This window comes from Triticum aestivum, chromosome 2A (assembly GCF_018294505.1).
Source record: "Triticum aestivum cultivar Chinese Spring chromosome 2A, IWGSC CS RefSeq v2.1, whole genome shotgun sequence".
Taxonomy (NCBI): domain Eukaryota; kingdom Viridiplantae; phylum Streptophyta; class Magnoliopsida; order Poales; family Poaceae; genus Triticum; species Triticum aestivum.
This window is the reverse complement of record NC_057797.1, coordinates 63,514,807-63,586,895: the sequence shown is the minus strand read 5'-3', so window position 1 is coordinate 63,586,895 and position 72,089 is coordinate 63,514,807. Positions and strand designations below refer to the sequence as shown.

General features: G+C 46.1%; 1 pseudogene; it reads right to left on the bottom strand.

Annotated features, from left to right (window-relative positions):
- Positions 1 to 12,239: 12,239 nt before the first annotated feature.
- LOC123191504 (phosphoenolpyruvate/phosphate translocator 3, chloroplastic-like) lies at positions 12,240 to 54,963 on the bottom strand (annotated as a pseudogene).
- Between the last annotated feature and the right edge of the window lie 17,126 nt (positions 54,964 to 72,089).

The following is a 72,089-nucleotide window of genomic DNA, read 5'->3' as shown; positions in this document are numbered from 1 at the left end:
TGAAGCTTTCAAGATGATTGAGTTAGCTCGTATACAAAATAAGTATCTCACATGTGAAAATATTTTGTTGAAGGAGCACATCATCGCACTCAGGGGCATTATCCGCAAGTTAGAAGACCTCGTACGCTCAATGTGCGACTATCCATCATCAACATCCCCACCTTCTTCACCAACAAAGGAGACATAATCACATGGGTATGGGCACTCCACTTGGCAACTGCCAAGCTTAGGGGAGTGCCCCGGTATCGTATCGCCATCACTTTTATCTTTACCGTTTTTTCTTAGTTCAATCATTTTGGTAATATCTTGATCTAGTAGAATAAAAGTTCTTAGTATGATCTAGTCGTGAGTTTTGCTTTATTATCCTTCTATGTAACCGAGTCCGTGAGCTATATAATAAAGATTAGTGTTGAGTCAAGGGCTTGATTAATTTTGCCATGATCCTAAGTGAATAAAAGAAAAGAGAAAGAAACAAAGAGATCATGTGAATCTTATGGAGAGTAATGAGCTCACATAGAAAGAGTATGATGAATAAAAGTTGTTGAGGGTTGACAAACACAGTTTTGGTCATCGTTGCAATTAATAGGAAGTAATAAAGAAAGAGAGGTCTTCACATATAAATATACTATCTTGGACATCTTTTATGACTGTGAGCACTCATTAAAATATGACATGCTAAAGAGTTGACATTGGACAAGGAAGACAACGTAATGGGTTATGTTTTCTTACATCTGAAATAAATTATATTATCTTGGATCTTCCAACATGATGAGCTTGCCTTTCCCCCTCATGCTAGCCAAATTCATTGCACCAAGTAGAGATACTACTTGTGCTTCCAAATACCCTTAAACCAGTCTTGCCATAAGAGTCCACCATATCTACCTATGGATTGAGTAAGATCCATCAAGTAAGTTGTCATCGGTGCAAGCAATAAAAATTGCTCTCTAAATATGTATGATTGATTGGTGTGGAGGAAATAAGCTTTATACGATCGTGTGATATGGAAGTAATAAAAGCGACAGACTGCATAATAAAGGTCCATATCACAAGTGGCAATATAAAGTGACGTTCTTTCGCATTAAGATTTTGTGCATCCAACCATAAAAGCGCATGACAACCTCTGCTTCCCTCTGCGAAGGGCCTATCTTTTACTTTTATCTCCTACATTGCATAAGAGTCATGGTGATCTTCACCCTTCCTTTTTACATTTTATCCTTTGGCAAGCACAATATGTTGGAAAGATCCTGGTATATATGGCTAATTGGATGTGAGTTTTCATGAACTATTACTGTTGACATTACCCTTGAGGTAAAACGTTGGGAGGCAAAACTATAAGCCCCTATCTTTCTCTGTGTCCGATTAAAACTCCATACCCATAAGTATTGCGTGAGTGTTAGCAATTGTGAAAGACTATATGATAGTTGAGTATGTGGACTTGCTGAAAAGCTCTTATACATTGACTCTTTCCTATGTTATGACAAATTGCAATTGCTTCAATGACTGAGATTGTAGTTTGTTAGTTTTCAATGAAGTTTACGATTCATACTTGATATTGTGATTGAATTATTACTCTAGCATTAGAGATTATATGACAAAGAATTATATGAGTTGCTGTTCTAAGAATGATCATGATGCCCTCATGTCTGTATTTTATTTTTATCGACACCTCTATCACTGAACATGTGGACATATTTTTCGATTTCGGCTTTTTGCTTGAGGACAAGCGAGGTCTAAGCTTGGGGGAGTTGATACGTCCATTTTGCATCATGCTTTTATATCGATATTTACTGCATTATGGGATGTTATTACACATTATGTCACAATACTTATGCCTATTCTCTCTTATTTTACAAGGTTTACATAAAGAGGGAGAATGCCGACAGCTGGGATTCTGGGCTGGAAAAGGAGCAAATATTAGAGACCTATTCTGTATAGCTCCAGAAGTCCTGAAACTTCACGAAAGATGTTTTCCAAATATATAAAAAATACTCAGCGAAAGAAACTCATTAGGGGGGCCACACCCTGCCCACGAGGGTGGGGGCGCGACCTACCCCCCTGGGCGCGCCCCTACCTCGTGGCCCCCCTGGTGGCCCTCCAGTGGCCATCTTCTGCTATATGGAGTCTTTCGATGGGAAAAAAATCATAAGCCATCTTCTCGGACGAAACTCCGCCGCCATGAGGCGGAACCTTGGCGGAACCAATCTAGGGCTCTGGCGGAGCTGTTCTGCTGGGGAAACTTCCCTCCCGGAGGGGGAAATCATCGCCATCGTCATCACCAACGCTCATCTCATCGGGAGAGGGCAATCTCCATCATCATCTTCATCAACACCATCTCATCTCAAAACCCTAGTTCATCTCTTGTATCCAATTCTTGTCTCTAAGTCCGGGATTGGTGTTAGTAGGTTGCTAGTAGTGTTAATTACTCCTTGTAGTTGATGCTAGTTGGTTTAATTGGTGGAAGATCATATGTTCAGATCCTATATGCATATTAATACCCCTCTGATTATGAACATGTTTATGCTTTGTGAGTAGTTACTTTTGTTCCTGAGGACATGGTAGAAGTCTTGCTATCAGTAGTCATGTGTATTTGGTATTCGTTCGACATTTTGATGAGATGTATGTTGTCTCTCCTCTAGTGGTGTTATGTGAACGTCGACTACATGACACTTCACCATTATTTGGGCCTAGAGGAAGGCATTGGGAAGTAATAAGTAGATGATGGGTTGCTAGAGGGACAGAAGCTTAAACCCTAGTTTATGCGTTGCTTCGTAAGGGGATGATTTGGATCCATATGTTTCGTGCTATGGTTAGGTTTACCTTAATACTTTTGTTGTAGTTGCGGATTCTTGCAATAGAGGTTAATCATAAGTGGGATGCTTGTCCAAGTAAGGGCAGCACCCAAGCACCGGTCCACCCACATACCAAATTATCAAAGTAACGAACGCGAATCATATGAACATGATGAAAACTAGCTTGACGATATTCCCATGTGTCCTCGGGAGTGCTTTACATCATATAAGAGTTTTCCTAGGCTTGTCCTTTGCTACAAAAAGGATTGGGCCACATTGCTGCACCTTATTTACTTTTGTTACTTGTTGCTCGTTACAAATTATCTTATCACAAAACTATCTGTTACCACTTATTTCAGTACTTGCAGAGAATACCTTGCTGGAAACCGCTTATCATTTCCTTCTGCTCCTCGTTGGGTTCGACACTCTTACTTATCGAAATGACTACAATAGATCCCCTATACTTGTGAGTCATCAGTCTTAAGGTGTTATTCTAGTACGAAATCTGATAGATTAAACGGAAAGAATAGCTTCATGTTATTTTACTACGTACTCTTGAATAGATCGATCAGAAAGGATAACTTTGAGGTGGTTTCGTACCCTACCATAATCTCTTCGTTTGTTCTCCGCTATTAGTGACTTTGGAGTGACTCTTTGTTGCATGATGAGGGATAGTTATATGATCCAATTATGTTATTATTGTTGAGAGAACTTGCACTTGTGAAAGTATGAACCCTAGGCCTTGTTTCAACATATTGCAATACCGTTTGTGCTCACTTTTATCATTAGTTACCTTGCTGTTTTTTATATTTTCAGATTACAAAAACCTTTATCTACCATCCATATTGCACTTGTATCACCATCTCTTCGCCAAACTAGTGCACCTATACAATTTACCATTGTATTGGGTGTGTTTGGGACACAAGAGACTCTTTGTTATTTGGTTGCAGGGTTGTTTGAGAGAGACCATCTTCATCCTATGCCTCCCACGGATTGATAAACCTTAGGTCATCCACTTGAGAGAAATTTGCTACTGTCCTACAAACCTATGCACTTGGAGGCCCAACAACGTTTACAAGAAGAAGGTTGTGTAGTAGACATCAGAACGCATTAAAATTCAACGGAACAATAACACGGGTCATCTATCTACAACAACATAGACATGCAAAATACTATCAGGTACTAAGTTCAAGATAAATTAAAGTTCAATTAATCAAATTACTTAAGAACTCCCACTTAGATAGACATCTCTCTAATCATCTAAGTGATCACGTGATCCATATCAACTAAACCATGTCCGATCATCACGTGAGATGGAGTAGTTATTAATGGTGAACATCACTATGTTGATCATATCTACTATATGATTCACGCTCGACCTTTCGGTCTCCAGTGTTCGGAGGGCATATCTGCATATGCTATGCTCGTCAAGTTTAACCCGAGTATTCCGCGTGTGCAAAACTGGCTTGCATCTGTTGTATGTGAGCGTAGAGCTTATCACACCCAATCATCACGTGGTGTCTCGGCACGACAAACTGTAGCAACGGTGCATACTCAGGGAGAACACTTATACCTTGAAATTTATAGAGAGATCATCTTATAATGCTATCGCCGAACTAAGCAAAATAAGATGAATAAAGGATAAACATCACATGCAATCAATATAAGTGATATGATATGGCCATCATCATCTTGTGCCTTTGATCTCCATCTCCAAAGCACCGTCATGATCACCATCGTCACCGGCTTGACACCTTGATCTCCATCGAAGCATCATTGTCGTCTCGCCAACTATTGCTTCTACGACTATCGCTACCGCTTAGTGATAAAGTAAAGCAATTACATGGTGATTGCATTTCATACAATAAAGCGACAACCATATGGCTCCTGCCAGTTGCCGATAACTGTGTTACAAAACATGATCATCTCATACAATAAAATTTAGCATCATGTCTTGACCATATCACATCACAACATGCCCTGCAAAAACAAGTTAGACGTCCTCTACTTTGTTGTTGCAAGTTTTGCATGGCTGCTACGGGCTGAGCAAGAACCGTTCTTACCTACGCATCAAAAACCACAACGCGGTATAGTGATTGCTTTCTGATCTTCAGAAAGAACCCTGTTCATTCAATCCGATTCAACTAAAGTTGGAGAAACAGACACCCACTAGCCACCTGTGTGTGTAGCATGTCGGTAGAACCAGTCTCGCGTAAGCGTACGCGTAATGTCGGTCTGGGCCGCTTCATCCAACAATGCCGCTGAATCAAGAATCAACTAGTGATGGCAAGCAATATGTATATACCCACGCCCACAACTCCTTTGTGTTCTACTCGTGCATATAACATCTACGCATAAACCTGGCTCGGATGCCACTCTTGGGGAACACAGTAATTTCAAAAAAATTCAAACGCACACGCAAGATCATGGTGATGCATAGCAACGAGAGGGGAGAGTATCGTCTACGTACCCTCATAGACTGTAAGCGGAAGCGTTATGACAACGCGGTTGATGTAGTCGTACGTCTTCACGATCGACCGATCTAGTACCGAAGATATGGCACCTCAGCGATCTGCACACGGGCTCGGCGACGTCCCACGAAATCACGATCCAGTAGAGCTTCGAGGGAGAGCTTTGTCAGCACGACGGCGTGATGACGGTGATGATGTTGCTACCGGAACAGGGCTTCACCAAAGCACCGCTACGATATTACCGAGGTGGATTATGGTGGAAGGGGGCACCGCACACGACTAAAGATCAATAATCAACTTGTGCGTCTATGGGGTGCCCCCTCCCCCGTATATAAAGGAGTGGAGGAGGGGGAGGGGGCCGGCCTCTCTAGGCGCGCCCCAAGGGAGTCCTACTCCCACCGGGAGTAGGATTCCCCCCTTCCCTTTGTTGGTTCTAGGAGAGAAGGAAGGAGGAAGAAGAAGGAAGGAAAGGGGGGCTCCCAATTCGGATTGGGCTTTTGGGGGGGCCCCCTCCTTTGCTTCTTTTCCCTTCTCTTCCACTAAGGCCCAATAAGGCCCATATACCTCCCGGGGGGTTCCGGTAACCTCCTGGTGCTCCAGTATACTCCCGATTTCACCCGGAACCATTCCGATGTCCAAACATAGGCTTCCAATATATCGATCTTTACGTCTCGACCATTTCGAGACTCCTCATCATGTCCGTGGTCAAATCCGGGAGTCTGAACTACCTTCGGTACATCAAAACACATAAACTCATGATACCGATCGTCACCGAATGTTAAGCGTGCGGACCCTACGGGTTTGAGAACTATGTAGACATGACCGAGACATGTCTCCGGTCAATAACCAATAGTGGAACCTGGATGCTCATATTGGTTCCTACATATTCTATGAAGATCTTTATCGGTCAAACTGCATAACGATATACGTTATTCCCTTTGTCATCGGTGTGTTACTTGCCCGAGATTCGATTGTCGGTATCTCAATACCTAGTTCAATCTCGTTACCAGCAAGTCTCTTTACTCGTTTCGTAATGCTACATCCCGTAACTAACTCATTAGCTACATTGCTTGCAAGGCTTATAGTGATGTACATTACCGAGAGGGCCCAGAGACACCTCTCCGACAATCGGAGTGACAAATCCTAATCTTGATCCTGCCAACTCTACAAACACCATCGGAGAAACCTGTAGAGCACCTTTATAATCATCCAGTTATGTTGTGATGTTTGGTAGCACACAAAGTGTTCCTTCGGTATTCGGGAGTTGCATGATCTCATAGTCATAGGAACATGTATAGTTATGGAGAAAGCAATAGCAACAAACTAAACGATCATCGTGCTAAGCTAACGGATGGGTCAAGTCAATCACATCATTCTCTAATGATGTGATCCCGTTAATCAAATGACAACTCATGTCTATGGTTAGGAAACATAATCATCATTGATTCAACGAGCTAGTCAAGTAGAGGCAAACTAGTGACACTCTGTTTGTCTATGTATTCACACATGTACTAAGTTTCCGGTTAATACAATTCTAGTATGAATAATAAACATTTATCATTTTATTAGGAAATATAAATAACAACTTTATTATTGCCTCTAGGGCATATTCCCTTCAGTTTTGACTTTTGAGTGATACACGCATATAAGACTAATCTCGATTGCCAATAATGTGAACCACTATTTCTTTGTTTCCAGAGTGGTAGTGAATAACATTGACTGAACTAATGGACAGTGTGATACATTCAAATATAGCTTGCAAAGAGATGTGAAGATGATAATAATGGAGTCAATGATTCCCCAATCTTTTGACACTTGAATTTTAGAGATGGCAAACATTGCAACTAACCAGTTGAAAGAAATTCCAGTCATAGATGCCAGTACAACTCCACCAACAAGTGGCACGAGAGAACCTAATACAAGTAGAGAAGGTGTCTGCAAGAACAGAACAATTAAGAACAACAGATTCATCTCTTTCTACGCATTATATTATTGGGACAGATAACACAGGAAAGCCTGAAACCAAATACCTGCCTGAGCAATAAGACGAAGAGTCTAACACCGTCCCCAGCCTTGATGGTGTGCGTGTAGGAGATAACCACCTTGCCCAAATTCATGTTGGCGAAGACATTGGCCATCATGTGTATTAACGCCAAAGGAAGGACCTTTTGGCGTCATCACTCGTTGCCTCAATGCCTCGATCCCGTACTCGCCAACGGTTTCGCTCAGTCTGTGTCATGCTAACTCCAAAACTGGACGTTGTGGCCGTCGGTCAATGGTTCAAGATCTGATCGATGCAAGAGATGTCTATGATCCCTTATCCATCTACGATCGCACCATGGTGATCCTTGACTGCAAGTAAGTTTCTCTGCAATATCTCCTTACTGCCACTTCCATCCTCACCTAAACAATATGCCTACACTTCTCTATCTTGTACCTGCACCAGATCTCAAATTAGAAACCACTAATTCAAACCTTACTTTTTGAGCAGTTCAAGCTTCGTGGTATTTGTGAATTCCCCGACACATATCTTGGGAAAAGGTGGACATGATTCGGTGCTATTTGGTCATTATCTTAAAAGTTAAAGCTTATCAAGTGGTTTTGTATACCCAAAAATATCACATCAGCTTGTTAGAGACGGTGTTTGAATAGTATTGGAAGAGCCAAATAGGTACTTAGTTCTATCTTTCTTTTGGTGCTATCGGTATGATATTCTTAATTCTCGGGGTTTGGTTCCAACTAATGCATATGTATGTAACTTTTCGTGTAACTCATGTAATTACCTTGTTTGATTCCCCTTTCATATAATTGTGTCCAACTATTAATGAAGATCTTTCTAATATTGATGAATATCATACAAAGTGTGTTCCTGTTGCGTCTATTTTGACTAGCTTGATTTTGCTACTTTGCTATCATGGACAAATTACTAAATATTTGTGTCTCCATGTTGCTAGATAAGGTCACTCCGTTGAAGTGTTTCTCTCCAAAAACCTAGTGCTACTCAAACCAGCGTCGAGTTTAATATTGAGATGTGGACAATCCTTGAAATGATTAAATAGATACACATTGTTCTTTCTTTGATACGATATTAAATATGTGTTAGCCATGCTGGAACACCCGGTTTTTTAGTTGTGCTCACTTTTCCCCATTTGTTAACTTTTTCCTTACTTTTCCCCATGTCTCCGGTTGTTGCTTTCACATTTTCCTCACTTTTCCCCCTGAAAATTTTCTAAAAAGGACGCAAAACTCACGAATGGGGAAAAGTGAGCACAACTAAGAAACTAGGGGCATAGATTTAAAAATCCACCGCTATTTTTTTACTACGTATTACTTAATGCAATTTTTAGCTCTTGTATTTTTTTTTCTCATGTACAACAAGCAATTTAATTTGTGTTACAGCGTCCACCTTTGTGGTTTTCACAACCGCAATGATAGATGGACATTTCAAGTACAAGCAATTGCATGGCAGACTAGTGTCGGATGCCATGTTGTCAGCACTCCATCGCCACCTTTTTTACCACTTCGAGTGACTCCTCATGCACCCTTCTCCACAGTCGGCACCTATCTGTGTTCCTCTTCCCTCCCTTGAGAACTTAGTTGATCTGTTTTGTCAAAAAAATCATGTAGGTTTAGACAGGGTTGGGTTGGCTTATATATATATCATAGGCTTGACTAAGTTAAGAATGCTTGAAAAAATTACTTGCAAGAGAAACAAGCCAAGAATAGCAACGTCGATGTAGTTTCTACGCTCTAGGTGCTATGAATTTCCGAACTGCAATTCCAGTGGAGGTGATTTTTATGGATATTGGTTGTTGATATCTGGTTCTACCTTCAGACGTGCCTGCTGTTTCATGCATATATGTTCAACGTACTTGTGTGATACAAGTCATTCAAAATTATATAACATATCTTTGACCTGGAAGTGACTCTCCTCCCGACTCCTCCCGAGATCCCATCTGCCTCCGCGCCGCTCCCCCCCGGGCCGACACGGGCGGCGAACCCCCCCAGCCTCTCCTTGCCCCACCCATCCCATTAACCCCCTCGCCGTCGCCGGTGGCCTCCGGCAGGCAAAGCCTGCGCGGAGCCGGCGGCGGCGGGCTCGTGCTCCTCGTCGGCTACTGTTTTGATAGGGAGATCTTAGGCGGCTGGTGACTGTCCGGAGCTCTTCTTCAGGCGGCATCCTCGATCGTGGCAGCGGTGGTCGCTGGCACGCAGCGCGGTGTCGCCATGATGCACTGATAGAAAAAGAGGCTTCCGTCCAGCCCCATTAGTCGCGAAACTGTAGGAACCGCGACTAATGAAGTCTTTAGTCGCGGTTCGGAAGATGAACCGCGACCAAATGCCTGGGCCCAGGGCGCTCGCGGGCTTTAGTCGCGGTTGGCCAGGCCAACCGGGACTAAAGGTGCCCAAAGGCCTTTAGTCGCGGTTGGCCAGGCCAACCGCGACTAAAGCTCCTCCCTTTTAGTCCCGGTTTGTGGCACGAACCGGAACTAATGGGGTTGAGACCTTTAGTCCCGGTTCGTGCCACGAACCGGTACTAAAGGTCCCATTTTCAAACTCTACCCCCCCCCCAGGGATCGCCTTTTCAGTTTTAAAAAAAATAAAAGAAAATAATGGAAATGTCAAAAAAATAAAAGAAAATAAGTTTCTCATGTGATATGTGGTCTAGTTGTTGGGAAAATTTGCAAATGTGAATTTTGACTTTATTTGCAAAATCTCTCTGAAATTTGTAAAAATAGGCATAACTTTTGCATACTAACTCGGATGAAAAAGTTTTTTATATGAAAAATCATCTACTCGAAAAGTTACATCCAAATTTAACGGGGGAACCCCGTTAAACATTTTCAAAATCCTCAAAAACCTAATAGAAAAAAAGTTACGGGGCTTGTAAGATCTAGAGTGGAAAAAATTGAAAAATATTCAAACAGTGGGCAAACTATGGTCAAACAATGGTCAAACTAATTATTCTAGAATATTAGTGTTACTAAATAATTATTTTAATTATTTCAATTTTGGTCAAATCTGGTCAAACTGTGGTCAACTGTGGTCAAACTGTGGTCAAACAATGGTCAAACTAATTATTCAAGAAATATTAGTGTTACTAAATAATTATTGTTTTTTAAAACAATAGTTTCAAACTCAAACAGTGAAATGTGTCACTTCATGCTCAAGCAAAATTCCTGAAGGTTAATAGGATTGACATCTTATTATTGTCAGGAAAACAACAAGTGCAGACTTGGAGCGTGGGAGAATAGAACCCGGAAGTTAAGCGTGCTTGGGCTGGAGTAGTGAGAGGGATGGGTGACCGGTTGGGAAGTTAGATGATTTGGAATGATGAGGGGTGATAAAAGAATAAATTGAGAAGTGATGAGGGGTGGTGATTAGAGACTAGAGGTTAAAATAATTCAGAAATTTGAAAAAAAATATTCAATTTTTTTTTTCAAAAACCTGTGGCGGCCTTTAGTCGCGGTTAGCCACAAGAACCGCGACTAAAGGTCGTCCGCCCCGACGGCCACCTGGCGCCCACGTGGACGGGCCTTTAGTCGCGGTTCTTAAGCAACCGCGACTAAAGGGGGGGGCCTTTAGTCGCGCCCGTTCGGTCGCGGTTGCGCAACCGCGACTAATGGCAGTTGCGAACCGCGACCAAAGGCCCTTTTTCCACCAGTGATGGGAGCTCCGTCGTGGGCGTGTGGTCGCGGTCTTGGCCGCCCATGCGGGCCCGATCTGGGTACTCGCGGGCCGCGACTGGCGTGGATGGTGGGGGCAAGATTTGGGCTCGGCCGGCGTGCCGTTCGCCGGATCTGGTATGGCGTGGTGCTGCGGCTCAGCACGCGGGCTGGTGGTGGCACCGGCTGTAGGTATCGTGGTGGTGCCATGGCCGGTCAGGCAGCGGCGGCGGCCGTGATGGTGGACGATCCGCGCACAAGACGCTTGATGGAGGCCATTGGAACAGATCTGGGTGAAGACCTGCACTATTGTGTCGGCGATGGCGGCACTATTCGGTGTCGTTCCCTTGTTGAAGGCATCGCCGTTGAGAAGTTTCTGGCCACTATCTGCTACCTCCGGGGGAGACCTAAGATCAGTAGATCGGATGACGGCGACATTATTGTGTCATTTCCCTCTTGTGGCGTCATTCTTGGAGGAGTACACGGGCTCCAGGGATCAGTGGACGGAATAATTGGTGGAGCGGTGTTTCGTCCCGCACATTAATGGTGGCGTTTCTCGGCGGCGTGGCATAGTGGAGGCTCGGCGCCCGATGTGTGGCGAGGGACTCGCACAGGAGGGTGACGTTATCAGGCGTCGTGGTGGCATCGATGGCAGAGAGGCCGGGCAAGGTGGTGCAACAGTACAACATTGAAGATGGATTGGTGGCACGTGGCTGCGGCGGCCTCATACCCGGCAGGCGTCCTGGTTGAGGAGTGCGTCGGACTGGTAGGTGCCCCATACCTGGCAGGCGTCCTGGTTGGGACCTCAGGTCTTAAATGTTTAGGTTTGGCTGCGATGTCTATTTGGTATTAGGTCCAGACTATCAGCGCCCCTTCTCAATTGGATAGGAGTAGCGACAGTTGTTGCTTAGACGGTGGCTTTAGTCTTACTGTTGTATGATTTTGTAAGGTCTTGTGAGCATAATTAATAAAGTGGCCGTATGCATCGCCCAGATGTAGAGGCCAGGGGTCCTCCTCCTTTTCTAAAAAAAATATAACATATCTTTTGTTTTCCCACAATGTCTAGATAATACAATCAGATCAGTGATGATACAAGTTGTGTTTTTTTCACAAAGATTTTTGTACTTCATATGCCCTCATAATCATAAAGAAAGAGAGTGCCCCTCTACAATGGCTCTACTTTGTTTCAATCGGTTTAAATTCCTCTTCGAGTGCTAACCAATATATGGGTTACATTATGCAAATTTGCTCCAATATTTTGTATGGATATTTCTATCATTCTAACAAAATAATAGACGGGCACAACAATGTGTCTAGTATGAACTATTTTTTGTAACATTTGTCTCTGATTTTGCTTTCGTGACTCTAGAGTACAGGAAAACACCGAGTAGAAGTAGACCAGTTCCTGCAAATAAGGATATATTTCAGACACAAATAAACAGGAGAGTGAACTACTAGAATATAAAAGTAGGATCGGTTGGTGATAAAGTTACCAAGGACCTTTATAGGTGAAATTGGAGTTCTGAAGAAGAGAACATATGATATGATGACAACTCATTTGAAGAAGTCCGCAACAGAACGGGTTATAGGTAATATTCTGGCCAATAAACTATATGAAACCTGCCACAAAAACAAAGTAGAAACTTTACTACAGGTAAGTAAAGAAAAAAGTAAATAGAATTGATGGTAAATATTAAACAAGAAAAAACAGAAAAGTGGTAAGAGTTGAATTTCAGGTCATGAAACTTACTATGCACGACCACTCATCCAACATCACTGAGCATAGAAACTGGTTGATCATGGTGATATACAGCCTCTATAGCTACCAAGAGCATCTCTAATCGAACTCGGGTGTATCTAGGGCACATCTAGATGTGCTCTAGTTATTGCACATCTAAGTGAATGAATTAAGCATAAAGAAAAAAAGAAAAAAGAAAAAGAAAATATCCACACGAATCTCAATGTAAGATCAATGACATAGGACTTATATGTGCAATACTTATGGCACATCTAGATGTGCTTTAGCAAAACTGATTTCTTAACTCCTAAAATTGGTATCTTTGGTGGAGTTAAACACACCTAATCGAAGCCTCAAACCTATAACTCAAAAAATTGAAGAGTAAAATCTCGAAAGATTCTATTTGGCACAAACTTGAGAGAGCAACATCACTTCTCAAAACTCCTTTGTGCTCTCATCTGACCGGAAAAATGACTCAATCGGCGACAAGCCGCCAAATTTACCCCCTCCCCCTAATAAATTTGTCCGCTGCCACTCAAATCAACATGGCGTGCCGCCGGTCGTGGGCCAAGAGGTGGGGTGTCACCGCAGGGGACGTTATCCCCATTGACTCGTCATTGTCGGAGATGACTCCAACGATGAGTGGGAGGCGGCGCAGCTCACCGCATCCATGTCGATGGAATTCGAGGAAGAGGAGAAGGAGGCCGACGAAGAGCGGGAGGGGGGGGGGCGAGGCGGAGGAGGAGGATGGGCAAGCGACGGATGAAGCCGATACGAGGGTGGCGCCGGCGACCACATCCTATTCTCATGGGAGGTGGCAGAGCGGGAGTATGAGTGTGCGTTGCTTGACGACGAGGAGCACCGAGAGGCGGAGGAGTAGAACGCCTGACACGGAGGCGGCCGTTTACTCGCCTCCGACGCCGAGACGATGGAGGTCAAACAAGCATTCTTGCAGTCCATCATCAACGAACACGAGGCCGAGGCCAACCGCCGGTACTTGGCTGAGGTGGATCGCGAGCACGATGTAATCTTCGGGGAGGTTGCCACCGCCGACTCCGATGACTCCGGCAATGCGCCGGTGTCATGGCGGGGCACCCACACGCTGAGATGTCTTGATCCGACAAGCCAGCGTTGATAAATCCTGACTCCGACCCATTTTATCTTTAGTTTAGTTTGAAGCAAGTGCTATCTACTTTAATTATGAACAATGATGCGGGTGTTATGAACTACTCCCTCCGTAGACTAATATAAGAGCATTTAGATCACTACTTTAGTAATCTAAATGCTCTTATATTAGTTTACAGAGGGAGTACTATTATGCATAATTATGCACTATGTGGTTTTAACCGATTCTTCCTGAAGATTATGCACCATTTTTCCTGTTGGTAAAAATGGAAACAAGTGGCCGCAATGGCCGCTTTCAGGCATAGTTCTTGAAGATTTAACCCCTACAGTAAGGCACAATGTTTGATTTTTTATTAGCCAAAAAAGTGCCAAAACAATCGATATCTACTTTTGCAAGCTGGCAATACTCACAGTGCTTCGTAGGAACAGCGGGCTAAACTTTATGCACTCTATATATAGCGTTAATGGGGCCAAACACAAAAATGACATGATAGTCATAATTGAAAAGAGATTTATATCGTCCAATTTTTCCTGTAAGGAAAAATTATGTGTAAGGAGAATGTGCTTCATGATATTTATCATGCTTCTACGATGTGAATATCCAATAGAACAAAATAAAGTAGCAAGTCACCTCTTTATCAGCAAGAGTTTTCTTGCTGAAAGCACTTCGCGATTGGTCATTGGAATCCCTGGCACTGCAAAATCCTATCCTGTTTCCTCAACGTACTTACACAATTAAATCCTATCCTGTTTCCTCCACGTACTTACACAATTAGTATACATGATAGCAGATGGCCCTTCTTAAGACCATGAGAAATAACCAAGTTGCCAAAGCCTGAAGTACAACCAAGGTTTTGCATTGCAAAATAGAATAAAAATTCCTGCATTAATTTAGCTAAACTAACTGCAGTTTTAAGTTGCAACCTAACAAGAGTCTATCCAAAGTGACAGAAATATGCCCTAGACGCAATAATAAAGTTGTTATTTATATTTTCTTATATCATGATAATGTTTATTATTCATGCTAGAATTGTATTAAACCAGAAACTTGATACATGTGTGGATACATAGACAAAACACCGTGTCCCTAGTAAGCCTCTATAAGACTAGCTCGTTGATCAAAGATGGTTAAGTTTCCTAGCCATAGACATGTGTTGTCATTTGATTAATTGAATCACATCATTAGGAGAATGATGTGATGGACAAGACCCATTCGTTAGTTTAGCATAATGATCGTTAAGTTTTATTACTATTGCTTTCTTCATGACTTATACATATTCCTTTGACTATGAGATGATGCAGCTCCCGGATACAGGAGGAATACCTTGTGTGCTATCAAACGTCACAACGTAACTGGGTGATTATAAAGATGCTCTATAGGTATCTCCGAAGATGTTTGTTCGGTTGGCATAGATTGAGATTAGGATTTGTCACTCCGAGTATCGGAGAGGTATCTCTGGGCCCTCTCGGTAATGGACATCATGATAAGCCTTGCAAGGAATGTGACTAATGAGTTAGTTACGGGATGATGCATTACAGAACGAGTAAATAGACTTGCCGGTAACGAGATTGAACTAGGTATGGAGATACCGACGATGGAATCTCGGGCAAGTAACATACCGATGACAAAGGGAATAAACGTATGTTGTCATTACAGTTTGACCGATAAAGATCTTCGTAGAATATGTGAGAACTAATATGAGCATCCAGGTTCCGCTATTGGTTATTTACCGGAGAAGAGTCTCGGTCATGTCTACATAGTTCTTGAACCCGTAGGGTCTGCACGCTTAACGTTTGATGACGATTTGTATTATATGAGTTATGTGATTTGGTGACCGAATGTTGTCCGGAGTCCCGGAGGAGATCAAGGACATGACGAGGAGTCTCGAAATGATCGAGAGATAAAGATTGATATATTGGATGATAGTATTCGGACACTGGAAGTGTTCCGGAATGTATCGGATACATATCGGAGTACGGAGGGTTTACCGGAACCCCCGGGGGAAGATATGGCCCATATAGGCCATAGGAGGGAGGCACACTAGCCCACAAAGGGGTGGCGTGCCCCCCCCCCCATAGGGAAGGAGGCCGAATAGGACTAGGAGAGGGGCGGCGCCCCCTCCTTCTCCCTCTCTCTCTCCTTTCCCCTCCCCCCTCCGGTAAAAAGGAAAGGGGGGGGGGGCGAATCCTACTAGGAGCCCAAGTAGGATTCCTCCTACTTGGGCGCGCCTAGGGCCAGCTCCTCCCCTCCCTCCTTTATATAGGGGGGCTACAACACACATCAATTGTTCGTAGCCGTGTGCGGTGCCCCCTTCACAGTTTACACATTCAGTCATATTCACGTAGTGCTTAAGCGAAGCGCTGCGCGGATCACTTCACCATCACTGTCACCACGCCGTCCTGCTGACAGAACTCTCCCTCGACACTTTGCTGGAACAAGAGTTCGAGGGACGTCATCGAGCTGAACGTGTGCAGAACTCGGAGGTGTCGTACGTTCGGTGCTTGATCGGTCGGAACGAGAAGAAGTTCGACTATATCAACCGTGTTAACAAACGCTTTTGCTTTCGGTCTACGAGGGTACGTGCGCACACTCTCCTCCTCAAGGTTGCTATGCATCTCGTAGATAGATTTTGCGTGAGCGTAGGAATTTTTTTGAAATTGCATGCTATGTTTCCCAACACAAAATTCACACCTCACTTCCCATTTTAGAATGTTTTGAGTGATACGTACATGCGTATAAGACTAACCCGATTGCCAATAATGCGAACCACTATTTGTTTCTTTCCAGAGTGGCAGTGAATAAGATTGACTGAACTAATGGACAGTGTGATATATACATTCTAATATAGCTTGCAAGATGTGAAGAGAGCCAATGTTTCCCCAATCTTTTGACACTGGAATTTAAGAGATGGCAAGCATTGCAACTAACCAGTTGAAAAAAAAATTAGTCATAGATGCCAGTACAACTCCACCAACAACTAACGCGAGAGAACCGAATACAAGTAGTGAAGGTGTCTGCAAGAACAGAACAATTAAGAACAACATATTCATCTCTTTCTGCACATTTTATTACTGGGACAGATAACACAAGAAAACCTAAAATCAAATACCAGCCTGAGCAACAAGACAGAGAGTGGAACGGTGTTCCCTGCCTTAATGGTGTGCGTGAAGGAGACCGCCACCTTGCCCAAACTCATGTTGGCGAAGACAATGGCCATCATGTGTATTAATGCCAAAGGAAGGATCATTGCGTACTGCACCAGTAATTAGAAGAGTAACTCAGTCATTGCAAACTTGCATTACTTTACGACTTGACATGACTCATGAGCATGTTATCGAAAGGAAATATTTTAATTTTAACATGATCGGGTAAATTGTGTTAGAGTATCTATGCATATCTCTGTATTGGTAGCATATATGATTTGTAATCCTCTCCGTGCACTTGCACATGTCATGATGGTCCCTGCCTTGCATGGCCGGTACTGCCAACATCGGTACGTGCCTTCGTCCCCAACACGATGCCTTCGTCCCCAACGACAACCTCAACATGCCTTCGTCACTCTTTTCGCGCACTATGCGCCTGCGGCTTAATGTGCAAGTACCTCGACATTGGCACCCGACCATGACATCGACCACGGCGACCCCTCGCACGACTACCTCGACCATGGCTCCGCCACCATGCTATCGGCTTCCTCGACTTCGGCACAAAGTGCTATCACCTCGCTTGAGCAACTCAGCGGCTTCCTCTACAGTCAACATGTCCGTGACGTGACACCGTCCACGGCGCTCCCACTACGACTATGGGGGGATGTCAGCTCATCGGTTTCTCTAGTCTAATCATCCGCGACGCTACCATTACAACTCTCGGAGGATGTTAGAGTATTTACTATTTAGGCATATCTATGTATTTGAATTTTTTTAGAAAAGGAGGACGACCCCCAGCCTCTGCATCTGGACGATGCATACGGCCACTTTATTAATTATTGACACAAGACCGTACAGAGTCATATAGCAATAAGTCTAAAGCCACCAAACTAAGCAACAACTGTCGCTATCCCTATCCAGTTGATGTAGGGGCGCTGAAAGTCTGGGCCTAATACCAAACAGACCACGCAGCCAAACCTAAACATTTAAAGACTTGAGGTCCCACCCAGGACGCCTGCCGGGTATGGGCATCCACCAGTCCGGCGTGCTTCTCAACCAGGACCCCTGCCGGGTATGAGGCCGCCACAGCCACCTGCCACGAATTCATCTTCAGAGTTGTACTACTGCATCAACCTTGGCCGGTCCAACTGGCGCCGACGCCACCGTGACGCCAGGCAGCGTCACCCTCCTGGTGCGAGTCCATCTCCGCTCATCAGGCGCCGAGTCTCCACTGCGCCATGCCACCGAGATCCGCCGTCATCAATGGAGCAGATGAAACACCGCTCCTCCTCTTGTCCCCTCCAACCAGCACTCGCTCCAAAACGATGCCCCCATGAGGGAGAACGATACCGATAGTGAAGGAAATATGCCCTAGAGGCAATAATAAAGTTATTATTTATTTCCCTATATCATGATAAATGTTTATTATTCATGCTAGAATTGTATTAACCGGAAACATAATACATGTGTGAATACATAGACAAACAGAGTGTCACTAGTATGCCTCTACTTGACTAGCTCGTTGATCAAAGATGGTTATGTTTCCTAACCATAGACATGAGTTGTCATTTGATTAACGGGATCACATCTTTAGGAGAATGATGTGATTGACTTGACCCATTCCGTTAGCTTAGCACTTGATCGTTTAGTTTGTTGCTATTTCTTTCTTCATAACTTATACATGTTCCTATGACTATGAGATTATGCAACTCCCGTTTACTGGAGGAACACTTTGTGTGCTACCAAACGTCACAACGTAACTGGGTGATTATAAAGGTGCTCTACAGGTGTCTCCGAAGGTACTTGTTGGGTTGGCGTATTTCGAGATTAGGATTTGTCACTCCGATTGTCGGAGAGGTATCTCAGGGCCCTCTCGGTAATACACATCACTCAAGCCTTGCAAGCATTGCAACTAATAAGTTAGTTGCGGGATGATGTATTATGGAACGAGTAAAGAGACTTGCCGGTAACGAGATTGAACTAGGTATTGAGATACCGACGATCGAATCTCGGGCAAGTAACATACCGATGAGAAAGGGAACAACGTATGTTGTTATGCGGTCTGACCGATAAAGATCTTCGTAGAATATGTAGGAGCCAATATGAGCATCCAGTTTCCGCTATTGGTTATTGACCGGAGATGTGTCTCGGTCATGTCTACATAGTTCTCAAACCCGTAGGGTCCGCACACTTAATTAGGGTTTTTGTGTTTTGATGTACCGAAGGTTGTTCGGAGTCCCGGATGTGATCACGGACATGACGAGGAGTCTCGAAATGGTCGAGACATAAAGATTGATATATTGGAAGCCTATATTTGGATATCGGAATTGTTCCGGGTGAAATTGGGATTTTACCGGAGTACCGGGGGGTTACCGGAACCCACCGGGGGTTAATGGGCCTACATGGGCCCTAAGGGAAAACAGGAGGGCTGGCCAGGGCTGGCCGCGCGCGTCCTCCCCCTAGTCCGAATAGGACAAGGAAAGGGGGGTGCCACCCTTTCCTCTTTCCCCCTTCCCCTTTCCTTCTCCAACAAGGCAAGAGGGGGGAGTCCTACTCCCGGTGGGAGTAGGACTCCTCCAGGCGCACCCCTAGGGTCCGGCCGCACCTCCCCCTCCCTCCTTTATATACGGGGCTAAGGGGCACCCCATGACACACAAGTTGATCTTCATGATCGTTCCTTAGCCGTGTGCGGTGCCCCCTTCCACCATATTCCACCTCGGTCATATCGTAGCGGTGCTTAGGCGAAGCCCTGCGTCGGTAGAACATCATCACCGTCATCACGCTGTCGTGCTGACGAAACTCTCCCTCAACACTCGGTTGGATTAGAGCTCGAGGGACGTCACCGAGTTGAACGTGTGCAGAACTCGGAGGTGTCGTATGTTCGGTACTTGGATCGGTCGGATCGGGAAGACGTACGACTACTTCCTCTATGTTGTATCAATGCTTCCATTGCCGGTCTACGAGGGTACGTAGAAAACACTCTCCCCTCTCGTTGCTATGCGTCACCATGATCTTGTGTGTGCGTAGGAAAATTTTGAAATTACTACGTTCCCCAAAGTGGTATCAGAGCCAGGTTTTATGCGCTGATGTTATATGCACGAGTAGAACACAAGTGAGTTGTGGGCGATATAAGTCATACTGCTTACCAGCATGTCATACTTTGGTTCGGCGATATTGTTGGATGAAGCGGCCCGGACCGACATTACGCGTACGCTTACGCGAGACTATTTCTACCGACGTGCTTTGCACACAGGTGGCTGGCAGGTGTCAGTTTCTCCAACTTTAGTTGAATCGAGTGTGGCTGCGCCCGGTCCTTGCGAAGGTTAAACCAGCACCAACTTGACAAACTATCGTTGTGGTTTTGATGCGTAGGTAAAATGGTTCTTGTTGAGCCCGTAGCAGCCACGTACAACTTGCAACAACAAAGTAGAGGACGTCTAACTTGTTTTTGCAGGGCATTTTGTGATGTGATATGGTCAAGACATGATGCTAAATTTTATTGTATGAGATGATCATGTTTTGTAACCGAGTTATCGGCAACTGGCAGGAGCCATATGGTTGTCGCTTTATTGTATGCAATGCAATCGCGCTGTAATGCTTTACTTTATCACTAAGCGGTAACGATAGTCGTGGAAGCATAAGATTGGCAAGATGACAACGATGTTACGATGGAGATCAAGGTGTCACGCCGGTGACGATGGTGATCATGACGGTACTTCGGAGATGGAGATCACAAGTACAAGATGATGATGGCCATATCATATCACTTATATTGATTGCATGTGATGTTTATCTTTTATGCATCTTATCTTGCTTTGATTGACAGTAGCATTATAAGATGATCTCTCACTAAATTTCAAGATAAAAGTGTTCTCCCTGAGTATGCACCATTGCCAAAGTTCGTCCTTCCCAGACACCACGTGATGATCGGGTGTGATAAGCTCTACGTCCATCTACAACGGGTGCAAGCCAGTTTTGCACACGCAGAATACTCAGGTTAAACTTGACGAGCCTATCATATGCAGATATGGCCTAGGAACACTGAGAGGAAAGGTCGAGCGTGAATCATATAGTAGATATGATCAACATATTGATGTTCACCATTGAAAGCTACTCCATTTCACGTGATGATCACTTATGGTTTAGTTGATTTGGATCACGTGATCACTTAGAAGATTAGAGGGATGTCTTTCTAAGTGGGAGTTCTTAAGTAATATGATTAATTGAACTTAAATTTATCATGAACTTAGTACCTGATAGTATCTTGCTTGTCTATGTTTGATTGTAGATAGATGGCCCATGCTGTTGTTTCGTTGAATTTTAATGTGTTCCTTGAGAAAGCAAAGTTGAAAGATGACAGTAGCAATTACACGGACTGGGTCCGTAACTTGAGGATTATCCTCATTGCTGCACAGAAGAATTACGTCCTGGAAGCACCGCTGGGTGCCAGGCCTGCTTCTGGAGCAACACCAGATGTTATGAACGTCTGGCAGAGCAAAGCTGATGACTACTCGATAGTTTAGTGTGCCATGCTTTACGGCTTAGAATTGGGACTTCAACGATGTTTTGAACGTCATGGAGCATATGAGATGTTCCAGGAGTTGAAGTTAATATTTCAAGCAAATGCCCAGATTGAGAGATATGAAGTCTCCAATAAGTTTTATAGCTGCAAGATGGAGGAGAATAGTTCTGTCAGTGAACATATACTCAAAATGTCTGGGTATCATAAGCACTTGACTCAACTGGGAGTAAATCTTCCTGTTGATAGTGTCATTGACAGAGTTCTTCAATCACTGCCACCAAGCTATAAGAGCTTCGTGATGAACTATAACATGCAAGAGATGGATAAGACGATTCCCGAGCTCTTCGCAATGTTAAAGGCTGCGGAGGTAGAAATCAAGAAGGAGCATCAAGTGTTGATGGTCAACAAGACCGCCAGTTTCAAGAAAAAGGGCAAAGGGAAGAAGAAGGGGAACTTCAAGAAGAACAGCAAGCAAGTTGCTGCTCAGGAGAAGAAACCCAAATATGGACCTAAGCCTGAAAATGAGTGGTTCTACTGCAAGCAGACTGGACAGTGGAAGCGGAACTGCCCCAAGTATTTGGCGGATAAGAAGGATGGCAAGGTGAACAAAGGTATATGTGATATACATGTTATTGATGTGTACCTTACTAGAGCTCGCAGTAGCACCTGGGTATTTGATACTGGTTCTGTTGCTAATATTTGCAACTCGAAACAGGGACTATGGATTAAGCGAACACTGGCGAAGGACGAGGTGATGATGCGCGTGGGAAATGGTTCCAAAGTCAATGTGATCGCGGTCGGCACGCTACCTCTACATCTACCTTCGGGATTAGTATTAGACCTAAATGATTGTTATTTGGTGCCAGTGTTGAGCATGGACATTATATCTGGATCTTGTTTGATGTGAGACGGTTATTCATTTAAATCAGAGAATAATGGTTGTTCTATTTATATGAGTAATATCTTTTATGGTCATGCACCCTTGAAGAGTGGTCTATTTTTGATGAATCTCGATAGTAGTGATATACATATTCATAATGTTCAAGCCAAAAGATGCAGAGTTGATAATGATAGTGCAACTTATTTGTGGCACTACTGTTTAGGTCATATCGGTGTAAAGCGCATGAAGAAACTCCATACTGATGGACTTTTGGAATCACTTGATTATGAATCACTTGGTACTTGTGAACCGTGCCTCATGGGCAAGATGACTAAAACGCTATTCTCTGGTACTATGGAGAGAGCAACAGATTTGTTGGAAATCATACATACAGATGTATGTGGTCCGATGAATGTTGAGGCTCGTGGCGGATATCGTTATTTTCTCACCTTCACAGATGATTTAAACATATATGGGTATATCTACTTAATGAAGCATAAGTCTGAAACATTTAAAAAGTTCAAAGAATTTTAGAGTGAAGTTGAAAATCATCATAACAAGAAAATAAAGTTTCTACGATCTGATCGTGGAGGAGAATATTTGAGTTACGAGTTTGGTCTACATTTGAAACAATGCGGAATAGTTTCGCGACTCACGCCACCCGGAACACCACAGCGTAATGGTGGTCCGAACGTCGTAATCGTACTTTACTAGATATGGTGCGATCTATGATGTCTCTTATTGATTTACCCCTATCGTTTTGGGGTTATGCTTTAGAGACGGATGCATTCACATTAAATAGGGCACCATTGAAATCCGTTGAGACGATGCCTTATGAACTGTGGTTTGGCAAGAAACCAAAGTTCTCGTTTCTGAAAGTTTAGGGCTGCGATGCTTATGTGAAAAAGCTTCAACCTGATAAGCTCGAACCCAAATGGGAGAAATGTGTCTTCATAGGATACCCAAAGGAGACTGTTGGGTACACCTTCTATCACGGATCCGAAGGCAAGACATTCATTGCTAAGAATGGATCTTTTCTAGAGAACGAGTTTCTCTCAAAAGAAGTGAGTGGGAGGAAAGTAGAACCTGATGAGGTAATTGTACCTGCTCCCTTATTGGAAAGTTGTACATCACAGAAACCGTTTCTGTGACACCTACACCAATTAGTGAGGAAGCTAATGATAATGATCATGAAACTTCAGATCAAGTTACTACCGAACCTCGTAGATCAAACAGAGTAAGATCCGCACCATAGTGGTACGGTAATTGTCGGTGTCAAAACCGGCGAATCTCGGGTAGGGGGTCCCGAACTGTGCATCTAGGCCGGATGGTAATAGGAGGCAAGGGATACGAAGTTTTACCCAGGTTCGGGCCCTCTCGATGGAGGTAAAACCCTACATCCTGCTTGATTAATATTGATGATATGGGTAGTACAAGAGTAGATCTACCACGAGATCAGAGAGGCTAAACCCTAGAAGCTAGCCTATGGTATGATTGTTGATGTGTATGTTGTCCTACGGACTAAAACCCCCCGGTTTATATAGACAACGGATAGGGTTAGGGTTACATAGAGTCGGTTACAATGGTAGGAGATCTGAACATCCGTATCGACAAACTTGCCTTCCACGCCAAGGAAAGTCCCTTCCGGACACGCGACAGAGTCTTCAATCTTGTATCTTCATAGTCCAGGAGTCCTGCTGAAGGTATATTCGGCTATCCGAACACCCCCTAATCCAGGACTCCCTTAGTAGCCCCTGAACCAGGCTTCAATGACGACGAGTCCAGCGCGCAAATTGTCTTCGGCATTGCAAGGCGGGTTCCTCCTCCAAGTACTTCATAGAAGATTTTGAACACAAAGATAGTGTCCAGTTCTACAAAATAAGTTTCCACATATTGCCAAAGAGAGAATAATATTTACACAAATCTAATCCGCTGACGTATTCTGTAGTGTGACATCACACCACGGCCAAGCTTTTATTCGAACCGTTTTACTGTCCCATCTTAGTGCCTTACACGAGGCGGTCTCCTTGGCACGTCTTGTTAAAGCAGAGATCGTGTCCCCTTATTCTGGGATTCTCATCAATACGGGCATGGGTAACCCAACCGCGCCATTGATTATGGCGCTTGGAGATAAGAGAGTTTTACCAGGCTGGTGGGGACACGTTGTTGCGTCCACCCATATAAGGGGATAAGGATCCACCTTTTCACCCACGCCTTCTTCCTCCTTTGCCTATCCATTCTTGCGCACTCGAGCTCCAGCGCCCAAGTCCGCACTACCACCTCAACCTTCTCCAGTCATGTCCGGAGCGGGAGGCAAGTGGATGGTCTTCTCCGTCATGAAGGGACACATCAAAAAGCTGAGGAAGGCCGGATATCTGGCTAGCGATATCGCGCACCGGCTTCCCGAAAAGGGGCAGCTCATCCCCACTCCTAGGCCCCATGAGAGGGTGGTATTCCTCCCCCATTTCCTTCGCGGACTGGGCTTCCCTCTGCATCCATTTGTCCGGGGGCTCATGTTCTACTACGGCCTGGATTTCCATGATCTGGCCCCGAACTTCGTCCTCAACATCTCGGTGTTCATCGTCGTGTGTGAGGCGTTCCTCCGCATCTGCCCCCATTTCGGCCTATGGCTTAAGACTTTCAACGTCAAGCCGAAGGTGGTGCGCGGCAGCCAGGCGGAGTGCGGCAGTGCCATGGTTGGCAAGATGGCCAACGTCCTGTGGCTCGAGGGCTTCTTTGTGGAGACCCTGAAGGGGTGGCAATCGGGGTGGTTTTACATCACCGAGCCATGCAACCCCGAATGGGTCGCAGCCCCCGAGTTTCGGTCCGGACTCCCTACGCGGCTCACCTCCTAGAAGGAGACCGGCCTGTCGTGGGGTAAAAAAGGAGAGCTGACCAGACTCCGAACATGCGTCCAAACCCTGGTGAACAAGAAGCTCAAACTTGTCAACATAGTCCAGGTTATGCTCATCCGCTTGATCCTCCCGTGTCAACGACGGGCCTTCAATCTGTGGGAGTTCGACCCGGCGTAGCATCAAACTCTAAACAGGCTCTTCAACACGACATACGAAGATGCCAGGAGGATGCTTTTCAAGGGCGCCGAGGCTCCTGCATCCGCTACTGAGGATCGCGGATTCAGCGCGCAGTGTCACGCGCTCGTGGTAAGCTGTTTTTCCTTTTACAGGGTATCAGTTTTACATAGTTTGATTCTATGCGGGATCTAAGCTCCCTTTTCCTCTGACAGGATTGGCAGGTGACGTCCGGACAGATCAATTGTCCGGCTCCTTTGACCGAAGGCCCAGCGGACGCTCACCTGGCGAAGCTGCTGGTTCCGGCACCCTATGTGGTGCCGGAGAAGAGGGCCAAGAAGAAGGCCACAGGGACTCGAAAGAGTGCCCGACGCCCAGAGGTGTCGGATTCACCATCCGACGAATCCGAGGCGCACTCCTCCCATGAAGACAAGGAGGAGGAAGAAGAGACCCCTCCCCCTCCAGCGGGGGAAGGGAAGAAAAGGAAGGCCGCCCTCTCTGAGGAGGCCGGAGGGTCCAAGAAGGGGAAAACCCTTCCTCTGGACTACTCCGCCGACGCCAATGACGGCGGAGATGAGTGGCAGCCCAGAGCCAAGCCCCTGGCAAAATCGTAAGTATCCGGATACCGGAGTAATTCATAGTATTCTTTTATTGCACAGCTTTCCCTTATGCCGAATATGCTTATGCAGCCCACCCAAAGACCGGCTCGACGCGTCGTCGAGCGGCTCATTGGACTCGTCGGAGGTGAACTCGCTTCCAACGGCTTCCTCCCCCCGCCCTACGGACGACACCGAGGTGTTGTCCCAACAGGTTCCCAGCAGGGAGGAGGTGGTCTCGGAGGCGCCGCAAGGCGACCTCCCGGACTCCAGGAGTAAAGGGGATGAAACCCCCAGGGCTCCAAGTCCGGCACTAGGCCGGACACCGCTCCGGAATCTTCAAAGGTTCCAGAGTCCGGCGGGGGACCTCCTTCCAAGAGGAGCAAGCCCGCCGTGCCGGTGACCTCCGTCCAACCGGAGGCGCCGGACAATATGTTGGAGGTGCTCCAAGGTGCCTCCATCGACGAGGGGCACCGCACTATTATGAGTGTGGTGATCCAGAAGGTTCAGTCCGCCAAGAGCGGACTGACGGAAGCTTGTACAAGCCTTTTAACAGGCTTTGAGGTAAGTAAAGAATGCGTAAATAATAGTACCGCATAGACAGTAGCCCCTGATGCTCTGTTTGGCGTTCGGGAAGAAAAGCCGAATAGAGGATCAAATAGAATTCGCAGGAGTCTAATAAAAATGAGTCAATATGCATGTGCAGGCTACCCTGGTTGCGTCTGCCGCACTGACTGCGAAAGTGGACATGCTAAAGCAGGACCTCGAAGGTCCGAGCAAGAGCTCGAGCATGCCAAGAAGCAGCTCGAGGACAATGAAGGTAAGAAATACCTTGTTAAAAGTATATATATAAAAAAGGTGCAATTGCAAAAAATGACAGGATTATCGTGGCTATTGTAGGGGCCACGTCTAAGGTGGCGACCCTTAAGCAAGCGCTGGACGAGGCCGAGAAGAATTCGGCCTTGGAGCGCACCGAGCGGGAGAAGTATGAGGCCGAGGTTGGCAACGTGGGGCAAGAGCTCTAGGATCTCATGGAAAAACATGAGAGTTTGGAGCGTGACTCGAAGACGCAAGCATCCGAGCTTGCGGTGGCTATTGAAAGTGCCAAATCTGCCAAGGCCGAGTCCCAGAAGATCCTCCAGGAGTTGGATGAGGTGAAGAAGATAGTGGCGGGTAAGGCATTCTTTATGCAGGGTAAACACATAAACGTGAGTTACTTGATGCTTACCCGAATCCGGAGCTCTCCAGGAGCGTTTGCAGATCTCCCCTGGAGTGTGTCCGATGCCGTCGCATTCTATCGGGCCGAGGAGGGCAGCTCGACGGAGAAGGTGTTCTGGTCTCAGTATGCTGAGGCCGGACACCCCGTGCCCCTGAGCGACCAGCTGAAGCAACTGGTCGAGCTCCATAAGGCGGCCGAACAGGCCATGAAGGGCCTCATAGTTTGGCTATGGCCTGGAGAGGCTCTGCCTGGGAGCTATTTCAGGCTGGTGCGGCAGCTGGTGGAGGCCTGTCCGAGGCTTGAAGACATCAAGCGCTCCGTCTGCATTGAAGGTGCCTGTAGGGCCCTTGCCCGTGCTAAGGTGCACTGGGGCAAGCTGGATGCGTAGAAGCTTGTGAAGGACGGGCCACCGCCGCGGAAAGAGCATCGCAAGCCCGAGAATTATTATAAGGATGTTCTGAAGGGTGCCCGCCTTGTAGCGGATGAATGTACCAAGGATGTATTTTTTGAGTAAAACCCGCTCGTGTTATCCTGTGCGCTGAAAACTTGTTCATATGCGCTAAGCAATGCTGCTTGAATTTAAAATATTACCTTCTGTGCAGCTGTTTATCAATACTGAGAGATGGCGAGTCGTTGGTTTCTGCCCCCTTGCCGCTAGTGCTGGGGTGTTCGGGGATAAACCTGGATGCTCTTTTTCCCATATTTGGGTCCTTCGAGGAGGCGCTCAGCCCAACGAGCAAGGCAATCAGATTATAATGCATGAACACTCTCACTTAGCCATAGAATTCTATAATTTTAAATTTCGGCGAAGCCCCTAGTATTCGGAAGACCGAGTTCGGGGTGCTATCCACGCCTTGGCCGGACAGAGCCGACTCCTCGCCCTAAGCGGCATACGTCTTTAAGGACTCGAAAAGACCTCTCGAACAGCGACCAACTCTCGCCTCATCATGATGGTCAGTTTTAGCTTTCTCAACTAAGGTGCTCGACCCATCTCAACCGGGGCACAATCGCAGTGGTTCTCCTGGTGCTACCTTAGCCGATATAGCAGAACGTAAGGCACCAAAACATAGGAGCCGGGCAAACCCAACTATTGACCCAAGACATGATTCGGAGCCGATGCATATAATGCTATAAGTTCGGGGTGCCGCACTTGTTAAAGTGTTCGAACTTCTCACACCATGTTGAGGGGTACTGAAGCCCCTGGCGTATTTTGGCTGTACCAAAGTGTACGGGTGCAACATGTCGTTAAGGAACATATATATAAAAAAAGGTAATGCAAAAAATAGACAAAAGCTATGCATTGTTTATTAAAATAGCTGCGATCAAAGCAGAACGATACAAGTAATGCGATAAATAAAAAGTTGGACTATTTAACATGTCTGCTCCAGGGGCAAGCTGCGGAATAGTATGCGAAACAGGTATACTGCTCGTGATAGAGACCACCTGGGATTTCCGTAATGCGGCATGGCTTGTCTGCTTCCTTGGTCCTTGCATCGTTTGTGCGGCAATTGAACTGCCGAAAAAGCCTTCCGAAGAGTAGAGTCCTGGAAGTAAGAGAAAAGTAAAAAAATCGGCAGCCCCTGGTGCGGTTTAAGCCGTGTTTTGGGCGTGCCGTGATGGTGCCCCTCCCCCTATGCACATGGTATTTCCAGAGCGTAGTTATGGACGCGAAGTACTGGCGTCGCCTTTTTGCGAGGGTTGGGGCCGCATTACTATGCCTGCTTGGAACGTGCCAGGCGGTCTTGTTGTAGGTTACTCCAGGCGTGCTTGACGGTGTCGAGACGTTCAATGGACGGACTGGAGAACGGCCTGGAGAGGCTGCTTTGTACTTCCGCTGCAAGGGCCGCCGTGTGCTCCTCCGTTCGGAGGGAGCGTTCGGTGTTTCCATTGACCGTAATTACTCCACGAGGGCCTGGCATCTTGAGCTTAAGGTATGCGTAGTGCGGTACCGCATTGAATTTGGTGAATGCGGTTCGCCCGAGCAGTGCGTGATAGCCACTGCGAAACGGGACTATGTCGAAGATTAACTCCTCGCTTCGGAAATTATCCGGAGATCCGAAGACCACTTCAAGTGTGACTGAGCCTGTGCAGTTGGCCTCTACACCTAGTATTACGCATTTAAAGGTCGTTTTGGCGGGCTTAATCCTCGAGGGATCTATGCCCATTTTCCGCACTGTATCCTGGTAAAGCAGGTTCAGGCTGCTGCCGCCATCCATAAGGACTCTAGTGAGATGAAATCTGTCAATAATTGGGTCTAGAACCAATGTGGCGAATCCGCCATGACGGATGCTAGTGGGATGGTCCCTTCGATCAAAGGTGATCGGGCAGGTGGACCATGGGTTGAACTTTGGGGCGACTGGCTCTACCGCGTATACGTCCCTTAACGCATGCTTCCGCTCCCTTTTGGGGACATGGGTTGCGTATATCATGTTCACCGTCCGCACTTGTGGGGGAAAACCCTTCTGTCCATTGTTGTTCGGCGGCCGGGGCTCCTCATCGTCATCTCTATGCAGCCCCTTGTCTTCATTGTTGGCGCTAAGCTTGCCTGCCTGCTTGAACACCCAATAATCCCTGTTGGTGTGATTGGCCGGCTTTTCGGGGGTGCCATGTATTTGGCACAAGCGGTCGAGTATTTGGTCCAAGCTGGACGGGCCCCTAGGATTCCTTTTGAATGGCTTCTTCCGCTGACCGGATTTAGAGCCTCTGAATCCGGCATTAACTGCCATATCCTCAGCATTGTCGCCGTTAATACGGCACTTCTGCTTGTTGCGACGCGACCTGCCACTAATGTCCCTGGTGTCCGAACTACCAGGGTTCTTGGTCATATTGTTGCTACAAGCGAGCCAGCTGTCTTCTCCCGCGCAAAAGCGGGTCATGAGTGTCGTGAGTGCCGCCATAGATTTCGGCTTTTCCTGTCCGAGGTGCCGGGCCAGCCACTCGTCAAGGATATTGTGCTTGAAGGCTGCTAGGGCTTCAGCGTTCGGACACTCGACTATTTGATTTTTCTTTGTTAGGAACTGTGTCCAGAATTGTCTGGCCGATTCCTCTGGCTGCTGGATTACGTGACTTAGGTCATCGGCGTCTGGGGGGCGCACATAAGTGCCATGGAAATTGTCGACGAATGCGGCTTCCAGGTCCTCCCAACAACTGATTGACCCTATTGGCAAGCTGTTGAGCCAATGCCGAGCTGGTCCTTTAAGCTTGAGTGGGAGGTATTTGATGGCGTGAAAATCGTCGCCACGGGCCATGTGGATATGGAGGAGATAATCCTCGACCCATACCGCAGGGTCTGTTGTGCCATCATATGATTCGATGTTTACGGGTTTGAAACCCTCGGGGATTTGATGATCCATTATTTCGTCTATAAAGCACAGTGGGTGTGCGGCGCCTCTGTACTGGGCGATATCATGACGTAGCTCCAATGAGCTTTGTCTACTGTGTTCGGCCCTGCCGAATATGTGGTCGGCGTGACGTTTACCGTCTCGAGCCGTGGGGTGCCCACGCGATCCGTAGATCGAACGTGTTTGCCTTGCCTTGTCCTCCAACATGTCTCGTAAGTCCGGCGCATATTCCTGTGCCTTGGTACGGGGTGCGGCTTGAGTGGAGGGCCGGGAGGCCTCTCTGTCGCGGCCACGAGGTGGCCGTTCGGCCGCATCAAGTGCTTCCTCTTCTAATTGGGGTAGCAAGCTGCGCTTTGGGTAACTCTTGGAGGGGCGTTCGAGTTTATGCTCTTCGGCCGCAAGGACTTCGGTCCATCTGTCAACCAGCAAATCTTGATCGGCTCGGAGCTGTTGCTGTTTTTTCTTGAGGCTTCTTTGTTGGGGAACGTAGCAGAAATTCAAAATTTTCCTACGTGTCACCAAGATCTATCTATGGAGAGACCAGCAACGAGTAGAAAGAGAGTGCATCTACATACCCTTGTAGATCGCTAAGCGGAAGCGTTCAAGTGAACGGGGTTGATGGAGTCGTACTCGTCGTGATTCAAATCACCGATGATCAAGTGCCGAACGCACGGCACCTCCGCGTTCAACACACGTACAGCCCGGTGACGTCTCCCAAGCCTTGATCCAGCAAGGAGAGAGGGAGAGGTTGAAGAAGACTCCATCCAGCAGCAGCACAACGGCGTGGTGGTGGTGGAGGAGCGTGGCAATCCTGCAGGGCTTCGCCAAGCACCGCGGGAGAGGAGGAGTACTTGTGAGAGGGGGAGGGCTGCGCCAGAACTTCGTCTATAGCTCCCATGCGCCTCTCCACTATATATAGGGGTGGAGGGGCTGGTTTCTTGCCCTCCAAGTCCATTGGGGCGTTGGCCAAGGTGGGAGGAAAGAAATCTCATTATTTCCTTCCCCACCGATTGTTATCCCCCTTTTTAGGGATCTTGATCTTATCCCTTCGGGATATGATCTTATTCCTTCTAAGGGGGGATCTTGGTGCGCCTTGACCAGGGGTGTGGGGCCTTGCCCCCACTACCCACGTCCATGTGGGTCCCCCCATGCAGGTGGGCCCCACTCCGGAACCTTCTAGAACCTTTCCGGTACAATACCGAAAAATTCCGAACATTTTCCGGTGGCCAAAATAGGACTTCCCATATATAAATCTTTACCTCCGGACCATTCCAGAACTCCTCGTGACGTCCGGGATCTCATCCGGGACTCCGAACAACATTCGGTAACCACATACAAACTTCCTTTATAACCCTAGCGTCATCGAACCTTAAGTGTGTAGACCCTGCGGGTTCGGGAGACATGTAGACATGACCGAGACGTTCTCCGGTCAATAAGCAACAGCGGGATCTGGATACCCATGATGGCTCCCACATGTTCCACGATGATCTCATCGGATGAACCACGATGTCAAGGACTTAATCAATCCCGTATTCAATTCCCTTTGTCTATCGGTATGTTACTTGCCCGAGATTCGATCGCCGGTATCCAATACCTTGTTCAATCTCGTTACCAGCAAGTCACTTTACTCGTTCCGTAACACATCATCCCGTGATCAACTCCTTGGTCACATTGCGCATATGATGATGTCCTACCGAGTGGGCCCAGAGATACCTCTCCGTTTACACGGAGTGACAAATCCCAGTCTCGATCCGCATAAAACAATAGATACTTTCGGGGATACCTGTAGTGCACCTTTATAGTCACCCAGTTACGTTGTGACGTTTGATACACCCAAAGCACTCCTACGGTATCCAGGAGTTACACGCTCTCATGGTCGAAGGAAGAGATACTTGACATTGGCAAAGCTCTAGCAAATGAACTACACGATCTTTTGTGCTAGTCTTAGGATTGGGTCTTGTCCATCACATCATTCTCCTAATGATGTGATCCCGTTATCAACGACATCCAATGTCCATAGCCAGGCAACCATGACTATCTGTTGATCACAACGAGCTAGTCAACTAGAGGCTCACTAGGGACATATTGTGGTCTATGTATTCACACGTGTATTACGATTTCCGGATAATACAGTTATAGCATGAATAAAAGACAATTATCATGAACAAGGAAATATAATAATAATACTTTTATTATTGCCTCTAGGGCATATTTCCAACAGTCTCCCACTTGCACTAGAGTCAATAATCTAGTTCACATCGCCATGTGATTAACACTCACAGGTCACATCGCCATGTGACTAATACCCAAGAGTTTACTAGAGTCAGTAGTCTAGTTCACATCACTATGTGATTAACACTCAATGAGTTTTATGTTTGATCATGTTGCTTGTGAGAGAGGTTTTAGTCAACGGGTCTGAACCTTTCAGATCCGTGTGTGCTTTACAAATCTCTATGTCATCTCCTAGATGCAGCTACCACGCTCTATTTGGAGCTATTCCAAACAACTGTTCTACTTGGAGCTATTCTAAATTATTGCTCCATTATATGTATCCGGTCTCTCTACTCAGAGCTATCCGGATAGGTGCCAAGCTTGCATCGTCGTAACCTTTACGACGAACTCTTTTACCACCTCCATAATCGAGAAAATTCCTTAGTCCACTAGTTACTAAGGATAACTTTGACCGCTATCCTGTGAGCCATTCTTGGATCACTCTTGTACCCCTTGACTGACTCATGGCAAGGCACACTTCAGGTGCGGTACACAGCATAGCATACTAAAGAGCCTACGTCTTAAGAATGGGGGACGACCTTCGTCCTTTCTCTCTATTCTGCCGTGGTCGAGCTTTAAGTCTTAACTTCGTACCTTACAACTCAGGCAAGAACTCCTTCTTTGATTGGTCCATCTTGAACACCTTCAAGATCATGTCAAGGTATGTGCTCATTTGAAAGTATTATTAAGCATTTTGATCTATCCTTATAGATCTTGATGCTCAATGTTCAAGTAGCTTAATCCAGGCTTTCCATTGAAAAACACTTTCAAAATAACCCTATATGCTTTCCAGAAATTCTACGTCATTTCTGATCAACAATATGTCAACAACATATACTCATCAGAAATTCTATAGTGCTCCCACTCACTTCTTTGGAAATACAAGTTTCTCATAAACTTTGTACAAACCCAAAATTTTTGATCATCATCAAAGCATACATTCCAACTCCGAGATGCTCACTCCAGTCCTTAGAAGGATTGCTGGAGCTTTGCATACTTATTAGCATCTTTCGGGATTGACAAAACCTTCCGGTTGTATCACATACAACCTTTCCTCATTAAAATCGCCGAGGAAACAATGTTTTGACATCGTATGTGCAAGATTTCATAAATAATGCAGTAATCGCTAATATAATTCCAACAGACTCTTAGCATCGCTACGAGTGAGAAAATCTCATCGTAGTCAACTCCTTGAACTTGTCGGAAAACATCTTAACGACAAGTCGAGCTTTCTTAATGGTGACATTTACCATCATTGTCCGTCTTCCTTTTGAAATCCATCTGTACTCATTAGCCTTACGACCATCGAGCCGTTCTGCCAAAGTCTACACTTTGTTTTCATACATGGATCCTCTCTCGGATTTTATGGCCTCAAGCCATTTATCAGAATCCGGGCCCACCATCGCTTCTCCATAGCTCGTAGGTTCATTGTTGTCTAGCAACATGACCTTCAAGACAGGATTACGTACCACTCTGAAGTAGTACGCATCCTTGTCATCCTACGAGGTTGGGAGTGACTTGATCCGAAGTTTCATGATCAATATCATAAGCTTCCACTTCAATTGGTGTAGGTGCCACAGGAACAACTCCCTATGCCCTGTCACACACTAGTTGAAGAGACGGTTCAATAACCTCATCAAGTCTCCACCATCCTCCCACTCAATTCTTTCGAGAGAAACTTTTCCTCGAGAAAGGACCCGATTCTAGAAACAATCCATATTGCTTTTGGATCTGAATTAGGAGGTATACCCAACTGTTTTGGGTTTCCTATGAAGATGCATTTTATCCGCTTTGGGTTCGAGCTTATCAACCTGAAACTTTTTCATATAAGCGTCGCAGCCCCAAACTTTTAAGAAACGACAACTTAGGTTTCTCTAAACCATAATTCATACGGTGTCATCTCATCGGAATTACGGGGTGCCCTATTTAAAGTGAATGTGGTTGTCTCTAATGCCTAACCCATGAACGATAGTGGTAATTCGATAAGAGACATCATGGTACGCACCATATCCAATAGGGTGCAACTATGATGTTCGGACACACCATCACATTATGGTGTTCCAGGCGGTATTAATTGCGAAACAATTTCCACAATGTCTTAATTGTGTGCCAAAACTCGTAACTCAGATATTCATCTCTATGATCATATCATAGACATTTTATCCTCTTGTCACAATGATATGCTACTTCACTATGAAATTACTTGAACCATTCAATAATTCAGACTTGTGTTTCATCAAGTAAATATACTCAACATTTACTCGAATCATCTGTGAAGTAAGAACATAATGATATTCACTGCATGCCTCAGCACTCATTCGACTGCACACATCAAAATGTGTTACTTCCAACAAGTTGCTATCTTGTTCCATCTTACTGAAAATGAGGCTTTTCAGTCATCTTGCCCATGTGGTATGATTTGCATATCTCAAGTGATTCAAAATCAAGTGAGTCCGAACGATCCATTTGCATGGAGTTTCTTCATGCATATACACCAATAGACATGGTTCGCATGTCTCAAACTTTTCAAAAACGAGTGAGTCCAAAGATCCATCAACATGGAGCTTCTTCATGCGTTTTATACCATTATGACTTACATGGCAGTGCCACAAGTAAGTGGTACTATCATTACTATCTTATATCTTTTGGCATGAAAATGTGTATCACTACGACTGAGATTCAATAAACCATTCCTTTAGGTGCAAGACCATTGAAGGTATTATTCAAAAATAGAGTAACCATTATTCTCCTTAAATGAATAACCGTATTGCGATAGACATAATCCAATCATGTCTATGCTCAACGCAAACACCAATCTCGGTGGTAGAGGGAGCGTGCGATGCTTGATCATATCAACCTTGGAAACACTTCCAACATATATCGTCAGCTCACCTTTAGCTAGTCTCCGTTTATTCCGTAGCTTTTATTTCGAGTTACTAACACTTAGCAACCGAACCGGTATCCAATACCCTGGTGCTACTAGGAGTACTAGTAAAGTACACATTAACATAATGTAATCCAATATACTTCTATCGACCTTGCCAGCCTTCTCATCTACCAAGTATCTAGGGTAATGCTGCTCCAGTGGTTGTTCCCCTTATTACAGAAGCACTTAGTCTCGGGTTTGGGTTCAACCTTGGGTTTCTTCACTAGAGCAGCAGCTGAATTGCCGTTTCATGAAGTATCCCTTTGTTCCCTTGCCCTTCTTGAAACTAGTGGTTTCACCAACCATCAACAATTGATGCTCCTTCTTGATTTCTACTTTCGCGGTGTCAAACATCATGAATATTTCAAGGATCATCATATCTATCCCTGATATGTTATAGTTAATCACGAAGCTCTAGCAGCTTGGTGGCAATGACTTTGGGGAAACATCACTATCTCATCTGGAGGATCAACTCCCACTCGATTCAAGTGATTGTTGTGCTCAGACAATCTGAGCACAAGCTCAATGATTGAGCTTTTCTCCCTTAGTTTGCAGGCTAAGAAAATCGTCGGAGGTCTTATACCTCTTGACGTGGGCACGAGCCTGAAATCCCAATTTCAGCCCTCGAAACATCTCATATGTTCCGCGACGTTTCGAAAACGTCTTTGGTGCCTCTACTTAAACCATTTAATTGAACTATCACGTAGTTATCAAAACGTGTACGTCCGATGTTCGCAACATCAACAAACGACGTTTGGGTTCAGCACACTGAGTGGTGCATTAAGGACATAAGCTTTCTACTGATCGCATAATCGCTACTATCAACTATCAACTATATTTTCTCTAGGAACATATCTAAACAGTGGAACTAAAGCACGAGCTTACGACATAATTTGCAAAAGGTCTTTTGACTATGTTCAGGATAATTAAGTTCATCTTATGAACTCCCACTCAGATAGACATCCCTCTGGTCATCTAAGTGATTACATGATCCGAGTCAACTAGGCCGTGTCCGATCATCACGTGAGACGGACTAGTCATCATCGATGAACATCTTCATGTTGATCGTATCTACTATACGACTCATGCTCGACCTTTCGGTCTCCGTGTTCCGAGGCCATGTCTGTACATGCTAGGCTCGTCAAGTTAACCCTAAGTGTTTTCGCTATGTAAAACTGTCTTACACCCGTTGTATGTGAACGTAAGAATCCATCACTCCCGATCATCACGTGGTGCTTAGAAGCGACGAACTGTAGCAACGGTGCACAGTTAGGGGAGAACACTTCTTGAAATTGTTGTAAGGGATCATCTTATTTACTACCGTCGTTCTAAGCAAACAAGATGCATAAACATGATAAACATCACATGCAATCAAATAGAGCAGTGACATGATATGGCCAATATCATATAGCTCCTTTGATCTTCATCTTCGGGGCTCCATGATCATCTTGTCACCGGCATGACACCATGATCTCCATCATCATGATCTCCATCATCGTGTCTTCATGAAGTTGTCACGCCAACGACTACTTCTACTTCTATGACTAACGCGTTTAGCAATAAAGTAAAGTAGTTTACATGGCGTTCTTCAATGACACGCATGTCATACAATAAATAAAGACAACTCCTATGGCTCCTGCCGGTTGTCATACTCATCGACATGCAAGTCGTGAATCCTATTACAAGAACATGATCAATCTCATACATCACAAATATCATTCATCACATCCTTTTGGCCATATCACATCACATAGCATACCCTGCAAAAACAAGTTAGACGTCCTCTAATTGGTTTTTGCATGTTTTACGTGGCTGCTATGGGTTTCTAGCAAGAACGTTTCTTACCTATGCAAAACCACAACGTGATATGCCAATTGCTATTTACCCTTCATAAGGACCCTTTTCATCGAATCCGTTCCGACTAAAGTGGGAGAGACTGGCACCCGCTAGCCACCTTATGCACCAAGTGCATGTCAATCGGTGGAACCTGTCTCACGTAAGAGTACATGTAAGGTCGGTCCGGGCCGCTTCATCCCACAATACCGTCGAAACAAGATTGGACTAGTAACGGTAAGCATATTGAACAACATCAACGCCCACAACTACTTTGTGTTCTACTCGTGCAAAGAATCTACGCAATAAACCTGGCTCTGATACCACTGTTGGGGAACGTAGCAGAAATTCAAAATTTTCCTACGTGTCACCAAGATCTATCTATGGAGAGACCAGCAACGAGTAGAAAGAGAGTGCATCTACATACCCTTGTAGATCGCTAAGCGGAAGCGTTCAAGTGAACGGGGTTGATGGAGTCGTACTCGTCGTGATTCAAATCACCGATGATCAAGTGCCGAACGCACGGCACCTCCGCGTTCAACACACGTACAGCCCGGTGACGTCTCCCAAGCCTTGATCCAGCAAGGAGAGAGGGAGAGGTTGAAGAAGACTCCATCCAGCAGCAGCACAATGGCGTGGTGGTGGTGGAGGAGCGTGGCAATCCTGCAGGGCTTCGCCAAGCACCGCGGGAGAGGAGGAGTACTTGTGAGAGGGGGAGGGCTGCGCCAGAACTTCGTCTATAGCTCCCATGCGCCTCTCCACTATATATAGGGGTGGAGGGGCTGGTTTCTTGCCCTCCAAGTCCATTGGGGAGTTGGCCAAGGTGGGAGGAAAGAAATCTCATTATTTCCTTCCCCACCGATTGTTATCCCCCCTTTTTAGGGATCTTGATCTTATCCCTTCGGGATATGATCTTATTCCTTCTAAGGGGGGATCTTGGTGCGCCTTGACCAGGGGTGTGGGGCCTTGCCCCCACTACCCACGTCCATGTGGGTCCCCCCATGCAGGTGGGCCCCACTCCGGAACCTTCTAGAACCTTCCCGGTACAATACCGAAAAATTCCGAACATTTTCCGGTGGCCAAAATAGGACTTCCCATATATATATCTTTACCTCCGGACCATTCCGGAACTCCTCGTGACGTCCGGGATCTCATCCGGGACTCCGAACAACATTCGGTAACCACATACAAACTTCCTTTATAACCCTAGCGTCATCGAACCTTAAGTGTGTAGACCCTACGGGTTCGGGAGACATGTAGACATGACCGAGACGTTCTCCGGTCAATAACCAACAGCGGGATCTGGATACCCATGATGGCTCCCACATGTTCCACGATGATCTCATCGGATGAACCACGATGTCAAGGACTTAATCAATCCCGTATTCAATTCCCTTTGTCTATCGGTATGTTACTTGCCCGAGATTCGATCGCCGGTATCCAATACCTCGTTCAATCTCGTTACCGGCAAGTCACTTTACTCGTTCCGTAACACATCATCCCGTGATCAACTCCTTGGTCACATTACGCATATGATGATGTCCTACCGAGTGGGCCCAGAGATACCTCTCCGTTTACACGGAGTGACAAATCCCAGTCTCGATCCGCATAAAACAATAGATACTTTCGGAGATACCTGTAGTGCACCTTTATAGTCACCCAGTTACGTTGTGACGTTTGATACACCCAAAGCACTCCTACGGTATCCAGGAGTTACACGCTCTCATGGTCGAAGGAAGAGATACTTGACATTGGCAAAGCTCTAGCAAATGAACTACACGATCTTTTGTGCTAGTCTTAGGATTGGGTCTTGTCCATCACATCATTCTCCTAATGATGTGATCCCGTTATCAACGACATCCAATGTCCATAGCCAGGAAACCATGACTATCTGTTGATCGCAACGAGCTAGTCAACTAGAGGCTCACTAGGGACATATTGTGGTCTATGTATTCACACGTGTATTACGATTTCCGGATAATACAGTTATAGCATGAATAAAAGACAATTATCATGAACAAGGAAATATAATAATAATACTTTTATTATTGCCTCTAGGGGATATTTCCAACATTCTTGCCATGGCCATAAGCCTGCGTTGGAAACACTTTTCTCAATGGGATCCTCTGGCATGACGAATTCGTCGTCGTCGAGGCTTGCCTCGTCTTCGGAGGGAGGCATATAGTTATCGTCCTCGACCTCTCTGTCTGCCGCTCTCTCATGAGGGCTGGTTTCTCCATCCTCCTATGCTAAACCTTGCTGGAGGGGGTTTTCTTCGGCACTCTCCGGAGTATTATTATCTCCCGTGCTGGAATCACCGTTTTTGTGCTGGCGGGATTTTGAGCGGCGCCGCTGACGTCGGCGCTTAGGCTGTTTCTTGGAGGGGTCATCCTCCGCTGTTCCATCGCCCTCTCCCTCTTTTGGGGTGTCCACCATGTATATGTCATATGACGAGGTGGCTTTCCAGGGCCTAGTAGGCGCTGGCTCTTCATCATCTCCTTCATCGGCGTCCATACTGTCGATGTCTTCGGAGTCGAAGTCGAGCATGTTGGTTAAGTCGTAGACAGTGGCTACAAAGTGGGTGGTGGGTGGGTTTTGAATTTCTTCATCATCCGTAACCCAACCTTGCTGACCGTAGTCCGGCCAGGGCTCTCCTGATAAAGAGAGAGACTTCATTGACTTCAGGATATCGCTAAAAGGCGAGTGCTGAAAGATGTCTGCGGCAGTGAACTTCATGATAGGCGCCCAATCGGATTTGACTGGCAGGGGCGCGGAGGGTTCGGAGTCCGGAGAGGAGTCCGGCTCCTTGGAGTCACGAGCCTCTCAGAGTACGGGGCTGGTGTTCGGCTCAATCTCCGTTTGGATCGCATCCCCCGAGGTGGCGTCCAACCGCCCATCCTCGACCGGCGCGGTCGGCTCCGAACTAAGGGTCGGAGCCGATGCGGGTGCGGCCTCCAGGGCACTATTCGGCGGCAGAGCTATATCATGCTCGTCGTGACAGTGTGGCGCGCTCGGCAGTGGTTCGAATCCATCGAGGATCAAGTCCCCGCGGATGTCAGTCGTGTAGTTTAAACTTCCAAACCTGACCTGACGGCCAGGGGCGTAGCTTTCGATCTGCTCTAGATGGCCAAGTGAATTGGCCCGCAGTGCGAAGCCGCCAAAGACGAAGATCTGTCCGGGGAGGAAGGTCTCACCCTGGACTGCAACGCCATTGATGATCATAGGAGCCATCGGGCCTGACGGCGACGACACGGAGGAACTCTGAATGAAAGCACCAATGTCAGTGTCAAAACCGGCGGATCTCGGGTAGGGGGTCCCGAACTGTGCGTCTAGGTCGGATGGTAACAGGAGGCAAGGGACACGAAGTTTTACCCAGGTTCGGGCCCTCTCGATGGAGGTAAAACCCTACGTCCTTCTTGATTAATATTTATGATATGGATAGTACAAGAGTAGATCTACCACGAGATCAGAGAGGCTAAACCCTAGAAGCTAGCCTATGGTATGATTGTTGATGTGTATGTTGTCCTACGGACTAAAACCCCCCGGTTTATATAGACACCGGATAGGGTTAGGGTTACATAGAGTTGGTTACAATGGTAGGAGATCTGAACATCCGTATCGACAAGCTTGCCTTACACGCCAAGGAAAGTCCCTTCCGGACACGGGACGGAGTCTTCAATCTTGTATCTTCATAGTCCAGGAGTCCGGCTGAAGGTATAATTCGGCTATCCGAACACCCCCTAATCCAAGACTCCCTCAGTAATCCTGTTCTGGAAGTCATGCTACTAGATCATGATGAACCTACGAACTATGAAGAAGCAATGGTGAGCCCAGATTCCGCAAAATGGCTAGAAGCCATGAAATCTGAGATGGGATCCATGTATAGAACAAAGTATGGACTTTGGTTGACTTGCCCGTTGATCGGCAAGCAATTGAGAATAAATGGATCTTCAAGAAGAAGACTGACGCTGACGGTAATGTTATTGTCTACAAAGCTCGACTTGTTGCGAAAGGTTTTCGACAAGTTCAAGGGATTGACTACGATGAGACCTTCTCACCCGTAGTGATGCTTAAGTCTGTCCGAATCATGTTAGCAATTGCCGCATTTTATGATTATGAAATTTGGCAGATGGATGTCAAAACTGCATTCCTGAATGGATTTGTGGAAGAAGAGTTGTATATGATGCAACCGAAAGGTTTTGTCGATCCAAAGGGAGCTAACAAAGTGTGCAAGCTCCAGCGATCCATTTATAGACTGGTGCAAGCCTCTCGGAGTTGGAATAAACGCTTTGATAGTGTGATGAAAGCATTTGGTTTTGTACAGACTTTTGGAGAAGCCTGTTGAGGGAGTCCTGTACTAGGGGGTCCCCGGACAGCCGGACTATCTCCATTGGCCGGACTGTTAGACTATGAAGATACAAGATTGAAGACTTCGTCTCGTGTCCGGATGGGACTCTACTTGGCGTGGAAGGCAAGCTAGGCAATACGTATATGGATATCTCCTCCTTTGTAACCGACCTTGTGTAACCCTAACCCTCTCCGGTGTCTATATAAACCGAAGAGTTTTAGTTCGTAGGACAACAATCAGAACATACAATCATACTGTAGGCTAGCTTCTAGGGTTTAGCCTCTCTGATGTCGTGGTAGATCTATTCTTGTAACACCCATATCATCAATATCAATCGAGCAGGACGTAGGGTTTTACCTCCATCAAGAGGGCCCGAACCTAGGTAAAACTTCGTGTCCCTTGCCTCCTGTTACCATCCGGCCTAGACGCACAGTTCAGGAACCCTTACCCGAGATCTGCCGGTTTTGACACCGACATTGGTGCTTTCATTGAGAGTTCCTCTGTGTCGTCGCCGTTAGGCTTGATGGCTCCTACCATCATCGGTAGCGATGCGGTCCAGGGTGAGACTTTTCTCCCCGGATAGATCTTTGTATTTGGCGGCTTTGCACTGCGGGCTAATTCGCTTGGCCATCTGGAGCAGATTGAAAGCTACGCCCCTGGCCATACTCGCGGAGACTCGATCTTCAACGGATTCGAGGCACAGCCGGGCGCGCCGCACTGTCTCGATGGGCATGACCTAGATCTTCCACTAGACGGTACTCCAGAGGCCGCGCCCCACACAAGCTCCGACCCTTAGCTCGGAGCCAGTTGCACCAATCGAGGACGGGTGGCTAGACACCGCCTCAGGGCTGCAGTCTCAACGGCGATCGAGCCGAACACCAGCATAATCCTCCGCGCAGCCCGTGACTCCAAGGTGCTGGACTCTCCTCCGGACCCCGAACCATCCGCGCCCCTGCCAATCGAATCCGACTGGGCGCCGATCATGGAATTCACCGCTGCGGATATCTTTCAGCACTCGCCCTTCGGCGACATTCTGAATTCACTAAGGTCTCTCTCTTTGTCAGGAGAGCCCTGGCCGGATCATGGCCAACAGGACTGGGATGCGGACGATGAAGACATTCGACACCCACCCACCATCCACTTTGTAGCCACTGTCGATGATTTAACTGACATGCTTGACTTCGACTCCGAAGACATCGACGGTATGGACGACGATGTAGGAGACGAACATGAACCAGCATCTATAGGGCACTGGAAAGCCACCTCATCGTATGCCATATACATGGTGGATACACCCAATGAAGGCAACGGCGACGAGATAGCGGAGGATGACCCCTCCAAGAAGCAACCATGGCGCTGACGTCAGCGGTGCCACTCTAAGTCCCGCCAAAGCAAAAGTGGTGATACCGGCACAGGAGATAATAACACTCCGGATAGCGCCGAAGACAACGAAAAACCCCTCCAGCAAGAGTTAGATCAGGAGGATGAAGGAGCCAGCTCTCCTGAGAGAGCGGCTGGCGGAGAGGAGGAGGATGACAATTACATGCCCCCCTCCGAAGACGAGGCAAGCCTCGGCGACGATGAATTAGCCATACCAGAGGATCCCGTCAAACAAGAGTGCTTCAAGCGCAGGCTTATGGCCACGGCAAATAGCCTGAAGAAAAAGCAGCAGCAGCTTCAAGCTGATCAAGATCTGCTAGCTGACAAATGGACTGAAGTCCTCGCAGCCGAGGAATATAAACTCGAGCGTCCCTCCAAGAGTTACCCAAGGCGCAGGTTACTACCCCGACTGGAGGAAGAAGCATATGATACGGCTGACCGGCCAACTCGTGGCCGCGATAGAGAGGCATTCCTGCTGAAAGCTCAGCCTCCTCCCCAACGCCATCCAAATAAAAAGGCATGGGGAGATACGCCAGACCTGCGAGACATATTAGAGGACAAAGCAAAGCACTCAAGATCGATCTACGGATCACGAGGGCGCACCACTCTACGAGACGGTAAACGTCACGCCGGATACAGTAAAAGCAAATCCGGTCGGGCCGAGCACAGCGGGCAAGACCCATACGAGCTGCATCGCGATATAGCCCAATACAGAGGCGTCGCACACCCCTTATGCTTCACAGACGAAGTAATGGAACATCAATTCCCAGAAGGTTTCAAACCTGTAAACATTTAATCATACGACAGCACAACAGATCCCGCGGTATGGATTGAGGACTTCCTCCTCCACATCCACATGGCCCGTGGTGATGACTTACATGCCATCAAGTACCTCCCACTAAAACTCAATGGACCACACGGCATTGGCTTAATAGCTTGCCAGCGGACTCCATTAGCTGTTGGGAAGATCTGGAAGCCGCATTCCTCGACAACTTTCAGGGCACTTATGTGCGACCACCAGACGCCGATGACTTGAGCCACATAATCCAGCAGCCAGAAGAGTCGGCCAGGTAATTCTGGACTCGGTTCCTTACAAAGAAAAACCAAATCGTCGACTGTCTGGATGTGGAGGCCTTAGCGGCTTTCAAGCACAACATCCAAGACGAGTGGCTAGCCCGGCACCTTGGTCAGGAAAAGCCAAAATCTATGGCAGCCCTCATGACGCTCATGACCCGCTTTTGTGCGGGAGAAGACAGCTGGTTGGCTCGCAGTAACAACATATCAAAGAACCATGGTACCTCAGATACCAAGGACGGCAACAGCAGGTCACGTCACAACAAGCATAAGCGCCGCATTAACGGCGAAAGCACTGAGGATATGACAGTCAATGCCGGATTCAAAGGCTCTAAACCCGGTCAGCGGAAAAAGCCGTTCAAACAAAGTACGCCGGGTCCGTCCAGCTTGGACCGTATACTCGATCGCTCGTGTCAAATACACGGCACCCCAGACAAGCCAGCCAATCACACCAACAGGGATAGTTGGGTGTTCAAGCAGGCCGGCAAGTTAATTGCCGAAAACAAGGACAAGGGCCCGCATAGCGATGACGAGGAAGAACCTCGGCAGCCGCACACTGGAGGACAGAAGAGGTTTCCCCCGCAAGTGAGGACGGTGAACATGATATACGCAATCCACATCTCCAAGAGGGAGCGGAAGCGTGCGCTCAGGGACGTATATGCGCTGGAGCCAGTCGCCCCGAAGTTCAACCCTTGGTCCTCCTGTCCGATCACCTTTGATCGCAGGGACCACCCCACTAGTATCCGTCACGGCGGATTCGCCGCACTGGTCCTAGACCCAATCATCGACGGATTTCACCTCACTCGAGTCCTCATGGACGGCGGCAGTAGCCTGAACCTGCTTTATCAGGACACAGTGTGCAAAATGGGTATAGACCCCTCAAGGATCAAACCCACAAAGACGACCTTTAAAGGCGTCATTCTAGGCGTAGAGGCCCACTGCACAGGCTCAATTATACTAGAAGTGGTCTTCAGATCCCTGGATAACTTTCGAAGCGAAGAGTTAATCTTCGATATAGTCCCGTTCCGCAGTGGTTATCACGCACTGCTCGGATGAACCGCATTCGCTAGATTCAATGCGGTACCACATTATGCATACCTCAAGCTCAAGATGTCAGGACGTCGTGGAGTTATTACAGTCAATAGAAACACAGAGCGCTCTCTCCGAACAGAGGAGCACACCGCGGCCCTCGCAGCAGAAGCGCAAAGCAGCCTCTCAAGGCAATCTACCAGTTCGGCGTTTCAAAGCCCGGACACCTTCAAGCGTGCTCAGGGCAATCGGCAAATAGATCGCCTGGCGCGATCTGAGCTCGCATAGCAATACAACGGCCACCCCAATCCCAGCCCAACGACGTTGTTCGTGCCGCGCGTACATCATTACGCATTAAAAATACCATGGGCACAGATGGCGAGGGGGAGGCACAACTACGGCACGTCCCAAAACGTGGCCTAAACCGCACCAGGGGCTTCCCGTTTGGTTATTTTTCTTTTTCTTTCAAGACTTCAATCTCTGGAAACACTGTCCGGCAGCTCTATTGCCGAACACATGATACAGCAACCAAGGAGGCCAACGACTACGGAATTCCCAGGTGGATTACAGATTTCACATAATTCCTCAGCTCGCCCTTGGAAGGGACATAGTCCTACTCTTTTGCTCATTACACTATCTGTATCACTTTGCTTTAATGCAATTTTTAATATACAATGCATGACATTACGATTATTATCGCACTTTTGTTATATGTATACATATCTATGTGTTCATTAATGACGCCTAGCAACCGTACACTCTAGTACGGCCAATGCACCAGGGGCTTACGTACCCATAATATGGTGTAAAAAGTCCGAACACTTTCACAAGTGCGGCACCCCGAACTTATAGCATTATATGCATCAGCTTCGAATCATGTCTTTGGTCAAATGTTGGGTTTGCCCGGCTCCTATGTTTTGGTACCTTACGTTCCGCTCTATCGGCTAAGGTAGCGCTAGGAGAACTACTGCGATTGTGCCCCAGTTCTGCCGGGTCGAGCACCTCAGTAGAGAAAGCTAAAACTGACTGTCATGATAAGGCGAGAGACTGGTCGCTGTTCGGCGAGGTTTTTCGAGTCCCTAAAGACTTATGCCGCTTAGGGCGAGGGGCCGGCTCTGTCCGGCTTATAGGCGTGTATCGCGCCCCGAATTCGGCCTTCCGAATACCAGGGGCTTCGCTGAAATTTAAAATTATAGAATTCTATGGTTAAGTGAGAGTGATAAAGCATTATTAGTCCGGTTGCCTTGTTCCTTGTGTTGAGCACCTCCCTCGAAGGACCCAAACATGGGAACAAGAGTGCTCAGGTTTATCCCGAACACCCAGGCACTCGTGGCATGGGGGCAGAAGCCGAGGACTAGCCATCTCTCAGATTGGATAAACAGCCAAACAGAAGGTAATATTTTAAATTCACACAAGCGTTGCATAGCGCATATGAAACACGTTTTCATTACACAGGATAAAAAACGAGCAAGTCTCATTCAAATATTACATTTTGTGAACACTCATCCGCGATAAGATGGGCGCCTGACAGAACACCCTCGTAGTACATCTCGGGGTGGCGGTGCTCCTTGCCCTTCGGCGTCCCCTCCTTGATAAGCTTCACGGCGTCTAGCTTGACCCACTGCGTTTTCACACGGGCGAAGGCCCGGTGTGCAACTTCAATGCAGACGGATCGCTTGACGACCTCCAGCCATGGGCAGGCATCCACAAGCCGCCTCACCAGGCCGAAGAAGCTATTCGGAAGGGCGTCGCCAGGCCACAACCGGACTATGAAGCCCTTCATGGCCTGATCAGCCGCCTTATGTAGCTCGGCCATCTGCTTCAGCTGGTCGCTCATTGGCACCGGATGTTCAGCCTCAGCATACTGAGACCAGAACAACTTCTCCGTCGAGCTTCTGTCCTCGGCCTGGTAGAACAGTGCGGCATCGGACACACTGCGGGGCAAATCTGCGAATGCTCCTGAAGAGCTCTGGATTCGGGTAAGTAATCGATAATTCACCTTTACATGCTTGCTTTGCATATAGAAAGCCTTACCCGTCTCTATCTTCTTCATCGCGTCGATCTCCTGAAGGGCCTTCTGGGCCTCGGCCTTGGCACTCTTCGCGCTCTCACGGGCCGCGGCAAGCTTAGACTCTCTCGTCTTCAAGTCAAGCTCCAACACCGCGTGTTTGGTCACGAGAGCCTGGAGCTCTTGCTGCACCTCGCCCACCCGAGCCTCGTGCCTCTCTCACTCGGTGCACTCCTGGGCCGCCTTTTCTTTGGCCTGGGACAGCGCTTGCTTCAGGGTCGCCACCTCGGTCGTGGCCCCTGGCAAACATACAATGATCCTGTCATTTAGCAATCGCGTCCTTTTTCTCATCTACAGACGGGGTATCACTTACCCTTGTTCTCCTCGAGCTGCCTCTTAGCAAGGCCGAGCTCCTTCTGGGACCGCTCGAGGGCCTCCTTCAGTACGGTGACCTCCGCAGTCAGTGCGGCGGACGCCAGCAGCGAAGCCTGCATATGCATATTGACATACTTAATTAGACTCCTGCGATATTATTTGATCCTCTGTTCGGCTTTTCTTTGTGAACACCGAGCATGGCATCAGGGGCTACTGTCTATGCAGTAACACTTCTACTACATTTTAAAATACTTACCTCGAAGCCTGTTAGAAGGCTAGTACAGACTTCAGTCAATCCACTCTTCGTGGACTGAACCTTCTGGATCACCGCACTCATGACAGTGCGGTGCTCCTTCTCGATGGAAGCGCTGCGAAGGGCTTCCAACATAGTGTCCGGCGCCTTTGGATGGACAGAGGTCACCGGCACTAGTGTCTCACCCTCCTTAGAAGGGGACCGCCTGCCCGAGCTCGGATCCGTTGGAGGGTCCGGCGCGGTGTTCGGCTGAGCGCCGAACTCAGAGCTTCTGGGGACCCCGTCCCCTTGGCTCCCGGAGTCCGGAAGGTCACCTCGAGGCGCCTCCGGGACTGTCCCCCCGATCCGATGCCTCTTGAGAAAGCACCTCGGTGTCGTTGGCCGGATGAGGGGAGGTGGCCGTCGGCACTGGATCGCTATCCATGTCCGACGCGCCCAGGGAGCCGTCTGAGGATACCTCGATATTGGCTCGGGGCGGCCTGCACAATTGAGTTCGGCGTTAGGGAAAGCAATGCGACAAAGGAATCCTATGGGTTACTTTGGTATCTGAATACTTACGATCTCCCCTGGGGCTTGCCCCTGGGCAACCACTCGTCTTCACTTTTGTCGGCGGCGGTGGAGCTGTCCGGAAGGAGCGTCCTTCCCTTCTTGGACCCTTCAGCCTCCCTAGTTGGGGCTGCCTTCCTTTTCTTGTCTCCCCTAGTCGGTGGGGGAGCCTCCTCTTCCTCTTCCTTGTCTTTGGAGGAAGAGTGCACTGTAGAGTCATCAGACGGTGAGTCCGACGACACCTGGCGTCGGGAACTCTTTCGAGCTCCCTTGGCCTTCTTGGTCTTCTCCAGCACCTTATAAGGGGCCGGAGTCAGCATCTTCGTCAGAAGAGCGTCTGCGGGGCCTTCGGGCAAGGGAGCCGGACAGTGGATCTGTCCGGCCATCTTCTGCCAGTCATGTCAAAATTACTGGAGTTTAGATCCCGCATAGAGCCAATATATATATATATATATATAACAAATATCCTGTAAGATGTAAAACAACTTACCGCACTGGAGTGGCGCTTCGCGCTGAATCCGTGATCCTTAGTAATGGGGGAGGGACCGCGGCGCCCTTGAACAGCACCCTCCAGGCATCTTCATGAGTCGTGTCGAAGAGCCTGTTCAGAGTTCGGTGCTGCGCCGGATTGAACTCCCACAAGGTAAACTCCCGTTGTTGGCACAGGAGTATCCGGCGAACGAGCATAACCTGCACTATGTTGACAAGCTTGAGCTTCTTATCCACCATGTTCTGAATACATGACTGGAGTCCGATCAGCTCTTTCGAATTACCCCAGGACAGGCCCTTCTCTTTCCAGGAGGTGATCCGCATGGGGATGCCAGATCGGAACTCGGGGGCCGCTACCCATGCGGGGTCGCGTGGCTCGGTGATATAGAACCACCCCGATTGCCACCCCTTTATGGTGTCCACGAAGGTGCCCTCGAGCCATGTGATGTTGGTGCTCTTGCCCACCATGGCGCCTCCGCACTCCACCTGGCGGGTGCTCACTACCTTCGGCTTGACATTGAAGGTCTTCAGCCATAAGCCGAAGTGGGGCTTGATGCGGAGGAAGGCCTCGCACACGACGATAAACGCCAAGATGTTGAGGATGAAGTTTGGGGCTAGATCATGGAAATCCAGGCCGTAATAAAACATGAGCCCCTGGATGAAGGGATGGAGAGGGAATCCTAGTCCGCGGAGGAAATGGGTGAGGAATACCACCCTGTCATGGGGCTCGGGGTGGGGATGAGTTGTCCCTCATCTGGGAGCCGGTGCGCGATGTCGTCGTGCAGGTATCCGGCTCTCCTCAGTTTCTTGATGTCTCCTTCCGTGACGGAGGAGACCATCCACTTGCCTCCCACTCCGGACATGGTTGGAGAAGGTTGAGATGGAAGTGAGGACTTGGGCGCTAGAGCTCGAGTATGCGGGAGCGGATGAGAAGAGGAGGAAGAAGGCGTGGATAGAAAGGTGAATCCTTATCCCTTTATATGGACGGACAAAATTAAACGTCCCCACTTGCCTAGTAAAACTCGCTTATCCCCCAAGCACCGCAATTGATGGCGCGTTGGGTTACTCACGCCCGTATTGATGAGAATCATGTAATAAGGGGACACGATCTCTGCTTTGACAAGACGTGTCGAAAAACTACCTCGCGTTATGTGCGGGGCTGGTTAAAAGAAACGGTTCGAATAATCACCGGGCCATGACATAACATCATTTTGCCAAAGCAAGCTAGCAGATTAGATCTGCGAAAGCATTATTCTCTCTATGGTGGAATGTGGAACTTATTTTGCAGGGTCGGACACTATCCTCGTATTCAAATTCTTCTGTGATGTATTCGGAGAAGGAACCCGCCTTGCAATGCCGAAGACAACTGCGCGCCGGACTCATCGTCATTGAAGCCTGGTTCAGGGGCTACTGAGGGAGTCCTGTACTAGGGGGTCTCTGGACAGCCGGACTATCTCCATTGGCTGGACTGTTAGACTATGAAGATACAAGATTGAAGACTTCTTCTCGTGTCCGGATGGGACTCTACTTGGCGTGGAAGGCAAGGTAGGAAATACGTATATGGATATCTCCTCCTTTGTAACCGACCTTGTGTAACCCTAACCCTCTCCGGTGTCTATATAAACCGAAGAGTTTTAGTCCGTAGGACAACAATCATAACATACAATCATACCATAGGCTAGCTTCTAGGGTTTAGCCTCTCTGATCTCGTGGTAGATCTACTCTTGTAACACCCATATCATCAATATCAATCGAGCAGGACGTAGGGTTTTACCTCCATCAAGAGGGCCCGAACCTGGGTAAAACTTCGTGTCCCTTGCCTCCTGTTACCATTCGGCCTAGACGCACAGTTTGGGACCCCCTACCGAGATTCTCCGGTTTTGACACCGACACCTGTATCTACAAGAAAGTGAGTGGGAGCTCTGTAGAATTTCTGATATTATATGTGGATGACATATTACTGATTGGAAATGATATAAAATTTCTGGATAGCATAAAGGTATACTTGAATAAGAGTTTTTCAATGAAAGACCTCGGTGAAACTGCTTACATATTGGGCATTAAGATATATAGAGATAGATCAAGACGCTTAATTGGACTTTCACAAAGCACATACCTTGACAAAGTTTTGAAGAAGTTCAAAATGGATCAAGCAAAGAAAGGGTTCTTGCCTGTGTTACAAGGTGTGAAGTTGAGTAAGACTCAATGTCCGACCACCGCAGAAGATAGAGAGAAAATGAAAGATGTTCCCTATGCTTCAGCCATAGGCTCTATCATGTATGCAATGCTGTGTACCAGACCTGATGTGTGCCTTGCTATAAGTCTAGCAGGGAGGTACCAAAGTAATCCAGGTGTGGATCACTGGACAGCGGTTAAGAACATCCTGAAGTACCTGAAAAGGACTGAGGATATGTTTCTCGTATATGGAGGTGACAAAGAGCTCATCGTAAATGGTTACGTAGATGCAAGCTTTGACACTGATCCGGATGATTCTAAATCGCAAACTGGATACGTGTTTACATTGAACGGTGGAGCTGTCAGTTGGTGCAGTTCTAAACAAAGCGTCGTGGCGGGATCTACATGTGAAGCGGAGTACATAGCTGCTTCGGAAGCAGCAAATGAAGGAGTCTGGATGAAGGAGTTCATATCCGATCTAGGTGTCATACCTAGTGCATCGGGTCCAATGAAAATCTTTTGTGACAATACTGGTGCAATTGACTTGGCGAAGGAATCCAGATTTCACAAGAGAACCAAGCACATCAAGAGACGCTTCAATTCCATTCGGGATTTAGACCAAGTGGGAAACATAGAAATTTGCAAGATACATACAGATCTAAATATTGCAGACCCGCTGACTAAGCCTCTTCCATGAGCAAAACGTGATCAGCACCAAGGCTCCATGGCTGTTAGAATCATTACTGTGTAATCTAGATTATTGACTCTAGTGCAAGTGGGAGACTGAAGGAAATATGCCCCAGAGGCAATAATAAAGTTATTATTTATTTCCTTATATCATGATAAATGTTTATTATTCATGCTAGAATTGTATTAACCGGAAACATAATACATGTGTGAATACATAGACAAACAGAGTGTCACTAGTATGCCTCTACTTGACTAGCTCGTTGATCAAAGATGGTTATGTTTCCTAACCATAGACATGAGTTGTCATTTGATTAACGGGATCACATCATTAGGAGAATGATGTGATTGACTTGACCCATTCCGTTAGCTTAGCACTTGATTGTTTAGTTTGTTGCTATTGCTTTCTTCATAACTTATACATGTTCCTATGACTATGAGATTATGCAACTCCCGTTTACCGGAGGAACACTTTGTGTGCTACCAAACGTCACAACGTAACTGGGTGTTATAAAGGTGCTCTACAGGTGTCGCTGAAGGTACTTGTTGGGTTGGCGTATTTCGAGATTAGGATTTGTCACTCCGATTGTCGGAGAGGTATCTCTAGGCCCTCTCGGTAATACACATCACTCAAGCCTTGCAAGCATTGCAACTAATAAGTTAGTTGCAGGATGATGTATTACGGAACGAGTAAAGAGACTTGCTGGTAACGAGATTGAACTATGTATTGAGATACCGATGATCGAATCTCGGGCAAGTAACATACCGATGACAAAGGGAACAACGTATGTTGTTATGCGGTTTGACCGATAAAGATCTTCGTAGAATATGTAGGAGCCAATATGAGCATCCAGGTTCCGCTATTGGTTATTGACCGGAGATGTGTCTCGGTCATGTCTACATAGTTCTCGAACCCGTAGGGTCTGCACGCTTAAAGTTCAGTGACGATCGTAATTAGGATTTTTGTGTTTTGATGTACCGAAGGTTGTTCGGAGTCCCGGATGTGATCACGGACATGACGGGGAGTCTCGAAATGGTCGAGACATAAAGATTGATATATTGGAAGCCTATATTTGGATATCGGAATCGTTCCGGGTGAAATCGGGATTTTACCGGAGTACCGGGGGGTTACCGGAACCCCCCTGGGGGTTAATGGGCCTACATGGGCCCTAAGGGAAAAGAGGAGGGCCGGCCAGGGCAGGCCACGCGCCCCCTCCCCCCTAGTCTGAATAGGACAAGGAAAGGGGGCGGCGCCCCCCTTTCCTCTTTCCCCCTTCCCCTTTCCTTCTCCAACAAGGCAAGAGGGGGGGTCCTACTCCCGGTGGGAGTAGGACTCCTCCAGGCGCACCCCTAGGGGCCGGCCGCACCTCCCCCCTTCCTCCTTTATATACGGGGGCAGGGGGCACCCCATGACACACAAGTTGATCTTCGTGATCGTTCCTTAGCCGTGGGCGGTGCCCCCTTCCACCATATTCCACCTCGGTCATATCGTAGCGGTGCTTAGGCGAAGCCCTGCGTCGGTAGAACATCATCACCATCATCACGCCATCGTGCTGACGAAACTATCCCTCAACACTCGGCTGGATCGAAGCTCGAGGGACGTCACCGAGTTGAACGTGTGCAGAACTCGGAGGTGCCGTACGTTCGGTACTTGGACCGGTCGGATCGGGAATATGTACGACTACTTCCTCTATGTTGTGTCAACGCTTCCGTTGCCGGTCTACGAGGGTACATAGACAACACTCTCCCCTCTCGTTGCTATGCATCACCATGATCTTGTGTGTGCGTAGGAAAATTTTGAAATTACTACGTACCCCAACAGATAGCACCGTCATCGTCTGATCCGGTAGACCCAGATCTAGGGTTTCCCCCGAAACATCCTGATCAGGTTGATGAGACCTGCAACGACGATGCCTCCAGAAGGAAACGACGTCTGAGACGCCGCCATCGTCCGCCAAGACCACAGTCTGGCGCGATTTTCATCGGAAGCCACGTCTTCCCGACCTCGTGGCTGGCGGGAACCGAGCGGAACCTCGCCACGAAGACGTATGTTGTCGTCGGTACTTCGGCGGAGATCCGGCATCTCCTCACCGGTCCCTTCATGCGCCGTCGGTCGGCGAAAGGCCTCCCCGCGACGGATCCAAACGGAGCGTTGGATCCACAGTAGCGGTCGTCACCATCACGAGCAGGACAGCCCACCTCGCCAGATGGGGCACTGCCACCGCCGCCGTCCATGCAGGGCCGCCGCTTCGCCGGCGATGGTGCTCGGGCCCCCGCCGCACAGCACAGATACTCCGTCCTAGCCGCCGCCGTTGGATCTCATGAGAAGGGTTGCGCCCGCCGCCTCAGATGGGATCCGCCGCCTCCCCCCGCCCAGGACCTTTGGCACCGGGCCCGCCGCCACCGCGGCCCACGCCGGCGGCAGCGGCGGCAGGAGGGGGTGGAGGGGGAGGTGCTGGCGGCGCTAGGGTTGGGGCCCCTGGCGTATAATAATCTCATGTATTTGATAGCATATAATAATCTCATGTCTTATCTCTAGGGAATGCTTCTTGCCCTCCAAGCCATCTACTGCGTATAAACCGACCGAGAGGCTCAATACAACGACATCCATCATATTCCGCCAATTCTTCTCTCTCTATCGTTCTATAAATTGGAAAGGTCAGTGTTTATCCTTGTGTCACCTGTTGAAGGGAGAGCCTTGGCTTGGGATGAAGGTTTAGCAGCCACATGAGAGTGATGAAGAACGAGCCGAATGCGAAGTGGAAGGTGGTGATGGTGTATGGGAAGGGAAATACTCCCTGAACCTGTGTAGCATCATCATCAGTCACATGCATATGGGAATTCAAGAAACGATTCCCAAAGGAGAAGGAGAAAAATGGAGATTAGTACTGACCGGCCTGTTGTAAATATTGAAGTAGATGTTCAGGAGGCACAAGACGAGGATCATGGCGCCGAGCTGCAGCGTCCGAGGAATTCCAGCAGCCTCCGGCTCCACGCCTCCCTTCGCCGCCGGGCGACGCCGCCACAAGGCCGCTGTCGTCCTGCTCATGGAAGCCCGGCCCTTGCTGCCGCCTGCGTGTAGATGTGGCGAGGAGCAGGTGGCCCCTGCGAATGCCGAGCAGGCGGCGGGACAGCACGAAAGAGCGACGAGGAAGGGAGCGCCTGCAGCTCCAGGCCTGGGGAAAAGTTGTCAACTCGTCCGGTTCCTCCCAGGAATACATTTTTGCACTATTGCGAACCCTCCTATGAAGCCGGCCGGGCGGCACTCCGCATGGGACCTACGTTCCTCCGTCGCATCCATGATCATATCGAGGCTAGGAGCACCATGCACTAAATACAAAGAAGATGTGTAATGGTAAATTCTGATAAAAAAACTAATACGGAGTAGATTAAATTGCGCGATTAAGATTTTAACAAGTGCTTCGTTGAAGGACGCATGTTTCTTATCTGTTGCATGAACAGTTTTTGGCCGGCTTGGATTTTTTTATTTCAAAAAGGAGAATATACCCTCGGCCTCTTCATCTGGACGATGCATGCAGCCATTTTATTAATTATTTATAAAAATCATACAAAGTAATACATCAGTAACTCTGAAGTCACCGTCTAGGCAACACTTGTTGCTACTCCTATCCCCTTGATGAAGGGGTGCCGAATGTCCGAGCCAAACACCAAAAAGGCATCGCACCAAAGCCTAACATCTAAAGCCGGATGCCCCAGCCCAGCCACATACCGGGACTGGGTCACACACCGGAACAGCGCACTCTCAGAGGTTGTCGCCACCATCTTCCACCGGTCCATCTTCAGAGCAGGAACTGACACATCGACCTTGCCTGGCATGTTGTTGACGCCACCATAGCGCCAGACAACGCCACCATCCTGCACGTATCCATCCACACGCGCCCGTCGCCAAAACTCCGCAGCGCATGCCGCCAAGATCCGCAATCGACTTGCGGTAGATGTAACACTGCTCCTCCTTGTGTCCCCTCCAGCCAGCACTTGCTCCAAAATGATGCCTCCAGGAGGGAGAACGACACCGAAGGCGCTGCCATCGTCCGATCCAATAAACCCAGATCTAAGGTTTCCTCCGGAACATCCCGATCGAGTTGATAGGACCTGCAACGACGATGCCTCGAGAAGAAAATGACGTCAAAGACGCCGCCATCATCCGCCAAGACCGCAGTTTGGCATGATTTTCACCGAAAGCCGCGTCGTCCTGATCTCGCGGCTGGCTAGAACTGTGCGGGGCCTCGCCATGAAGACGTATGCCACCGCTGGTACTCCGGCAGAGATCCTCCGTCCCCTCACCGACCCCTCCACGCGCCGCCAGCTGGCCAAGACCACGTCGCGGCGGATCTGTACAGGACGTCAGATCTGCAGCCGCCGTGACCCATCCCCAGGCAGAGCCGTCCACCATGTCATCCATCGAGTGCTACCACCATCCATACACGCATGGAAGCCCATCACCGCCCTGGACCGTTGGCTGCCGCTGCACAGGCTAGGGGCACTGCCCTACCTGCTGCCCACGGATGCACCACAAGAGGCGCCCCTGCCGCCTCAAGGGGATCCCGCTGCAGATCCGCCCGCCCTAGCGCTTTGGCATCGGGCCCACCGCCACCGCGGACCTCGCCGGCAGCGCTGGTTTTTTCGGCCCCTGGCGTCGCCCGGGGAGGCGACGCGAGGGGGTACGAGGGGGCTGCCGATATTGGTCAATCAAATCTAAGTGGACCTTTTCATAATATATTGAATAGATAGAGATTCAGGCGCAACTCTTTCGCCGATCAACATGTTTGTAGAACCCTATCGAGTTGGCGGTCACACATGGCTTATCCAGTGATTTTCTTTTCTTTTCTTTTCGAGATTGATTGTGCATTGATTTTAACTACTGATTTTAGCAAGTCATGCTCCAAAATTATTCAATCTCCTTTTTTTAACATCAAAATTAGTCAATCTCAATCATTAGTTCGGCATTAGGCCGGCAGCCTCCGCTGACGTCGATCAATAAATTGTAGCCGTTCTGGCTTGGCTTAGCACTCTGAACTGCAAGGAGCAAGTGCCAAATGGCGTCCGAAGATGGACGCCTTTTTAAAATTCTGAAGAATCTGAACTTTAGTACGGCAGTAGCGATCTGCTCCAGCTACTGATGGCTTCTCGTTTATACACGTTCGAATCACAGTGCTCTGCTCACGGCACTTGATCGTGGGAGGCCGGGAGCTACAGAAGTTCTTACAGGCAACAATGTGATGTCGTCGTCGGCAATCCAATCGAGGATTGAAGCGCCTGTGTATGTCAAAGTGCCCATCACACGTTCGAATCACAGTGCTCTACAAAAGTGAAGTTCTAATATACTCTTCGCTAGTATATGAGCTTCTACATTAGAACTTCACTTTTTCATGGCTAAAACTAATAGCTTAGAATTCATTAGACTAAGCTTTGATCTCCTCCGTGACCGCAACCTAAAAAAGGCTCCAGGTTCTTCGGGAAAGTATTTATCACCTTGAGGCAATTTCTCTTGCCACCATAGTTTGCTGAATATTCAGGTCGTGCCAGCACTTCTATGGATGCCATCAGTTTAAGAGTCTTCGGAGTAGAAGTCCTGGAGTAAGCCACCCGACACCGACACACACATATAGATATAGCACCCCGTGCCTTTGCCGGCAACCGCCACCATGGCTGCCCTATCTTTGTTTTGCTCAATACTGCATCAACATTGATCTTTTTGCGGGTGCATCAACATTGATCTTAGCGCCGTCTTGTTGCCTTGTTGGAATGGTCGCAGCAGGTGTATTCTTCTTCGACTTTGATAATTCAACCTCATCCAAGAATCAACTGTTTATAGCCAATGGACTTTCTGTTTTTGAAACGATTAGATTGTAGCCACTGGACTTTGGTATGTGCCAACGTCATCCATTTAATATGGGTTCATTATTTTTTATAGAAGTGTTCACATCTTCTTTTAAATGTGTATACATATTTTTAAAAATGTCCATGTCATAAAAAGGCTTTGTGATTTTAAAGTTTTGACGCCTTTTTTGAAGATTTTTTTCCATGTAGTTTTAAAAACCGTTCACACATTTATAAAATGTTAATGTAATTCTAGAAGATGTGTAATTTAAGATTAAAAGTGTTCACAAATTTAAAATGGTGTCACGTAATTTTAAAAGTTTTCACTCTAGTTTTTCAATATTCATGTAATTTAAAAATGTGTTCCACGTAATTTATAAAATAAAAATAAAAATAGACATAATAGGAAAGGAGAAAAAGGTGCTACCCCGAAAAAAGTTGCTACCGGGCCACGACCCATGCCCGAGCGACATGGGCAGTTATATATATGCTGCCATAGGCGGCATATAGTATATGCACTGTAGTTTGGCCCATACTTGCAAAGAACGTGGACAGGCTGGGTCACAAAAGCAAAATAGGAGAAAATGAAAGAAAACTTAAGGGTTTGTTTTGTGTTTTGTATTGCATTCAACCTAGAAAAATTGTCGTTATTTTCTATGTCCATACATTTTATCTATTAATAATAGATAATTGACTATGTGTTACAATGAGAGCACACATTTTTGTATATAATCATCATGATTTACTGCAATATTATTGTTAATGTTATTAAGCATAAAAATGGACTTAAGTCGCCAATTGAATCATTAGCCACTGACTTAACAAAGAAACCTGGTTTTATTTAGTAAGCCAGTCGAATGTGGGCCAATTAATACGATTTTAAAAAGAGCGAGTGAAATTAGCAAAAATGAAAACAACAGAGGTTGGGTGAGGAGCAAGGACATAGAAAAGAAGGTAAGATATATCAAACCTGAATTTTAGATTGTATGTTTGGCCCGCCTTTTATTTTCCGAAAAGGCTAAAGAATCTGATGTTAGAGTTTTAGACATGGCAAATCGAACATTTCTCATGACAATTTATATGGGCGAGAGGATGGAAATTAAGTTTGCAAGCATAATAACTTCCTGGTAAAAAAATAAACCGAGGTGGATTTGCCTTGCTTACCAACTAGACTTGACATCCTCGGCGAACATAAATTGCATAAAAGAAGTTTATTTGGCCATGCCTAAAATCTGACGTCCGCTGGATATACAGGTTCTTTTTTTTGCTAATTTATAGCAACATTTGCACAAATTCAATAACCATAAATTGAGCCCAAATCTCTGGATGACTTTTCTTTACTCTCTCCCAAGGCGACTTTGGAAAGCCTCCCACCCTTCGATCTCCGTGGGCGAGCCCGTGGATTCTCCTCCCTAGGGCTGGACCAAAAGCTCGTAGCTCGCGAGCTTAATGAGCGCTCGATAGTTCGGCTCGTTAAGTTCGTAGCTCGCTTCTTAATGAACATAGTCAATCATTGATTTTAGCTCGTTAAGCTTAACGAGCGAGCTAACGAGTTTCACGAGTAGCTCGTTAAGCTCGTTAGTAACAACACAATGCATATTTTCATCTCGCGTGACAAACTTTTTGTAGCTCCTCAGCCCATCTATTTAATCTAATCACCATATGAGGCAACAAACTACTTCATTTCTTTTTGTAGTCACCATATTTTATCTTGAAAACCATACCTACACATTCATCATGTATATCGTAACACACTATAATCTGTTAATGAGTGCTCATGAGCGCTCACGAGCTTAACGGGCCGAGCCGAGCAGGGTTTTCTGCTCGTTAATCTTAACGAGCCGAGCTTTAACAAGCGCGAGCTTAACGAGCCGAGCTGCTCGTTAGTCCACCCCTGCTCCTCCCCCCCCCTCCCCGCCTGCCGCTCCGGTGGCCGGTGGCGGGGAGGAGAATCCTGGTGTCTCGGCTTCCGCTAGTAGATAGGTAGAGTTTTAGTCTTCGTAGGGACGACGTTTGGACGGATGGCGGCGCTCCTTCTTCAAGTTAATCTTACGGGCTCTGGTCCTCCTGAAGTTCGTCTCTTCAAATTGTATGAAGCGGAAAATGTCTTACCTCGTATCGAGGGGACGCTGCGTATATTATAGGCAGGGGTGCGAGTCCTGATAACACATACAGTTAGGATTACAACTTGGAGATCAAGCTAGGAGGAGATATGGTTACAGAAGATAAACATCTCCTAGCCTCTAACCGCAGACTCTCGCTAAGATACGCTACAAGTCCACCCGAGTACATTGGATACGTACGGTACATTGTATGCATGAGGCAGACTTGATATCTGAAGTTTAACACCCTCCCTTAATCACAACTTCATCAAGTTGAGATTATGCTTAAAGTCTTCGAAACTTCTTGTAGGCAAAGGCTTTGTAAATCCATCTGCAAGTTGATCTTTGGAATGCACAAAGCGAATGTCAAGTTGCTTCTGAGCAACTCTTTCTCTGACAAAATGAAAATCTATCTCTATATGTTTTGTTCTGGCATGGAACACTGGATTTGCAGAGAGATACGTGGTACCAAGATTGTCACACCACAAACGAGGAGCCTGCTTACTTTGTATGCCAAGTTCCTTCAGCATGTACTGATGTCTACTACACAAACTTCTTCTTGTAGACGTTGTTGGGCCTCCAAGTGCAGAGGTTTGTAGGACAGTAGCAAATTTCCCTCAAGTGGATGACCTAAGATTTATCAATCCGTAGGAGGCGTAGGATGAAGATGGTCTCTCTCAAGCAATCCTGCAACCAAATAACAAAGAGTCTCTTGTGTCCCCAACACACCCAATACAATGGTAAATTGTATAGGTGCACTAGTTCGACGAAGAGATGATGATACACGTGGTATATGGATGGTAGATAAAGATTTTTGTAATATGAAAATATAAAAACAGCAAGGTAACATGTGGTAAAAGTGAGCACAAACGGTATTGCAATGCGTTGAAACAAGGCCTAGGGTTCATACTTTCACTAGTGCAAGTCCTCTCAACAATAATAACATAATTGGATCACATAACTATCCCTCAACATGCAACAAAGAGTTACTCCAAAGTCACTAATAGCGGAGAACAAACGAAGAGATTATGGTAGGGTACGAAACCACCTCAAAGTTATTCTTTCCAATCAATCTATAAGTGTCACAAATAGCCCTAGAGTTCGTACTAGAATAACACCTTAAGACACAAATCAACCAAAACCCTAATGTCACCTAGATACTCGAATGTCACCTCAAGTATCCGTGGGTATGATTATACGATATGCATCACACAATCTCAGATTCATCTATTCAACCAACACATAGGACCTCAAAGAGTGCCCCAATGTTCTATCGGAGAGTCAAGACGAAAACGTGTGCCAACCCCTATGCATAGGTTCATGGGCGGAACCCGCAAGTTGATAACCAAAACATACATCAAGTGGATCAATAGAATACCCCATTGTCACCACAGGCATCCCACGCAAGACATACATCAAGTGTTCTCAAATCCTTAAAGACTCAATCTGATAAGATAACTTCAAAGGGAAAACTCAATCCATTACAAGAGAGTAGAGGGGGAGAAACATCATAAGATCCAACTATAATAGCAAAGCTCACGATACATCAAGATCATACCACCTCAAGAACACGAGAGAGAGAGATCAAACACATAGCTACTGGTACATACCCTCAGCCCCGAGGGAGAACTACCCCCCCCTCGTCATGGAGAGCACCGGGATGATGAAGATGGCCACCAAAGAGGGATTCCCCCTCCGGCAGGGTGCCGGAACGGGTCTAGATTGGTTTTTGGTGGCTACGGAGGCTTCTGGCGGTGGAACTCCCGATCTATTCTGCTCCTCGATAGTTTTAGGGTATATGGATATATATATAGGTGGAAGAAATACATCAGGGGAGCCACGAGGGGCCCACGAGGGTGGAGGGCGCGCCCAGGGGGGTGGGCGCGCCCCCCTGCCTCGTGCCTTCCTCGCTGCTTCCCTTACGTACACCCCAAGTCTTCTGGATTTCTTCCGTTCCAAAAATAAGTTCCGTGAAGTTTCAGGTCAATTGGACTCCGTTTGATTTTCCTTTTTTGCGATACTCTAAAACAAGGAAAAAACAGAAACAAGCACTGGGCTCTAGGTTAATAGGTTAGTCCCAAAAATAATATAAAAGTGTATAATAAAGCCCATAAAAATTCAAAACAGATAATATAAAGCATGCAACAATAAAAAATTATAGATACGTTGGAGACGTATCAGCATCCCCAAGCTTAATTCCTGCTCGTCCTTGAGTAGGTAAATGATAAAAACAGAATTTTTGATGTGGAATGCTACCTAACATATTTCTCTAAGTAATTCTCCTCATTTTGGCATGAATGTTCAGATCCATAAGATTCAAGACAAAAGTTTAATATTGACATAAAAACAATAATACTTCAAGCATACTAACTAAGCAATCATGTCTTCTCAAAATATCATGGCCAAAGAAAGCTATCCCTACAAAATCATATAGTCTGGCTATGATCCATCTTCATCACACAAAGTATTTAAATCATGCACAACCCTGATGACAAGCCAAGCAATTGTTTCATACTTTTGATGTTCTCAAACTTTTTCAATCTTCACGCAATACATGAGCGTGAGCCATGGGCATAGCGCTATAGGTGGAATAGGATGGTGGTTGTGGAGAAGACAAAAAGGAGAAGATAGTCTCACATCAACTAGGCGTATCAACGGGCTATGGAGATGCCCATCAATAGATATCAATGTGAGTGAGTAGGGATTGCCATGCAACGGATGCACTAGAGCTATTTAGAAACATTATAACTGTGCACTCTAGGAGGCTTCTCACGCCCTCACGATACTGGACCATTTGATCTATTCCCGGGCATTTTTGGTCGTTGGATCAGCTTCTCAGTGAAACACTTCCCGCAGCTAGGCTTGACCCTCTGATCGCCATCTCCAATGGGCCGCTGCTCCTGGAACAAAATCGGCGCACTCTTATTAATTGGGGCCTTTGGGTGCGGGGGGTATGACTGAAAAATAGTGTGCGGGCCTAGCAATTGACAAAGCCCATCGAGCAACTCAATCGTTACTGGAGATGGTGATCGGTATGCTCAGAAGGAAAAAAACATCTAGTCCAATCTAAGAGAGAGATGGCGATCAAGCGAACGGAAGATCGCCCTCTTGATCGGCCGGACAACGTGGAGCGAAGCAATGCGGGAGAGAGGATGTGGATCTCCTCACACACCTCGGCAACTGAAGCAGTAGAAACGTGCGAAAGGGACCGCAGAATCAGATCGATTGCCGATCTGCCAGCATTGAAGAAAGCATTGAAGTATCAGTTCATGGTAGCCTTCATAGCGGTTGATGTCCGCCACTCGCGGTGTTGATTAGTGGAGGTACGTTATTGCTTTGGCAGCCTACACCTGCTTGAGTTCGTGCGCCTGTTTAATACATATATAATTATATATCCGTCGCCCCGTGCTCTCCCGTTGTTCGGGCAGCAGAACCTAACATCTTCTCCACCAACCATGTGGCCTTCTCACTATGGGTTCTCATCATTATTTCAAGCTTCCTCTTGTGCAGATCCGTCCATGTCAATCTGGCATCCTTCTGTCTTCTCCCTTGTTTGAGATTTCTCTTGATGCGCTTTCTAATAATCTCTTGAGAGAGTATTACCATTACGGCCTGCCAAGTGTTTGATACTACTCTACTTGTTTTGGGCGATCGAATCTGTTTTTGGACTGTCCTTCAAGTCCAGGTTACACCTTCCCCGCTGCCCCTTTTAAATCTCTCTTTGGGTTCAGGTTGATGTGAGTTGAGGTAGTTCTGGTAGCAGTTGGCGTGGACCAATTAACAGGCACTACAGCTACTATTTGCTATTTCCATGCACTTTTTTTAAATAATATTAGTTACTTGATGAATCATGTGCTTATTCAGGTTATGGCTTGTGAAAGGAAAATATTGAGCGTGCTACCGAACATAAAGCAGGTGAGAATTCTCTACTATATTGACATCTACACCTAAAATAGCTTATGAACTGATTCAGGTACAGTTGAAAATTCCGTGAAATGTCACCATGGGTGAGAATAGCTACTGCATAAAAAATGCACAGCCACTGAAAATGCATATACATTTGTAATGCTCAATTATTGTTACTGTAGAGTTAGCCGAGCTTAGACAGTATATTATTGTCCAAAATAGGTCACCATGATGACGATCATGGGAAATGTCACCATCTGAAACTATTACTAGAAGTATATGCTTTTTTCTGACAGAGGTCAAAGACATATTTTGGTCTTTAAAAAAACATATTATGGTCATACTAATCTATTTGCATCGTATTCTTCTACATGTCATGAGACAAATGTTTTCTTTTTGCCATATAAAATTTATTTTCATTCTACTAATATGTGTTAATGTTATATGAAAATTTTAGCCTCATATGGTGCATTATTATGCCATCCTGTGTCCAGTATGTGACCGGTGATAGTTATCATCTTTTTTATTATATATTCTGAGTTTCTGACTATATTGTCCATCTTGCAAATGATATTACCTGCTCTATTGGACTTTCTCTCCTGATTGTGAGCTCTACTTTTTTGTACGTGGTGCAAGGTGATCAACTGCTGATCGGTAGAAAATCCAGTTTGGATCTTAATTGACTCGTGGGAGTCACCCCTTTCCCATGATGACCTATTTTGGACAGCCTCCTTACGTATCATATGGAGCTGCTAATACTAAATGGAAGAACTTGTGGCTACAGATCGACACGGCTCCTTGTACCACACATGTTAGTGTCATTTGATTTCCAACCTAATTAAATCCCTTCTTTAGGAATCTTCGTCCATGGATGTAATGCTCTCAGCAATCGAGCAGATTGTTTATTATTTTTTGCTATTGAAGATGGGTGTCATTCGGGTATAAACCAGTGAGGATTTCATGGGCATGCCATGCTTAAAATCAACATTTAAACTTTTTAAAATCACATGTACATGTTTGTTTTCTACTGTTGATTGTCATCTTATTAGCAGTTTCTTTTAGTGATACTAGATTGGTGTGTATGTTTTCATAACAATCCAATTTGTATTGACCACTTACGAACTGACTGATGGTACTAATCCAGCCAAAATCAATAAAACTCATATCTCCTCTGCCACAAATAGTTAAATAAAAATAGGTAATATAAATAAATTAGGATTATGTAGGTAGTAAAAACTCCCTTCCAATACATTTATCAAGTACCCATTAAGAGTCTACATTAAGGCGCGACCAGTAAGTCCAAACTTGAATCAACTTCCAAGTCCATCAGACACAAGAAAAATCCTAGATCTCCTCTACTACCACATTACATTTTGCAAAAAGTTAGGTCTAAGGTAACTGAGTAATGTAACGGTCGAGTTTTTGCAAATTTAAGTTTCATTTTTCTTTTTCCCCTATGGCCCTATATACAAATATAATATTATGTAACTGCCAAAATAGGCGGGTGCGGCAACGCGCACCGGTGATGATCTAGTAAATGTATGAAAGCTCAACAAAAGAAACTAGTAGGCGTGCATCCAACTCGCTTGCTCACGACGACCTAGGGCATTTTGAGGAAGCCCATCATTGAAACATACAAGCCAGGTTCTATAATGAAAGATTCCCACTAGTATATGAAAGTGACAACATAGGAGACTCTCTATCATGAAGATCATGGTGCTACTTTGAATCACAAGTGTGGTAAAAGGATAGTAGCATTTCCCCTTCTCTCTTTTTCTCTCATTTTTTATTTTTTTATTTGGGCCTTTTCTCTTTTTTATGACCTCTTTTTTTATTTGGGCTTCTTTGGTCCCTTTTTTTCGTTCGGAGTCTCATCCCGACTTATGGGAGAATCATAGTCTCCATCATCCTTTCCTCACTGGGACAATGCTCTAATAATGATGATCATCACACTTTTATTTACTTACAACTCAAGAATTACAATTCAATACTTAGAACAAGATATGACTCTATATGAATGCATCCGACGGTGTACCGGGATATGCAATGAATCAAGAGTGACATGTATGAAAGAATTATGAATGGTGGCTTTGCCACAAATACAATGTCAACTACATGATCATGCAAAGCAATATGACAATGATGGAGCGTGTCATAGTAAACGGAACGGTGGAAAGTTGCATGGCAATATATCTCGGAATGGCTATGGAAATGCCATAATAGGTAGGTATGGTGGCTGTTTTGAGGAAGGTATATGGTTGTTTTAGGTACCGGCGAAAGTTGCGCAGTACTAGGGAGGCTAGCAATGGTGGAAGGGTGAGAGTGCGTATAATCCATGGACTCAACATTAGTCATAAAGAACTCACATACTTATTGCAAAAATCTATTAGTTATCGAAACAAAGTAATACGCGCATGCTCCTACGGGGATAGATTGGTAGGAAAATACCATCGCTCGTCCCCGACCGCCACTCAATAAGGCAATCAATAAATAAATCATGCTCCGACTTCATCACATAACGGTTCACCGTACGTGCATGCTAAGGAAATCATAAACTTCAACACAAGTATCTCTCAAATTCACAACTACTCAACTAGCATGACTCTAATATCACCATCTTCATATCTCAAAACAATTATCAAGTATCAAACTTCTCATAGTATTCAATGCACTTTATATCAAAGTTTTTATTATATCCCTCTTGGATGCCCATCATATTAGGACTAAATTCATAACCAAAGCAAATTACCATGCTGTTTAGGACTCTCAAAATAATATAAGTGACGCATGAGAGTTCATCTATTTCTACAAATTAAAACCACCACCGTGCTCTTAAAAAGATATAAGTGAAGCACTAGAGCAAATGACAAACTACTCCCAAAGATATAAGTGAAGATCAATGAGTAGTCGAATAATTATGCAACTATGTGAAGACTCTCTAACATTTAAGAATTTCAGATCTTGATACTTTATTCAAACAGCAAGCAAAACAAAATAAAATAAATTGACGCTCCAAGCAAAACACATATCATGTGGTGAATAAAAATATAGCTTCAAGTAAAGTTACCGATGAACGAAAACGAAAGAGGGGATGCCTTCCGGGGCATCCCCAAGCTTAGGCTTTTGGTTGTCCTTGAATATTACCTTGGGGGTGCCTTGGGCATCCCCAAGCTTAGGCTCTTTCCACTCCTTATTCCATAGTCCATCGAATCTTTACCCAAAACTTGAAAACTTCACAACACGAAACTTAACAGAAAACTCGTAAGCTCCGTTAGCGAAAGAAAAGAAAACACCACTTCAAGGTACTGTAATGAACTCATTATTTATTTATATTGGTCTTAAACCTACTGTATTCCAACTTCTCTATAGTTTATAAACTCTTTTACTAGCCATAGATTCATCAAAATAAGTAAACAACACATGAAAAACAGAATCTGTCAAAAACAGAACAGTCTGTAGTAATCTGTAACTAACGCAAACTTCTGGAACCCCAAAAATTCTAAAATAAATTTCTGGACGTGAGGAATTTATCTATTAATCATCTGAAAAATGAATTAACTAAATAGCACTTTCCAATAAAAAAATGGCAGCAATTCTCGTGAGCGCTAAAGTTTCTGTTTTTTACAGCAAGATCGCAAAGACTTTTCCCAAGTCTTCCCAAAGGTTCTACTTGGCACAAACACTAATTAAACATAAAACTCAATCATAACAGAGGCTAGATAAATTATTTATTACTAAACAGGAACAAAAATCAAGGAGCTAAAATAAAATTGGGTTGCCTCCCAACAAGCGCTATCGTTTAACGCCCCTAGCTAGGCATGATGATTTCAATGATGCTCACATAAAAGATAAGAATTGTAACATAAAGAGAGCATCATGAAGAATATAACTAGCATATTTAAGTCTAACCCACTTCCTGTGCATAGGGATTTTGTGACCAAACAATTTATGGGAACAAGAATCAACTTGCATAGGAAGGTAAAACAAGCATAACTTCAAAACTTTAAGCACATAGAGAGGAAACTTGATACTATTGCAATTCCTACAAGCATATATTCCTCCCTCATAATAATTTTCAGTAGCATCATGAATGAACTCAACAATATAACCAGCACCTAAAGCATTCTTTTCATGATCTACAAGCATAGAAATTTTATTACTCTCCACACAAGCAAAATTCTTCTCGTGAATAATAGTGGGAGCAAACTCAACAAAATAATTATCATGTGAGGCATAATCCAATTGAAAACTAAAATCATGATGACAAGTTTCATGGGTATCATTATTCTTTATAGCATACAAGTCATCACAATAATCATCATAGATAGCAACTTCGTTCTCATAATCAATTGGAACCTCTTCCAAAATAGTGGATTCATCACACAATAAAGTCATGACCTCTCCAAATCCACTTTAATAAATATAATCATCATAAATAGGAGGCATGCTTTCATCATAATAAATTTGCTCATCAAAACTTGGGGGACAAAATATCATCTTCATCAAACATAGCTTCCCCAAGCTTGTGGATTTGCATATCATTATCATCATGGATATTCAAGTAGTTCATACTAACAATATTGCAATCATGCTCATCATTCAAAGATTTAGTGCCAAACATTTTAATACATTCTTCTTCTAGCATTTTGGCACAATTATCAGAATCCTTATTTTCATGAAAGATATTAAAAAGATGAAGCATATGAGATACCCTTAATTCCATTTTTGTAGTTTTTTATAGACTAAACTAGTGATAAAACAAGAAACTAAACGATTCGATTGCAAGATCTAAATATATACCTTCAAGCGCTAACCTCCCCGGCAACGGCGCCAGAAAAGAGCTTAGTTGACGGGGTGTTAGTGCCGCTTACCTCGCCTCCCCGGCAACGGTGCCAGAAAAGAGCTTGATGTCTACTACACAACCTTATTCTTGTAGACGCTATTGGGCCTCCAAGTGAAGAGGTTTTTAGGACAGTAGCAAATTTCTCTCAAGTGGATGACCTAAGGTTTATCAATCCGTAGGAGGCGTAGGATGAAGATGGTGTCTCTCAAGCAACCCTGCAACCAAATAACAAAGAGTCTCTTGTGTCCCCAACACACCCAATACAATGGTAAATTGTATATGTGCACTAGTTCGGTGAAGAGATGGTGATACAAGTGGTATATGGATGGTAGATAAAGGTTTTTCTAATCTGAAAATATAAAACAGCAAGATAACAAGTGGTAAAAGTGAGCACAAACAATATTGCAATGCGTTGAAACAAGGCCTAGGGTTCATACTTTCACTAGTGCAAGTCCTCTCAACAATAATAACATAATTGGATCACATAATTAACTATCCCTCAACATGCAACAAAGAGTCACTCCAAAGTCACTAATAGCGGAGAACAAACGAAGAGATTATGGTAGGGTACGAAACCACCTCAAAGTTATTCTTTCCAATCAATCCGTTGGGCTATTCCTATAAGTGTCACAAACAGCCATAGAGTTCGTACTAGAATAACACATTAAGACACAAATCAACCAAAACCCTAATGTCACCTAGATACTCCAATGTCACCTCAAGTATCCGTGGGTATGATTATACGATATGCATCACACAATCTCAGATTCATCTATTCAACCAACACATAGGACCTCAAAGAGTGCCCCAAAGCTTCTACCGAAGAGTCAAGACGAAAACATGTGCCAACCCCTATGCATAGGTTCATGGGCGGAACCCGCAAGTTGATCACCAAAACATACATCCAGTGGATCAATAGAATACCCCATTGTCACCACAGGTATCCCACGCAAGACATACATTAAGTGTTCTCAAATCCTTAAAGACTCAATCCGATAAGATAACTTCAAAGGAAAAACTCAATCCATTACAAGAGAGTAGAGAGGGAGAAACATCATAATATCCAACTATAATAGCAAAGCTCGTGATACATCAAGATCGTACCACCTCAAAAACATGAGATAGAGAGATCAAACACATAGCTACTGGTACATACCCTCAGCCCCGAGGGAGAACTACTCCCTCCTCATCATGGAGAGCACCGGGATGATGAAGATGGCCACTGGAGAGGGATTCCCCCTCCGACAGGGTGCCAGAACAGGTCTAGATTGGTTTTTGGTGGCTACAGAGGCTTCTGGCGGCGGAACTCCCGATCTATTCTGCTCCTCAATTGTTTTAGGGTATATGGATATATATAGGCGGAAGAAATACATCAGGGGAGCCACGAGGGGCCCACGAGGGTGGAGGGCGTGCCCAGGGGGGTGGGCACGCCCCCTGCCTCGTGCCTTCCTCATTGCTTCCCTTACGTACACCGCAAGTCTTCTGGATTGCTTCCGTTTCAAAAATAAGTTCCGTGAAGTTTCAGGTCAATTGGACTCCGTTTGATTTTCCTTTTCTGCTATACTCTAAAACAAGGAAAAAACAGAAACTGGCACTGGGCTCTAGGTTAATAGTTTAGTCCCAAAAATAATATAAAAGTGTATAATAAAGCCCATAAACATCCAAAACAGATAATATAATAGCATGGAACAATAAAAAATTATAGATACATTGGAGACGTATCATGGACTGAACCCATATTATCTCTGTTGTGGCATTCGCCAATGCTTTGTACTCAGCCTCTGTGCTTGACCTGGATACAGTAGCCTGCTTACGTGCACACCATGATATCAAATTTGGTCCATAGAATACTGCAAAGCCACCAGTGGAACGTCTGTCATCCAGACAACCTACCCAGTCAGAATCAAAAAAAGCACTAACAAGAGTGAATGGAGATTTGCTGAAGTTCAGTCCCAGACTCAAGGTATGCTTAACATATCGAACTATACGTTTTGCAGTTGTCAAATGAACATTGGTGGGTGCATGAAGAAACTGGCAGACTTTGTTAACAGCAAAAGAAATATCAGGCCTGGTAAGTGTGAGATACTGAAGAGCTCCTAATAGGCTTCTATATTTAGTGTTGTCCTCTTTACTCAAAGGCTCACCTTCTACAAGAGATAACTTTTCTGATCTAGATAATGGAGTAAGCAAGGGTTTACATCCCTGCAATCCAGCTTTCCTGACCAGGTTAGTTGCATATTTTTCCTGAGAGAGGAAAATTCCATCCTTGTGTTTCTTCACCTCAATCCCAGGAAAGTAATGCAAGTCACCAAGATCCTTTAGAGCAAAGTCTGCACTCAAATCCTTGAGAAGTCCTGTGATTGCTTCGTCAGACGAGCTAGTCACAATGATATCATCAACATATATAAGAACAAATATGCATGTGTTGGACTTGTTGTAGATGAACAATGACATGTCAGACTTGGAAGGAACAAAACCTAGTGCTTGCATTTTGTGACAGAGGCGTGCATACCACGCCCTTGGAGCTTGCTTCAAACCATATAGTGCTTTATCGAGTTTACACACATGAGAAGGAGCATTCTTACTCTCAAACCCAGGAGGTTGTTTCATATACACTTCCTCTTCCAGAACGCCATGAAGAAACGCATTCTGAACGTCGAGCTGTCTGAGACTCCATCCTTTAGAGACTGTAATAGACATGACAAGACGGATGGTGGCTGCCTTTACCACTGGACTGAAGGTGTCCTCATAGTCTATGCCATATCTCTATTTAAAACCCTTTGCAACTAGTCTAGCCTTATATCGATCAATGGTTCCATCAGCTTTCCTCTTAATCCTGAAAACCCACTTACAATCAATCAAGTTTTTACCTTGCTTTGGGGGAACCAAGTGCCATGTTTTGTTCCTTTTCAATGCCATATATTCTTCATGCATAGCTTTCTTCCAATTCTCATCACACAGTGCCGCTTCAAGGGTGTTAGGCTCACCTGGTTCACCTGTAGAGCAAACCATACCATACTTGGCTATATGCTTGTAATTAATAGGTTGAATTACCCCTTGTTGCAGACGTGTACGCCACTGTTGAGATACAGCCGGATCAGCCACAGAGGATCCACTAGACTGCTCCTGTGTGACATCTAATCCCGAGGGCGATTCTGAAGGATTTTCTGCGGCTGTTTGCTGAAGTGGAGTGCCTGGAATGACCACAGAAGATACCGGTGCGGCATCTCCATGTGCATGCAGCCCATCATTGCGTGATGATGGCGCATCCATCTGGATCGGGACGCCGGTCACGCCAGTCACGCCCTCCCTGGCCCGTCGCATGCCATCACGCCGCGTGTACGTCATGGGCTCGCTGGCGTACCTCGTACCGCCTAATTGGTGCGGGGCGTCGCGTGCCTGAGCGGGCATGGCCCCGGTGGGACTGGCATGTGGGTCTGGAGGGGGCACGGCGCGTGCGCCTGCGCCTGCCTTGGCAGCAGG